Raw genomic sequence first — 64,258 nt, 5'->3', positions numbered from 1 at the left:
AAAAAGTAAATAATTTAATAAACACACCCAAATATTCCAATCGATTATAATTAGGAATCAACATGTTGTATTTGAACTCTACTTTATTTGTAAAGTTGTCCGTTGATACACACCATTTATGTGATGTACAAGGATGTCATGTAGGTGATAAATAGATACAACAAAATCAAATGTTCTTCTTGTTTGCATGGAAACTCTTCCACCTTAATCACTTCTATTGATTTACCATAATAATTGTTAATACCTGGAAAGTATCTGAAATTCAAGCAAGCACAAAATGTGCGGCTATCATAATATTTTCCTATAAAATATAACTAGGATTGGAAGCAGTAGTTGGTAAAGAAGACAAGATATTCACTAAATAATAGCCCGTGAGATGCCCTATATATATATACTGCAGTCTTTACATAATGTTGTAATATCAATAATTGTTTGGGGTAGCCGAAAGCGGTTAAAGCGTTTGCCGAAGACCCGGGTCCCATGTCTCACACAAGGGTACCATCAATGAAGATCATTTCTGGTGTCCGATACCTTTATGTTGCTGGAATATTGCTAAAAGCGGCGTAAATGCACTCTCACTCACTCATTTAAATTATGAATGGAGAGTTTTCAGGCTGTGTGTGTGTGTGTGTGTGTGTGTGTGTGTGTGTGTGTGTGTGCACAATTAAGATCTATTTATTGTCTTTGGTGGTAATATATACAGAAATAAAGATTTCTTTCGATATAAAAAGAAAAAAAAGTGTGTGTGTGTGTGTGTGTGTGTGTGTGTGTGTGTGTGTGTGTGTGTGCGCGACCCTCTGTATCCGCCCATGCATATTCTTACAATGGTATAGGTTCGAATCCCTGTCTGTCAATACCACCTCCTTACAGCATAGTTTGTCAGCACCATACCTATCGTCGTGGGTTTCATGGTCACAAAAGCGGTGAACCTGCATCACTTTCCTCCCAAATGAAGCGCCATGACATGACGCTCTGTGGTACAACCGAGACATTGTTCAAGTGGTGTAAATCTACCTCACACACCCGAGATTGCCCGAACGAAAAGGTGATTATTGTGATGCGACGTTTCAGCAATTTGAGGCTATACTTTGTTTCAACTATAGATCAATAGTCCATTGAAACGAAAGTATGAGTAATTGCGAAAAGATATATGAATCTTTGATAGTTGTATTGTTATTGTAATCTAGGTACATTCAGCGGGACGGCATGAACACACCATGGCGGGAGTAAAGGGAGATTCATGCTCCAACACTTGTCTGTGAAACAAGAGGTGACTGAGAGCGATACAGCGAATCAATACCTTACACAGTGCATGTTTACAACTGAATGCGACCCGTGAAGATCCGGGTAGAATAGGTCTTCAGCAGCTCATGCATGCTTGTCATAAAGGACAATTATATACTCGTCGTAAGAGGCGACTAACGGGATCGGGTGCTCAGGCTCGCTGACTTGGTTGATGCTTGTCATCGTATCCCAAATGTGAGGATCGATACTCATGATGTCAATGACTGGATTGTCTTGTCCAGACTCGATTATTTACAGACCGCCGTCACATATAGATGGAATATTGCTGAGTGCAGCATTAAACAACAAACAAATAAAACAAACAATATGCAACACCGCAGGTATTTGAATCAGCCGGGTGGCTGTATAATAAAGTTCATGTGGGTATGTACCAACGCCCAGTGGGGAAATAACAATATCGACGTCGTTGTTCATATCGAGCCCCTTAAATACCAGTATACGTTTCAGCTCATGATATGCGACTTGTTTCTCTACCATTTAATCATCAAAGCACCAACAGGTTACCAAATAGCGCAAAAAGTGTCTCTTTGCATCATGACTAATCTAAATAAATATATATTTTTCTTTTAATCCTGATGTTTTGTCATTTTTGCACAATACATCCGTAAGACAAGGCGATCTTAGTGCTTCGACTGTCGTAGGTTTATGATAACATATGGGAGTTACGCTTGTCTTAAGCCTATATTGAAACATGACAATAACAAATCCAAACCTTCTGAAAACAAAGAGTATTTTATTTCCTCACAGACTTTTACACATTGCCAAATAATATAAATATAAAAACAAACACATAATGTTTACATACAGAGGTGTCATAGGTTTAAAAGATGTCTGGTTTCATTCATGTTATTTAAATTTATTCACGAATTGTAATTTCCTGATTAACGTAAAAAGAGTATACCAGATGCAGAACTTGAACTCCATTAAAAATATATAGCCTTATGCCTCCATTATGATCCCAAATATGACAAAGCATGACCTTGGCAATTGTATGTCAGCGTACTACGAGAGTGTTGAGTGTTGCTCCTACTGTCCACCACTGGTTTACCCAAACACAGCTCGATTATTCAGACATCAGCGGTTTGTAGAGGATATTGCATGTGTCGAGGGAATTATTATGTTTTTATTACTTACTTCAACTTTCACACTGAAGTATATGATAAAGATGAATATTGCTGATTGCGGAGTAAATCAACATTCAGGTCTCTTACATAGTCTCAGAGTATTTATGGTGAATTTGATCAAAGGACCTACACAGTGCAAACCGAAAGACCGATAGTGTTGTATATAGAACATTTGAGCTAATATATGCTTCAGTGATCACATATTTTCCTCCAGTTGAGGTTGGACAAGTACACACGACCTACAAGTACCAGGGACTATATTACAACGCCCACATTTTAACAAAGACTTAAACCATAGTGCCAACGTAGCTTTGTGGAAAGAAGGTATTGAACCTTACAAGAGCTTCTGTACATTTGAGCGTAGCATGGTGAAACCTAAACAGACGGAGACTAATTTGCTAAGTATCATATGCCAGAGGTTTTAACGGTATTGTTATCTTGTGTTCATTTCTCCTCAAGAAAGTGGCAAACAACATTAAGTACAACTTCCTAGGGCGGTATATTTATTAAGAAATGAGTCTCTTGTTACACATCTGTCCATGGTATTGTCAACGTTTTACACAGAGAGAACCTTGTTCTGTGTGCACCCACGGGATCGATCCCAATTGCATGGATCGATGCCAATGATGCCAATCACTGGATTACTTGGTCCAGACTTGATTATTTATAGACCGCCGTCATACAGCTGGAATATTGCTGAGTGCGGCGTTAAACAACAAACAACCAACAACCAAGCATCATAATCAGGTTATGTAACATTTACGAATTCCCGACATCCAAGCCTACATGCCGCATGGTTATTTATATATCTGCATCGCTGAATGTACAATGGCGCTGTAAGAACATATGACTCTTTAGACCAGCATGAAGGTCGGTGGTGATTATTTTGAGCCTATGACATCTTTCAGTCAACATGGGCGGCACCCCATGTGAACGCCACAGAAGCACATTGTACTCTTGAACCTTATCATTCCCAATCCATTGATCTACAGTTGAACATCAATAACTGTAAATTGTACCGATACTTCCACATGCGCTGCTCAATACCTACCCACTTCGACCGAACATGTCGATAATGTACGTGAAAAGCTATAGTAATTAAACAATACTCAAGTTGGAAGCGATTATTCACTAGTATAGAACGTTTCGCGGATTGTTTTTTTTTGCGTGTGGTTTCTGACGGTACGTCGGTTATGCAGCAGAGGGTATATATAGTTATAGACCCTACTCCATGAGAATAAAGACATCACGTGATCGCAATATATATCTACATGTATATTGTTACCTTTAGAGAGACCGTTCTGTTCTTGCTGCATGTACGACTACTGATGTTTTATTTCGTTTGAAGACGAGATATCTTTTCAGCTACAGCATCCAAACCAGATATTTATAAAATATTAAAACTATGAGGCTAAACATTTCTTTAAAGGAAACATCTTGCAACGATGTATTTATTGTGGCAGACAATTTCTATTTTATTCAACAGTCTGAAGCATAATAATTAGTTTTTCAAGCATTTCAAGATCTCTCCCTACCCGTGTTCTATCATACCCAATATGGCACTGTATCGGAATAAAATAAATTGTCCAGGTAAATGCTTGAAAAAATATAATAATTATGCTTCAGACTGTTGAATAAAATAGGAATTGTCTGCCACTACACTATATCCATTTTCCAAATTTAATTTTGGTCAAGCATTTGCGATTAAGTCTGACCTAAAGTATCAACATATGCAAAGTTGTTATGTTGACTTTATTTGCTCTTAATATTGAAAAGGATTACGAACAAGGTATTCTGGAAACTCTTTCACTGAAATTCACAACAATAACTGACCATAGAACACAGAACACAAAGAAGAAATATGGATTAGAACATATGAGTAAAGTACAATAAGGAATTCTAATATTTTTAATTAAGATATGTAGTTGTGTCATACTCAATGAGGCCACTGTACGTTATAGCCTCTGGTTGCAACACTGAACAACTCTTAATCATCACCACACCACTGACAACAACGTCTGATTCTTTATGGGTAAAAGTTTTAAAATCATTAAACAAAGTATACGAATTCAGTTAAATTGGCTGCAGCGGCAGAGAAGGAGAATAAACAACAAAGCTAATCTAAATCTGACAGAGAGGAAGAAACACACAGTTATATGCAGTAACTGTCATTTTGGAACACGCTGACAACTATACATAATATACCTGGTTGCTCAGAAGTTGTTTGATCACGGTTACAACATTCAAGGCCTCAGTAAAGCTTTCAAAAAGTGTCACAGTAGACACATGGAGGACATATCCTAATTTGACGCATCAGTGACAAAAATGATGCCCGATGCAATTCCCTATTTTGACTTGTACCAGATGTTCCCGTGTTTTTTAAGGTGAACAATTGAAATGCCTTTGCATGTGTTTGTGACGGGTGCCACCGGTGGAGCAGGATAAGCTCACCTTTTCGCGAACAACTGGTATCATTACTATTTGATAGTGATTCATAATCACATGCTTATGATATAGTCGGAATCGTACAATCGACTCTGATTTCTGCAGAGATTTCTATTGGATATGGAAAGGGTTTTGTCGCTTTATATACAATAGTATACACCCACAATGCAGATGCATACTATGAAGATGCATACTATTCTGTGTCTTCATATTCAAAGACGATGACACCATTGTTCTACAGACCGCCGTCGTGGTCTCGCGGCAGAGCGTCCGCCCGGAGAGCGGAAGGTCCGGTGTTCGATCCTCGACCGCGTCATACCAAAATACGTTTAAAGATGGTACTTGTTGTTACCCTGCCTGGCGCTCGGCATTAAAGGGCTAAAACAATGGCTGGTCGGCTCGGAGTCAGTATACTGTGTTTGAGTGGGGTATTTATGTTCAACTGCAGGATGGTATCTCAATGAGCTAGCACTATAAATCGGCATCAGTCCGGACTAGTTCAAGCAGCCACATACACATACACACACACACACACGTGCATGCACATCGCTATATAAGTGCAATAATCTTGGACGCGACGTTAAACCCCATATCACCTCACCTTACCATTTTTCTAAAGACAAACCTGGCTTCTCTTCAGAACAGCGTTTGTATCATCAAGTATCATGTAATAAAATTGGGTAAACAGAATCGTTTTGTTCTGGTTGGGCAGGTTTGCTGCGCCCCTGATTCCCCGGGGGAAGTGTTGGAATTGACCCCCAGAGGGACCAGGAAGGTCAAGGACACTGTCCACAGTCCAAGGCCCATTGGCAGGTGCTTTGACCGTGATGACCTGATTCTCAGTGAATCCGAACAGAGCATATCCGCTAGCGTCGGCCATGACAGCATTAACATCCTGGGTATTGAAGATGTCTTTCAGAGGGACATAGTCACCGATGAAGCAAGGGAGGTGGGTGGCGTTCAGATGCTTGCGTTCACAAAAGAAACGACCCTCTGGAACAAACAGTGAACCAAACTGTGAACATCATTCATTGGAAATATTAGACTGTATGGTCCAATTAGAATTTTTTTATCCATATAATTGCCTGTAATAATATACTGTTATGGTAATTAAACATCGAGTTAATGACGTTTCAACGGAATTTGATATATTTTGAATATTGTGATTATCTTATTGGAAAAATCAGTGATTAAATTATTGAATATCCTTAACCGTATGTTTAGGGCGGAGTTGTTACAGACAGATGCATCATCACACTAACATTTACCTGCGAATAAAGACTGAGTAATATTGTCTGTAAATATTGACGGGATCGGGTGGTCAGGCTCGCTGACTTGGTGGATGCATGTCATCGTATCCCATTTGCGTGGGTTGATGCTCATGATGTCAATTACTGGATTGTCTGGTCCAGACTCGATTATTTACAGACCGTCGTCATATAGATGGATAACTGCTGAGTGCGGTGTTAAACAACATACAACAACTTGAGGAATTATGGAAATGACAATGATGCATATTGACATTCTGATCACGGCTGATTCACGTCGTTGTACTAGTACCACCTATCACTTTATCTGTGCATCAATCAAGTATTTATGTAAGGCCATGTATCAGTTTGAAAAGGGTCAAAAAGATTTTTTCCAACGTCACAGACAGTCAAGAAGAACACAGGACTGGCATTGGACTTGTCACAACACAACAGGAAGACCGTCATATTCCTACTAGCCAGTTAAGGGGGTTAACTGACTAAAGAAGTCCAGTTTCCACCCTTAACGACCCTTACCGATCTTGGCTGGAATTCCGGACTTCGCGAGGTAAGAACTGTTTTATTACAAAAGACTGGGCGCCGACGTTTTGTTTGAAGCAAATGCAAGTGATATGATAGGTGGAATCAGATTGGTCAATGGGAGGGACATAGAAGGGACATAACTCGTAATAGCCACCAGTGGCGCTACGATCGAGCCTCGTTCGGCAAGGGTGGAAACTGGACTGTTATAGACAGTTTAACGCCCTTGCCTCTAGAAGATGACTAGCCACCTCCTCATGTGGCTCCTGACGGCATCATCATCGCTTGGACACAGTATCAGTCGTAGCACCGTCATACGACGTCCTCGTGCTTCAGGTATTACAGCATATCGCACCTTCCGTGGAATGGTAGTGACCCCATCGACGTCTCAGATTGCAGTGGGCAAGAATCGTACGACGTTGCCAGCGACGTAACTGGCAGATAGTACTATTTATGGACAAAAGTTGACCGCAACACCTGGATTCAAGAGGTCACCGATAAAGAGGACGGGGAGGCATTTGCGATTGCCGGAAAACAAACCCGGTGACCACAAATGACAATATCAACATTCAAGAATAAGGGGTTTAATTCTCCAGCCAGTTGCGTTACCATCTGAGCATGGCAAGCCCCAGGAACACTGCCTCAACATGACAACGCAAGGCCTCACAGCGCCAAATGTTCAATTGACCAGCAACAATAATGTTCACATCCTGCCATGGCCAATATGTTCACCGGAAATGGATCCTACTGAACATTAATGAGACCACTTGGACAGAAACATTCGCCCAACAACTGTCCCCAGCCAACATCATTCAACTTGAAAAACAAGGGAAGATCCAGCTTTATTAAAAAGGAGGGGTCCAAAATATCAAAATCCTCTCTCAGTAAGTTTGACTGCCTACGGACCCCCTGGATCAGCCTATGAACAAAGCTCCTCAGGAGGAACGGCGAAGAATATGGCTTTGTTAGGTGACTGTCTTCATCTCATCAGTGAGACGATGTGTAACAGTGCATTAATGCAGGTGGCGGGCATGCATGTTGTTAGTCAGCTGGGACCAACACACACGTGAATACCTTCAGCTGTACTACCAGCGCATATTTCCAGAGGCAAAGTGAAACATCAGGATCCCATGAAGTCAGGAGCCATTTGAACGTGTTCACTGTATTGAACCATGTGCGTGTGTGCATCCAATACCAGTTATGGTGACATACATGATAACTTTAGTTTAGTTTTCGTATTCTTTCAACGGCATTCAAACTTGTGTAAAGTTTATTTTGTCCCTTAGTTTATCATGATATACACCTTGGACCAAAACGTTTAGTGACGTCACAATCTCTTGCGCATGCGCTTCAATTCTAAACCACCAATCGAAATCACCGCGAGAAAGCGAGTACGGCATAGATCTAATTAAAAAGGCGTAATCGAATCAACCATATATTTAATCAAATCAGAAGTCTGTTGTAAAAGACCTTTTGGTATGGAACATGTTTGCCTCTGTATTTTGATGGGGGAGAACCTATGTCACAGGCGTTGCTATTTGTATTTGAGACGATATGCAATAACCGAGTACTGATATTGACGCTTGTTTCAAACAAGAGGGAACAGGTTAATTTGATTGGACGGCTTAAATAGGCCGTTCAAACAAAAAAAACCTGTTATTTCTTTGAGGCCTTTTTTATTCGAAACGGAACCAAAACGTGGTGGTAAATGGTCGCAAGGTGCATGGTATTTATCAAAGAGTGAGTGAGTGAGTTTGGTTTAACGCCGCTTTTAACAGTATTCCAGTTATATCACGGCGTGTCAGCTTGATGTGGGAGGAAAGCCCGAAGTGATGCAGGTCTCAGACGTTTACCACTTCGATGAAACCCACGAGCACGGGTATGGTGCTGACAAACCTAGAAACATAATCGGGGCGAACCGGGATTCGAACCCACAATCATAGGTTTCTGGCGTGCCCAAGGGACGCAACTCTGCACAGCGAATCGCGGCGCCTTAGACGACTGGGCCACCCGTGCCCCTATTTATCAAAGAAGAACCGAGTAGATATAACACACTTGTAAATTGAGGAGGAGTCCTTTGTATCCATCAAGTGCCCCATACCTGACACAACGACCACGGTTTTCTGGTACTCGGGCGAGAACAAATCCTCTACGCCGCTGATGATCTGGTACTGTCCACTAGACAAGGCATCGACTGTGTTAATGAAACTGAAGGATTTCTGATCAAAGTTAGTCTCGAACTGGAGCATGTAACCAGAAGTGCCCATGTCCGCCACCACGTACACAGCTGGCGTCGGCATATTAAAATCCTTCGTGCCCATTACACGAACACCAGGCTGACAGGTCTGAAAATTAAAAAAAAAAAAAGAATGAGAGAGATTTCCCTTTATATTTTGCAAATATGTTACAGCAGGGACTATAGTGGGGTTTTGTATTATCCAAATATTTATAAAAAGTTATTATTGTTTACCATGAATGCTTACACATGTGTGATTTGAGGAACACGTACTATTCATTTATTTATGCAAGAAAGTGTCTGTCTTCTCCTGAGCATCATATATATTCTGTCACATTTCGACTTCGTCATAAAATAGTTTATAACTAAATACTGTAAAAGGTGTATGTTATCATTTTATCAAATGGTTTTAAAAAGAAGCTGTAGATAAAACTAAAATAATTTTATAAATTATTTAGACCGTAAAAAGACCATATTAAGATACAACGGTTAAAATGTGAATGTTAAATGTTAATGTTCATGTGTTTTATATAGGCAATGCTTATTGCGACATTGCTAAACAACTAAAACAGGTTAACATAGCAACGATTTCAGGCGGTGACAAATGGTAGAATACATTTGCATTGGTTTCATCACCATAAACTATAATAGGAAGGAGTCAATGTTGGTATTATAATTGAGACTTAATTATCCCTCTTGTACTTTGACGAAAACTAAAATAACGCTATTTTGTGCGAAATAGTATTTCACATATGTAAAGTCATCCACACATCATTTCGTGTAGGGGAACGGAAGGCGACGTCGATTGCTATGCAATATTACTTCCCTTAGCTGTGCCTGGATCCGGTGATCATGGTTATTTATCTCACATTATGCAGAACGTGATATAACATAAATTGTTCAAGGCCGTGTCAAACGCAATCACTTATATCGTTTATATACACTGTAAACGGGAAACCTTTGGCAATGCAACCATATGCGTCCTATTGCCACCCCAGTCTCAATTTATATTGAAGAATTACTTATACAACGACTAGCACCCTGTAGGTAACAATCCCACTCACTGACCTTCTTTAACATCAGAGTACATTCGTAAAAGTCTTGAAAGACAGAAGAAAGAACCGATTGTTTAAAAGGCATATTATTACTAATATTATTATTGATTTTACGCCAATTACATTTTCTTCTTGTAGGCGACATGAAACAATGAGTTAATGGATGTTATGGTTATGCCCCTAAAGCACGCTCTTATCTCTAATTAAGCAAGAGGTGGTTTCCCAGAAGGCCATGCGCCGGGGGACCCGGATGTTCAAAGGAAGAATGATCATGCATTAGGCTAAGTATGGCGACGACAGATACTATAGCCTCCATTAAGTCCCCTGTGTCAAAAAAAAAGTGTGTTAGCAAAAATACATGTACATTAAGATGTTTGGATAATATCTACTGTCTTCATATCGACAGAGCAATGATCTACTTAAGGAAGGACAATGATTGGTAATAAAGTTTTTTCGCAAATGGTGCGGTGTTTTTAAGTACGATGCGCTCAAAATGTAGGTCAATATATATATTTTTTGATATATGGTAGAATTGAAAGATTTCGTTGCGAAATGTGTTTGAGTGTTTTTGTTGGCGATTATGATCGCCTGAACTGTTAAAACAAATGGTCTATATTTCATGATAATTTTGGTAAAGCCCATTTCCGGTGTCCTCCGCCGTGATATACTCACCCATACATATTGCTAAAAGCGGCGTAAACTCATAACTCACTCACCCACTATTAGATGAACGTAGATCCAAACATTGAAGATCGGTTTGGAATACATATCAGACATGACATGTGTTGATAAAAACGACGAAATCTTTTCCACATTCATAACATATAGAACGTTAACGCCAGAGAAAAACCTGTCGCCGAAACAGATTCGATTGTCGTAAAGGGCAAAATAGAGGTGAAAATCATATGCTTGGATCACTGAAAATCAGTGATGACACAAGTTTCTCCGCGAAAAGGGGACGCATGTCCTGCCCTACCGGTAACACCCACCACCCTTACCTTTTGCATAAAAAAAGGAAGTATTTGCTACCTGGTGCCATATTGTAGTGAGACCGCCTCCGTGGTCTAGTGGTAGAGCGTCCGCCCGGAGAGCGGAAGGTCCGGGGTTCGATCCCCGACCGCGTCATACCAAAAGACGTTAAAAGATGGTACTTGTTGTAACCCTGTAGGCGCTCGGCATTAAGGGGCTAAAACAAGGACTGGTCGGCTCGGAGTCAGTATACTGTGTCTGAGTGGGGTATTCATGTTAAACTGCGGCATGGTATCTCAGTGAGTAATATAAGCAATATAAGTGCAATAATCTTGGACGCGACGTTAAATCCCATTTCACCTCACCTATTGCAGTGAAAAGCAGATTAAAGTGTATGATTCCGACTGTTTCATAAGCATGTGTGAAAATGGGCCTCTGTTTCTGCTGGTTGATTGTCCCCGAGTTTTATCATAAGCTAAGAGCATTTACCAATGGTGCTGAGTCAACTACAAAGCAAACGTTTGGGCAGAGACATTAAAACCGTCCATCTATTCATATAACTTTCACCATTATTTTGCCTTGTACGCCCAGTGGAATCTGCTTCGACAGATACACGGATATTCTCCCGCAGTGACGGTTTCTTTATTGATCACTACCAAATAGTGATTATTCCAGGTGTTCGCGACAGCGGGGACTAAAATATCGGGTCTTTCGTTTACAACACAGACCCGTGCTGCCATGGTAAGGTTAATTATGTACTGTTGGTCAAACATCATACCAACCCACTACATTACACCAGGAACTACTGTAATAGTTATTTCAGTTTCTAATTTTAATGCTAGCCTTTCTCCAGGCCTGAACTGAAAGAATAGTCCATAGATGTGAAGTAATTCTATCATCCTAATAGGCAAATCTAGATATGTGGACATTATGGCTAAGGACTTCAGTCCCTTATAGGGACAACGTGTTCTTATTATTTACATAATCTAGAAATTTTGATTTAAACAAATAATTATTGACTTGAGTGAGTGAGTGAGTGTGGTTTTACGCCGCTTTTAACAATATTCCAGCAATATCACGGCGGGGGACACCAGAAATGGGCTTCACACATTGTACCCATGTCGGGAATCGAACCCAGGTCTTCGGCGTGACGAGCCAACGCTTTAACCACTAGGCTACCCGACCGCCCCTATTGACTTAGAGACTTGTGCAGGTCTATTCCAATGCCTTTGAGACATAATCTGACCTTCTCATAGTAGTCCGTGTGTTTCGCAAGCACCAAGTCCTGATTAGGTGACATGGGAATGGAGTCGAGGAGGACACACACGTAGCTGTTGTCTGGCTCAGTGTTCACGTTGAAGGAGACACATGTGGGAACCCTGTCACATTCAACTCCACATTCTATTGGACTCCCGGCTCCGAAGGTGCGGAGGATGCTGGACTGGTTCTGGTACTCCATATTGTCGTCCATTATACGAACGTACATACCAACGCAGTTAGCGGTTTCCAGCAGCAGCACAAACACCAACACACCAGGTGGTCTCGTTGACAGATGTTTCATCTTCTATTTCGTCTACAAATAAAAAGATCGTACATGGCATCATTTTTCACCTACCAGCCACCTGGTGTTGTGTGCTGATTTTGACTCTACTGAAATAACCCAGTTCAAACTCAAAATTGTAAAACAGTTCATGAAGAAATATAATGTTAAAACGGCACGTTAGGTTATGACACGCTCCGATACGACGTTTAAAGGATGAGGTGAGGTGAAATGGGGTTTAACGTCGCGTCCGAGATGCCGATTTATAGTGCTAGCCCACTGAGATACCATGCCGCAGTTTCACATGAATACCCCACTCAGACACAGTATACGGACTCCGAGCCGACCAGTCCTTGTTTAGCCCCTTAATGCCGAGCGCCAGACAGGGTAACAACAAGTACCATCTATTAACGTCTTTCCGCTCTCCGGGCGGACGCTCTACCACTAGACCACGAAGGCGGTCCGTTTAAAGGGAGTCTGTGCTCCATGTCGTGGCGCCAATGGCCAGTCTAGGTTTAGATATTGTAATAAGTGTCATGTGTGAAACTAAGTCATTGGGATGTTGACGTAGAAACCCTCTAGCTCCCGCAGTCAGCTTGTGTTGTATGCTTCCCATGGAGTGGAGAATGATAACAGGTTTGCAAACGAATCCACTGGTCTGGGAAAAATAATAATGTACATGTCAAAATAAAGTCACGATTGTTGTGTTTCATTACGCCATATTGTCTGACAAATGTCGTTAAAAAATCCAAATCTATTACGGCGCCAGGGCCTGATGGTATTCGAAACCGGATTTGGAAATTGTTCCCTTGTGTCCAAACACCAATTCTTCACTGTTTAAATTCTCTTGTGGATACAGGGGGTTTCCGCCTTGGTTGTGTTGTGTTGGATAGACTACAGAAAAGTTTATGATTCTGTACCTCACGAATGGATTTTGAGGTCACTGGAATGTATTGACCTCCCCGAGCGACAACTTGCTTTACTCAAGTTTTCAATGAATTGCTGGTCAATTCATGTTGAGATGTATTTGCAGGGGCAGTAGGTGACTTCGGAACCCAATTCTATTAGAAGAGAACTATAAGGAACCGGAAATGAAACGTCACCCCAAGTAACATTGCATGAAAATTTGTCATTTTAATATCTGGGGAATTTTTGTCAAAGTTTCTAAAATTGAACATTGCATTGTCCGGAAAAATGAAATTTGATGATAAAAACAAAGCAGATGAAAATAAAACCGATCGTACAAACGCATCACGGCAACGGCCATGGTAAGCCGATGCACGTGAGTTCCGTGCAAATTGAAATGCACATGCGTTCCCCCATTTCTTGCCCTATAAAAATCCACCCAGATCGGATAACATTCATTCGTTATTGAATTGCTACCACGTGTCAAGATTGACAAGAAATCAGCGACACCAAGTCCTTGGACGATTGCAAGCTGGACAAACCGCCCGGCAATTAGCCAATGTATTTCAAGTCCGCGTAAGGACCATGTAGAGGCTCGAGCAACTGTACTAGACCACAAACACTATAGATGACCGACCACGTAGTGGAAGACCAAGGGTCACTACCCGACGTCAGGATCGTCAGATTGTGCGACATCATCTTCAAGATCACGCTGTTACTGCTGCGGAAACTGCTCGACAGACCATGGGGACACACCAGTGACACATAAGTGCGGACACCGTGCGTCGACGATTGACGAGCAGACACCTCCACTGTCACAGGCCACACCGAGGACCCATTCTGACACCATGTCATCGCCGGGACCGTCTTCAGTGGGCAACACAGCACCAGCATTGGCGCCACCAGCACAGGAGACGAGTCCTTTTCTCAGACGAGAGACGTTACTGTATCTCAACAGATGGCGGAGAGTCTGGCGACGCTGTGGGGGATGTGATACGAATGCTTGTGTTGTTGAGAGTTACTCGTGGGGTGGTCCGAGCATCATGGTGTGGGGTGGAATTGGTCTTGCACAGACGGTCGGCCCTGTGGCATTCCAGAACATCGGTCCAGGGTACATTGATCAAGTCTTGAGACCACACGCCATACCTCATTTGGTACTTCGCCGCAACCACGAGTTTCAGTATGATAACGCCCGTGCCCACACTGCGAGAGCAACAAGAGACTTCCTCCAGGACAATGGCATCAGATCCGTGCAGTGGCCTGCCCTCAGTCCCGATTTAAATTCCATTGAGCACCTGTGGGACGAGATTCAAAGACGGCTGAATGAATACCGACCAACCGCAGCTGAACTGCGTCAGGCGTTCCTCAGAGTCCTGGCTCTCTATGGCCTTCATCAACCGCCTCATCCATTCCATGTATCGACGCTACATGTCATCAATGCGCATGGCGGACACACGAGATACTGACTTCTGATGCCATTTTCTCAGAAACTAGTTGTGTTTCACTTTAAGAAAAATTTATACTTTAATTTCAACCTTGATCAGTTTTGCCAAGTTTCATCTTTTTAATATGTCTCAAAGTACGCTTACAAGTGTTTGGACAAATAAGGTTTCTCATATTTCTATCCATGGTGACGTTTCTTTTAGGGTTCAGGATATTTCAGGGCGATTCTTTTAGCCCTTTGCTTTTCCGTTTGTCACTAAATCTTTTAGGCTTTTAGCTCAGCAAAGAGGAAGGTTATCTTCCGGGACCTCCTCAGCACAGATCCCCAACACCCCTTACTCACCTCCTTTACTTGAACTTATTGCCAATGGAGGATCCACACTTAAAAAAACCAGATTCTGCTCGTCGAGTCCTTTTCTAATGATATCGGCATGTACTTTGGACTCGACAAATGCAACATTCTTCATTTGAAACGTGGCAAGGTAGAAGAGAGTGGATCAGTCAGTTTAATTGGGGGAGGAGTTATTGATCATCTTCCGAAAAGGTCAGGCATATACGTACTTTGGGGTGAAGATTAGGGACAAACTCCAGAATGCCCACATCAGGGAAACACTTCGGGCAGAGTACAAATGTAGGCTTAAGAAAATCTGGAGTTCAGAGCTAAACGCTCGCAATAAAGTTAAAGTCACAAAAACTTATACTGTACCCGTCCTTTTATATTCAGGGTGTTGACACCCTCACACGAAGAATCATGTCAGACAGTAGATCAAGCCACAGTCGCCCTTCCCTCAATCGCTTATATTTACCAATCATAATGGCATGACGTGGTTTGATTAACGTTGGGGTTTTTAATGATAGAATTGTTTTGCAAACATTTATTTGTCTGATTATTTATCCCCTTGTAAAGTATGTCAACACACACGATGAAAACAAGGCATTCCACAGTTTTCTTAAACGAGCCAAGGATGTAGGACATAATCTCAATGTCAGTGTTGATTCTGTTCATGGTTCTGTACTGCTGGACGGCACAGAAATGAGTATATAACTAAGCGATGTGCCATATCAAATCGGCCCAGACTCAAGGAGAGGCTATCTGAGCGACCACTGCACCGAGTTAATGTGCAGTGTTTTGAGAAGGTCAGTGGAGAGTCCTTCGTTAAGATGAAGTCGGCTGGCCTGAAAAGTGAAAAAGAAGGCTTTCTGTTTGCTGCTCAGGACCAGTCACTTCCCACTGTGTGATGTGTGATTTTGCACCAAAATGTAAATATGAAATGTAGATTATGTAATGAATTTAATGAGACTGTCCAACACATTGTCAGTGGATGCCCACCTTTGGCACAAACACAAACATAGTATGTTAAGCGACATGATGGAGTGGCTCGATCATTTTATTACCGTCTCCGCAATGGTCGTGGTTTTGACGCAGAGGTCCATCCATGGTACGACCCGGAATTTGTAGATACAGCCTCAGACGTATCCAGGCCATCAAAAACCTGATCTTGTCCTTTTTGATAACTCCAATGAAATCATTTATAGTATTGAAGTTTCTGTCCCTTTTGACACTTATGTGCTTGACAAGATTCAGGAAAAATATGGCAAATATGCACACCTTGCACGCTTGCATCCCAAGTACCAAGTTGTCCGACTCCCCATTGTTCTTGGTGCCTTGGGTTTGGTACCTCCTAATCTGTTGACTGGCATTGGGTGGGTACCCGGGTTTGCTACCAGGAAAAGAGCCCTTCTGACAATCTGGGAAATGCAGAAGTTGGGGAGTCTTCACAAGCTCTGGGATGGTTTGACAAGGCAGCGCTTCCTGGGAGAAGTCCCAATCTCTGTCTGGGCTGCGTGTAGAGGGGGCAAGGGCCCTGAGCTGATGATGAGCCTAACCAGCCTGACTGTGCCAGGATCACCCAAACCCTCTTTGCTGCATTCTTATTTTTATATGTACATGATAATTAAAGGATTGAGAATGAGAAGTTTATGTTAAACTTCTTGGTAAATTTCCTTGTTTTAACTTTGCCAATCCGAGTAGAAATTCCGATTCATATTCGTAAAGAGAGAGATCAGTAAAAAGGGGAGTACACTTGGTGTCCATGGGGATACCTACTCTTGCGTAAATGTCTTACCCCAAATGTTACATAAATTTTATCAATAGGAAAGTCCAGTATTTCACATATTGTTTTCTAAGTAAACTTCAGATGACATTTAATTTCGTTTTCGACAAATTGGCCTGAACCTCTGAAGATAGATATATAACTATATCTATGGTCATCACGTTTTGTAACAAAACCCATGGATCAAGGAATGAGGTTTACCCTTAAGTTTTTTTCTTGGGGGGTAGGTGTGTATAGAGTTGAAAAATAAAATCTTTTGACAAAATTAAACATGGTTCTTTTCTGAGATTGTAAGTATAAAAAAAATTCCTTTTAGAATTTGGCATTAATTCCGCTTGTCTCAAATACGCCCTGTACATATCAAGGAAGTCCTTCCTTGTTTGTTATAAGGATTATGGTTAATCGTTGAGCCAGGGATTTGGTTGAACATTTGCTGGACCCCTCACTATATCTCCCTGTACGGAGTCTTATGGACCTTTGGAATCTAGTACAAAGGGGAATGGACAAGTCTTCAGGTTTAGAGTCAAGCCAAAAGTTGATAGTATTGATGCTTAGTTTTGGGTGGATGTCTTCCTCGGTTATCATACTGGCTCATATGTGGTATTATTTGATATCACTTATACCAAGTTCTTTGGTCAAACAATCAATGTAGTGATGCTTACATATAATGGATATAATAGGTCTTGTAAGTGGGAATAACTACACACGTTTAAAGTATGCCCGTAACAAGTACATCATCAATAACCATGTCTCGTTTGTTTCAATTTTAGCCACCGTCATTTATGTTGGGTGGTCGTTTATATGACGACGGGCGGAAGCAGGGTGCATCTACATCAGAGTACATTTGGAACTGATTGTTTTGAATAATATATTGATAAAGTACTCAAATGTACAGAAATATACCTTACTCTGCGGATCTAAATTTTATTTGTCATACATCATAAACATCTCTGAATAATACAAGTGCTGAGGGGAGGAAATGCATTGATTCCGTTATCATGTGTTTCGATATACGGTATGATGCACCACGTGGATATTGATTCCATTATCATGCGTTTCGATATACGGTATGTGACACCACGTGGATATTGATTCCTGGAGGCAACGAGTTCAGGTACCAGAGTTTACACTCTCTAACACTTTCTAAACACGCATAATAACAAACCGTAAAGTGAATTGTTCAATACATGGGACTAATATATTTTTTCTTAAATTTAACTCACTAATTCATTCAACACATGAGAGCTATAAATGAGTACGAGTTTCGATTAGATTGGCTTTGAAGGTATATGGAACGTACTTATTCCACGGCGATACGCTAATCCGTTGTGCAGTTAGCATGTGAACATTGTGTAGATATATTATCATAATAATCCAGTCGTTATCATAATTTTTATCCAGTCACTTGATTATTTAGCTTTGACGTAGATGGCATTTTTGTTTTCTAATAGGAATATTTACAGATTATGTCTAAAGAGTGAGTATGGTTTTACGCCGCTTTTAGCAATATTCCAGCAATATCACGGCGGGGGACACCAGAAATGGGCTTCACACATTGTACCCATGTCGGGAATCGAACCCGGGTCTTCGGCGTGACATGCGAACGCTTTAACCACTAGGCTACCCGACTGCCACGTCTATAGAGAGGAGAGCATATAAACTAGTGGGGAAAAGAAAGTATACACCCATGTTTGATGGTCAATAAAATGAAAACAAGCAAGATAATGTTATTCAATGATGATACATTCGCTTATAGGGTCACATGCGATAGTCCATGGACAATTTCAGTGCGGAACTCAAAACAGGTGACGTGTACATGACGTGTACATGACGTGTAATGACGTTTACATGAACATGGGCGTAAGCAGATTACAGTTCACAGGAATGATCAGAGTCAACCCGGTACTGTCTTGATAAGTTTGTGGATTTGCAATGGATACCTTGTGCGCCCAGTAACGAGTAATACCACCGTAAGCACCAATGCACGGCCAGACTCGCGGCCTCATTGATGTTGTCAGCCGCCTGATGACGTAATCGGGAATCCGATTCCATTCAATTCCTTAAGCGTCGGCAAGCTGTTGCTGGTTTGCTCGTGGGTGTGGACGTATTCGGATGATCCCACAACTGTTCAATTGGGTTCGAGTCAGGTGAGAATGCTGGCCACGAAAGAACGTTGACGTTGATCGGATTCAAGAGTTCTTGACGAGCCTTGCAGTGTGTGGTCTAGCGTTGTTATACTGCAGGAGTGTTCCCTGTTGCTGTTGGTGAAGGAATGGAAGCACCACGGATATCGCTGGCCCTTGAGGTTGCCACGGATTATGACATGTCTCGTCCGTTGGTTGCCACAATTCCACCCCAAACCATCACCCCACCTCCACCATAGGGATGAACTTCTTGAACGCAGCCTGGCACCAAACGTTCCACCTGCGTCTGAATACTCGAGCTCGACCATCGTTGATCAACAGCTGAAGCCTGCTTTCGTCAGAGAAAAGCACTCTATGCCAATCACGGACATACCAACGTCCCACTGTCCCGACTCATTGAAGTCTTCGACGTCGATGTTCCCGGGTCATGCCATTCCAAGGACGACGAGCTCTAATACCTGCGTCACGTAGACGTCGTAGCGCCGTGCGTCGGCCGATACGGTGTCCTAACGCCGTTACTGCCGTTTCCATCGCCGTAACGAACCTGTTGCGCAGATCGTACATGCGCAAGTGTCGATCTTCTTGTTGCGTTGTCACTCATGGTCTGCCCGACCTTGGCCTGTCTTGTGTCCTGCCAGTCGGATGGTCAGGCCCGCTGTCTTGGTTGATACAAGTCAACGATCCCAATTGCGTGGATCGATGCTCATGATGTTAATCACTGGATGGTCTGATACAGTCTCGAGTATTTACAGACCGCCGTCATATAGCTGGAAAATTGCCGAGTGCGGCGTTAAACAACAAACAAACAAACAATATTTGATGTCTTAGCAACGGTTCATCCCGATTTTATACAAATTCGGCACGTGCAATTTTACGAATACCTGGAAAAGCTTTTGGGTGACTTTTGGCCACTGCACGTGCAACTTTTCGGCCAACGCGTTGCGTTTTGGAGACTGCTTGTGCAGTTCTCGGGCACCTGTTTTAAGCCTTATATCATTTTGCTCACTTTGATAGTTTTTGGAAAAAAATCAATTCAAAAGGGTATACAGTAAACTACGGTTATAACGATCACGCTTATAACGAACTGTCGGATATAAAGAACCCTCCTTTTTGGTCCCGACTTCCTGCTGTAGCCATGCTGTATATGTACTTATAACGAACTACGGTATAACGGACTAAAATTAGTAGTCCCTTTTAGTTCGTTATAACCGTAGTTTTCTGTACTTACGTTTGCCCACGAGTTTAGACAGTGCTAACAAACGAATTGGATTCAAATCCATAATTTTGAGACCTTACGTTTGCAGTGTTTCGGTGTTAAAGAACCGGAAAAAGGAATCTCAAGAACAAAAACATGCATAGACGATGAACAACAGTAAGACAATGAATGTATGAAAAATGGATCAACGGATGAAGGAAAGAACGAACGAACGGAAGAATGAAAGAAAGAATGAATGAAAATGCTTTTTAAAAGAATAACTCAATAAAAAAAATACGAGCCCGTCACGTCAACATATTGTTGTAATGTGTCCCGACCAAATGCCCTTAGCTGAAAGTATTAAATTTATGTAAATATGTGACAGACACAATATCCAACAGAAAATATAGACTAGCAACTAGCAAGACTAGCACCAATCTCCGCTGTGCTTAATGCAATGTTTTGGAAAATTTGAATATAGTTTCATGGTCAATTGTGAATTATTTAACTCAATAAAAAAATAATAGCCCGTCACGTCATCATATTGTTGTAATGTGTCCCGACCACTTGAGGCCTTAGCTGAAAACTGTATCGTTCTAACGCTAAAAACAGTAGAAGTATTAAAATTATGCAAATATGTGACAGCCACAATATCCAACAGAAAGTATAAACTAGAAAAGAATTCACCAATCTCCGTTGCACTTAATGCAATGTTTTGGAAAATTTGAAATGTTGCTGGTTGCTAGACGTTATGCAATCGCTCGGTACACGCGGACGTTATTTAGATGCCATTAATAATGAACACTGGATGTTCACGCAAGGGTTACATGAACATAAGCATGCAAAGAACGAAGCTAGAGCTGTGAAGTGTGAACACCCAGGTGTCGTAACCTAATGGACATACATGTCTTAATCACTGGACAAGTCTCCTTAAGGCTTTACAATCTCTTGAAATGATAAAGACACGCCTACCTGAGTGAATATCCCCCTGTCCAATCTGGCGATGCTGCGGGCGGGTTTAGCCGACTGGAGTATTGGAGAATGTTGGAAGGTAGAACTGGCTCCCAGTTATAGCCGCGCTGATGCCGATAACTGTTCTACTTTCGTGTCACGGGAAAAAAAAATCTCTTTTGTTCCTCAGTAGCAGCAGCTTATCACTTTGGTTGATTGGTATTGACATACTTAACTTTCGATCGAGAGACCGAGAAGTGCGTCTTTTTTTAAGTAGTAATGAGTTATATGCTGCCTTCATCATTCTGGCCAACACGGTCGGCGACAACAAGAAAGGGTTCGAACCTAGTGTGTTGGCGTCAAGTTTGATTCCCTCTATCGGACAATATGTCAAGTCGCTTATAGACGCAAACTTGACAACCCGTAGATTGCCCATGAATATGAAGGCGATGTGAATAAGTAACAACGACAATATCCGCAGGTACAATGGCGCAGGTAACAGGAACTGGTAACCTTGTCAGTGAGGATGATATGTGTAAGTAAGGTATCAATGTTAAACTGCGCATGGCATCTCGGTGGGGGGTGGGGGGGGCACTATACTGGGTGGTGTGTGGGGGTAGTCTAATGGTTAAAGCGTTCGCTCGTCACGCCGAAGAACCGTCTCGATTTACCACATGGGAACAATGTGTGAAGCCCATTTCTGGTGTCCCCTTCGTGATATTGCTTGAATGTTGCTATAAACGTATGAAACTCACTGACTCAAGAGAATATGATATTGGCTCTTCCTCGCGTTACTCACCAACAAGAAGACAAGAAAAGTGATTAAGCCAAAAGACTCGTTTCTATTTACCATCAACCCCTACAAACAGGAAACAACTCTCTCCTGTTACCCTTTTCACGTTTGGCTAATGGGGCTTTCTCATAAGAAAGGAAACATATCAGGTTTAACTAATGCATTAATCAGCTAGTGGTGTCAACTAAACATCGACTTAAATGAATAACGCTGTAGTTAGACATCACTAGCGAGAAGCTTCCAAAGACGATGGTCGGACTCCTGTCCCCTTCTTCAATAGGCTTACTGTGTTTGTATGTACGGGTGTGCAGTGGGGATATAGGGTTCCTCTTTCCACCCGGTTTCGGGACACCGGACTTCACAACTAGAAGTCCCCCCAAAGACATCCCATGTAACAGCTCAGCCTTCTCCTGCAGCGGCCGTTGTGGTGACGACGTCCACATCCCGTGTTCCTGTGATGACGATTGCCAGACGTACGAAGACTGTTGTCATGACTTCAAGGTAAGCTGTTCTTTTAGTGTTTGAAGAACGTGAAAATAAAGATACACACGAACGATTGCAATAAAGAATCCTTGATGTTTCTGTTTGTGTATGTAGGGATCCTTAAAGATCTATTCTCGAGCTAACCACCATCCCCATCTCTCCATCCAAACACCCCACTTATGAAGGTTTTCTATCCTTCCAGGACGTGTGTAACCCGTCGTCAGAACCCCTTCCTCTCTCCATGATCCGCAACAGCGACTGTTTTGAGACAGACACTGGCCTTGAGAGGTTCATCAACAGGTGTCCGCCAGGCTACTCGAATGCAACCATACGAGACAAGTGCCACAACGATGGCTGGGACGCTGCCAGCACTGTTGATCGCATCCCTGTAACGGATAAAGCAACCGGTAAGCCTGGCTTTCAGGTCAAACATTGTCTTGGAACTCTTCTACATATATCAAATTATCAGTGCAAGAAAATAACCAATCTAGATTACCAACCGAAATAGATTCCATTTGATATATAGGGCAAATTAACTCTGAACATTTGACGACTGGATCACTGAAAATCAGTGATGACACCCTGTTTTCGCGAAGAGGGCAATCATAACCTACCGTACCGTTAGTATTCGCCATTCACACAATTTGCATTAAAAGGGTAAGTATTTATTGCCTGACGCCGCACAATATACGTTTGTTTTTTCTTGCTTGTTTTCTTAACGCCGCACTCAGCAATATTCCATCTATATGACGGCGGTTTGTAAATAATCAAGTCTGGACCCTACAATCCAGTGATTGACATCATGAGCATTGATCCACGCAATTGGGATACGATGACAGGCATATTTAACTTAAAGGGCCCTATTACTATGATGAAGTTTGTTTCATATTGATAAGTTGGGATTAAATAAATCCCCTGGTCCTGATGGCCTTGCTGCTGAATTTCTGAAAGCATCATCAGATTATATTCTACCTGTGTTGGTCTTATTGTTTAACAACATATTTGATAATGGTGAATTCCCTAAAGAATGGGGAAAAGTATAATATGTCCTTTATTAAAGTCAGGAGATAAACACTGTATTGATAATTATCGTGGAATCTCCTTGATAGATATTATTTGTTAAGTGTTTTTCTCTACTCTTAACTCCAGACTGCAGCTTTGGTGTGACGAACATAATGTCATTAATGAAGCACAGTTTGGCTTCAGAGCTAATCGCTCCACTATTGATAGTATTTTCTGTTTGCAATCTATTGCCCAAAAATATGCCCATAGGAAAAATGGAAGATTTTATTGTTTATTTATAGACTTTTCAAAGGCTTTTGATTCGATTACACATGACGTTTTGTTAAAAAGCTTAAATGAAGTAGGAGTTAGTGGCAAATTTATAAGATAATAGTTTCAATGTATTCAAATTTAAGTGCTTGTGTAAGACTCTCTGGTGGTTTATCAAACTATTTTAGGTGTAACATTGGTACGAGGCAGGGATGTACCTTAAGCCCGCAGTTTATTATTATTTTTATAAACAAGTTAATGTACTTCATGCAAGAAACTGGTGGCAGGGGTGTCTATGTTTCACCTTCCTTTGAAGAGATGTTTGTTTTGATGTTTGCTGACGATGTGTCATCTATGGCAGATTCGTGTTTACAAATAATATGGTTCTAGGGGAATGTGGAAGAATTCCTCTCCAGTATATTTATATGACAAGAGCAGTTAATTATTGGACTAAACTTATTAATTTAAATGACAATAGATTACCATTTCAATGTGATAGCATGATGTTATCACAGGATGAGAGTGGAAGAGTAAATTGGGTCACACATATAAAACATATTCTGTTTCAATTTGGATTTGGATTTGTTTGGGTTGCACAGGATGTGGGTCATATTGATACATTTATTTCAACATTCAAGCAGAGAATGTTTGATAATCTCCATCAAAAAAAGGGTTGCAAAACTAGGTAGTTCTTCAAAGACATATTATTATAGGCAGTTTAAGTCATTACTCAATGTTGAATTGTATCTATCCTATAATCTACCTTTATCTATCAGGACAGCCATGTCAATATTTAGATGGGGTAATTATGGACTTGCAATAGAAACGGGACGTTATAATAATATTGAATACTTAATGCGATTGTGCCCTTTTTGTCTCAAGGAAGGTATTTCATCTACTGAAGATGAACAGCATGTATTACTTGCGTGTAAACAGTATGATACCTTAAGAAGTATGTACATGCACTTTAGATCAGCCTCATTACAGGCGTTTATAAGTATTATGTCATCAGATAACTATAATGTTATTCATGATAGTGGTCAGTATTTACATAAAGTTTATAAACACAAAATTGCATTCTTAAAGGAAGAGTGATATTTATAATTCATTTAAACATAATGTTCAATGATATTTATAGTTCATTCAAACACACTATTTATAATGTTAAACAACATGTACCACACTTTCTTGCAAAAGTATTAGGTCATCAGATAATTATGTTATTCATGATACTTGTCAGTATTTACAGAAAGTTTATAAACACGGAACTGCACTCTAACATGACGAGTTATATTCATAGTTCAATGAAACATAATGTCTCAATGTTAAACAACTGTTGGTAACATTTGAAACATGTACCACACTTTCTTGCATATGATTGTACATCTGCCTTTATATAAGCGTAAGTGCAGTACATGTTAATAAAATCAAGCATGTATTATGGGCCTTTGGCCTTTATACTGTAATAAAGAATCGAATCTATCAAACAAGTCAGCAAGCCTGACCACCCGATCCCGTTAGTCGCCTCTTACGATAATCATAGTTGCCTTTTACGGCAAGAATGGGTTGCTGAAGTCCTTTTTTACCCCGGATATTCACGGGTCCTAACAGCATACTCCGTCTAGAGTGAGTGAGTGAGTGAGTGAGGGAGGGAGGGATTGAGGGAACCTCTCACACCATCTTTAGTGTTCATGGCAACATGTTTTCGTTATATAAACGGTGAATGGTGATCCCATTGCCTCTTGTACAACATTATGTGGCAACAAGCATGTGAAGTTTCTCAGTCTCCCAACAAGACTCTAAGTCAGGTCTATCAGATCATATCTGTGGTAACCCCAGCCACAGCATGCAGTGGGAGAAAATCAAAGCCCTCACCACCAACCTCAAAAACTTCAAAATGAAAAATAAACTCCATGAAGCCATCAATCAACCGTGACCAAGTCTATTACATACCCCCGGCGTACCATCAACTCAACTCAAAGTCCCTAGTCAGTCATAATCCTTTTGTTTATATGACTGGCTTCACCCTTGTGTTTATATTACTGATGTTATTGACTTCACCGGTCAATATGTTTACCTTTTGTGTACATAACAAGCTTCTCCACTCTAGTGTAACTACATGTACATCTTAAATCTACTCTATCTGTACATGTACTTGTCAGCCATACTCTGTACATCACTTGCTTGATAACGGTGTTAGAACCCAAACGTCGCTCCTAGTTGTAATAAAGAATTTCTTCAACCATATATCTTATACTTAACTTCAGTGAAGTGAATTCTTATAAATATTTAACAATAATAACTTAACAGGCATATTTAATTGTTAATACTAAAATTCAACGATATGATTCGCCTGGTTAGCCAATTAAATTATATGGATTGGTTGTAATTTATTACCGTAAATCATCGATTTCAGGCTTGAATTATCGGAACATCTTCTGTGCAGTATGTAATAGTGCGAAATCCCCGAGAGGATGGGAGGCCCGAGTGTTATGTGTAGTCTTTCCCGCCGTCTTTGATACATTGATTGCCAAGATAAGAGCTGGCCTATGCGAGACCAGAGTCGAGAGACCCACAGATGTTGGAGGACGGCCTTGTGTGATGGGAGCCATACAGTCATGTCCCAACACCAGTTCTACTGAACTCGCACAGGAATGTCTAGCGTACACTTCCTACATCAGACCTGTATCACAGCCGCTGAAGATTTACGCCAACATCCATTGCTACCAGTGCAACAACGACCTGACACCACCAGGGGTTTGCACTGACACGATAGAAGTCGACCATCAGAGAAAGGACTTATTCTTTCATAATCCGTTTGACATGAGTATTTTGATATGGAATCAAGACATGAAGGCATGGGGGTTGGGTTTCACATCACTAAACATGCGTCCACTTACGTCCACTCTGAGTGTCTGTGAATTAGGGGATGTTATTACCAGCACATGTCCTATTAAAATAGAGGGGGAAGGTAAGACAGCTAACATGATACCATTCACAGTAGAGATCCTTTTAGGTTTTGTACCTGGAGAACAAGTTCCTATACTCGACCCTGAGGTATTGAACATTCATGACTTCCGCACTAGTATTCATATCGTAAGTACAATATCTGACTTTGTAATCCGTGGATGGTTTAAGCACTCGCATACAGGCATAACCAATGACGGCAATAGTCTTTTGACACTGACTGTGTTTGTGTACTTCGAACAATGTCCATCAGTGATCGAAATGGGAGGGATTGCAGCCGCAATGACCAACGGTTTGAGCCCATACTTTCTTAACAACTATCCGGACCTCGAGGGGAAGCTCATACTTCGACATGCCAGACAGTTTGCCATACCACGTAAATATACACCTATAATAATATTAATAAATTTTGAAAATTTTATTGACACCGAATCATTGAACAAACCAGTCGATAATTACAGGAGTGGTGGTGCTCCGAGCACAACCCGTCGAACAGATGCAGCAATCTATCTGCTCAGCATGTCTATTGGAATAGCTTTATCACAACTATTCGAAATACGATTCAGCCTAACAGTGCTCAACGTGGGCCCATTCATACTAGAAATGGTGAATCATTAACTGCATATTGCTATAGACATGAATGCTTATATGACCTCATATGTTTACTTACTGATATAAATCAATATATGTATGGCCTTGTTGCCAAACTATGCGGAAAAATATAGGGATTTCCATAATCCTTCAGCCGCAAACATCGGTCTTCCTTTGTTTTTATTCTTTCCTTTCCTTTTATTTTCATGTTAAACCAAAGAAATCAGTCATTACAATGACAAGATATGTATCACTTGTTTGATATGCATTACTTAGAAGTTGGCGGATGACAAGATAGACACAATTTTATGGATAACAACTTCTTTAATACTGTGAAAAGCGACGTTTCGGTATAGATCCTTATACCGTTGTCAAGCAAGACTGAATGAGGGACATAGTGCAGAATATATATAGCAAGTGGAGGATTAACAGTAGAGGATTAACAGTAGAGGATTAACAGTAACAACAAGGGCATACATGAGTGGGATAACATAGGTAGGTGTTGTTACTGTTAATCATTCTCTACTGTTAATCCTCCAAGTGCGAAATAGCCAGAGGCTGAAGCGCTCGTAAAATCTCCAAATATCTATCTCTCTCCTCATTCAGTCTTGCTTGACAACGGTATAAGGATCTATACCGAAACGTCGCTTTTTACAGTATTAAAGAAGTTGTTATCCATAAAATTCTGTCCAAGGTATGTATCCCTTGTATATATATTATTATATAACTCCAATATACAATGTCAATACAATCTGAACTATCCTTGCTATCTGCAAACTGCAGAGGATTAGCTGATAAACTAAAAAGAAAAGAGGTTTTTAATATTTGGTGCAAACGAAGTTTTGATGTCGTCTGCCTTCAAGATATCCATACAGATAAAAATCAAGTACACATTTTTAGGAATGACTGGGGCTATTCTTTTTAATTCCATTGAAATGTCTATTCAAAAGGTTATGAAAGATGATTGTGGAAATTTTATAATTGCTTATATAACCATTAAAGGAATAAGACTGACCTTAGCTACTATATATGGGCCGAATTCTGATCTCCCAAAATTTTATCATGATATCTTTAATGCCATTGATGGACTTGATAATGAATCGATTATAATTTGTGGGGATTGGAATCTCATTCTTGATCAATCTCTAGATCTGGAAAGCTATAAAAATATTAACAACCCAAAAGCTAGAAAAACGGGTTTAGATTATTTATCTCAGTTTAACCTAATTGGCGTGAACAGACTGGAGATGTTAGAACATTTACATGGTGAAAACATAAACCCAGAGAGCAAGCTAGGCTAGACTTCTTTTTGGTTAGTCAAGATATTTTAAACCTATCCTCTGCTGCTGACATTCTCCCAGGTTATATAAATCTGACCATTCGGCTATCTCTTTATGCCTAAAAGTTTTCTCTGATAAATAATAGGGGCCGTGGATATTTTATATTTAATACTTCCCTTTTAAGAAATAAACAATATGTGGATATGGTTACGACAGTTTTGGATGAAACAAAACAAGAATATGTTGATCCATCTTATAGATCAGACCATTCTGCTCCTTTTGATGATTTGGATTTAAAACTGAATCTACCTGATTCCCTATTCTTGGAAACCTTTTTAATGAATTTGCGAGGTAAAACAATCTCTTTTTCCTCATATTTGAAAAAGAAAAGAGGAAAGAAATTGGGCGATTTAGAAAAAGATATAAACCAATATGAAAATAAAATTAGAGAGGATTTTCAAAATATTTCTGAAGAAGCTTTAAGTGAATTATGTGAAAAAATTAAAGAAGAAAGCAAGATAAATGCGTTTAATAAGAGATTACAATGGTATGAGGAGGGAGAGAAACCAACTAAATACTTTTGTCGTCTTGAAAATAGAATTTTTACAAATAATATCATCTCCTCCTTGATCAATAATGATGGTGAGGAACTGAATGATACAACGCTCATCATTAAAGAACAAGAATCATTTTATAGAAACTTGAACCAAAAAAATAGTTCAGTAGATACTGATCCAAGCCTGATGTTAAACAATATTCCAATTCCAAAACTAGAGAATGATATGCAACAGGCTTTTGAACAGCCGTTATCCTTAAATGAAATTGGTAAGGCTACACTTGCAATGAACAATAATAAAAGCCCAGGTCTTGATGGCTTCCCAATTGATTTCTTTAAATTTTTCTGGAAAGATTTAAGAGTTTGGAGATACTTTAATCACGCTTATCATTCTAACTCTTTGACTTTTACTATGAACGGGGGCGTGATTACTTGCATTCCAAAAGCAAATAAAGATAGAAAAAGATTATAAAATTGGCGTCCCATTACTTTATTAAATGCTGTATATAAGAATTTAAGCTCTTGTATTACTAATAGAATCAAGCAATCCTTAAACAAATTAATTCATTGTAATCAATCAGGATTTATCCCTGGTAGATGTTTAAGTGAAAATACTAGATTACTTTACAATATCATTTTTGAAACTAAGAGACTTGACAAAAAGTTGATACTCATTGATTTTGAGAAAGCATTCGACACCGTGAATAAAGATTTTATTTTTCCTCTTTCTGGAGAAATTTGGCTTTGGGCCAAATATGATTAAGTGGATACAGATACTCATATCTAATGTCTCTTCTTGTATTGTCCAAAATGGCCACCTCTCTGAATTTTTTTGGAATGAAAGAGTATGCAGACAGGGTGACCCAATTTCCCCCTATTTGTTTCTTTTCGTGGCTGACATTCTTGGCATCGTGATTCGTATAAATGAAGATATAAAAGGTATACTTATACTCTACACGATATTGAACACACATTGGGCCAATAAGCTGACGACACCCGACACTCTTTTAGATGGCTCGGAAAAATCACTAAAATCAGCCATGGATACACTTGAAACTTTTACAAAATCTCAGGATTAAAAATGAACTTTGAAAAAACCAAACAATATGGATAGGCAGTATGGCTAGTAGTAAAGTCCGATTTTGTCCTAACTTTGAAGTTTTAGGCATATGTTTTAATGTTGACTTAAAAGAGCTTTGGGTAATCAACACTAAAAAACGCCTGGATAATATCTATGGTATTATAAGCAAATGGAAAAAACGGAATTTGACTTTGGTGGGTAAAATAACAGTTGTTAAGACTTTAATTATCTCTACCCTTGTACATATTTTTTCGGCTCTCCCAAATCCATCAAAAAATTTTATTGATCAAATGAATAGAATTATTTTTAACTTTATTTGGAGTGGAAAAAGAGATAAGATTAAGAGGGATTATTTAAAGAGGAATTATAGTCAAGGTGGATTAAAAAAATTATATCATCTCTGAAAATTTGATGTTTTAAAAGATATTGCGAAAAAAACATTAATTATGGTCTTGCTAGTTTTCAGCTAGTTCATATCTACACTTTAGGTGCCAGTTTGCACAAGAATCGGGAAATTGTAAATCCTTTCTGGAAAAATACCCTTATAGCTTGGAGTGACTTTATGCATTCACATCACATTGAAGACTTAAAAAAAGCAGAAATTACTTCCCACCCTTATGGTTAAACCATTATTTTAGAGATCCAGTATTATTTTTTAATGACTGGTTTAAAAAAGGTATAGTTATGATAAAAGACTTGTATCATGAAAACGGATGGATCCCTTTCCCAAGTTTACAACAACTTTATGATCTTAAGGGAACTTTTCTCGACTATAACTGTATGTTTTTTAATATTCCAAGAAGTTGGAGACAAAATATTGATAAAAATCTACATTCCTCCTCTAACCTCACTGTATCTCCTTGGATTTATCATCTTACGCGTTCTATTAAAGGAACAAAAGGTTTTTTTTATAATAAACTGATAGGGAATTCCCTCCCTCTCCCTAAATCTTGTTTGAAATGGGAAAATCAGCTAGGATGTTCTTTTCCATGGAAACAAATATTCAGTGTATATTGCCATGGGTTAAGGGACACAAAACTCCAGTTTAGATTTATTCATAAAGTAATATTTACTAAACGTGAGTTATTAAGAAGGAAACTTATTGATAACGATGAGTGTTCTATGTGTCATACTCACAAAGAAAATGTTTTTCATGTGTATATCGAATGTCATGTTGTTAAGAATTTTTGGTCAGATTTCTGCATTCACTTGACTCATATTTTGCATAGAAAAATTCATATAACTGACATCGAGCTCCTCATTGGTACCTCTGATGTATTAATTAACCATTTGATTGTAGCTGCTAAAACATTTATCTTTGTCCAGTGTATTAAGAATGAAAATGTTGACTTTGTTGCTTTTAAGAACACAATAAGAAGTATTTATGACGTTGAATATCATATTGCACGTAGAAATAATTACTTCTCTGCCTTTAACAGAAAATGGGCTCTGTTTACTCAGACTGTAAAATGACTAATTCACATAATTTGACGTACCACAAATACCGTACCTGCTTAATTGTATACATAATATGACTTCACCTGTACCATGCTGTGGATTATGCCGTATGCCTCCTCTGTACCAAATCCTTTCGAGAATTACCTTTATACTTGAATTTGTATCTGCATCTGTATCCTGTGTTTATGACTGAATAAAAAAAGTTAATAAAAAACAACAACTGCATATTGTCCAAATAATTCACGGGGATGCTCACACTTCATTATGCCAGACAGTTTGGCATACCACGTAAATATACACCTATAATACAATTCACAAATTCTGACAATTCTACTGACACCGACTCATTGAACAAACCAGTCGATAATTACAGGAGTGGTGCTCAATCTATCTGCTCAGCATGTCTATTGGAATAGCTTTATCACAACTAATCGAAATACGATGCAGCCTAACAGTGCTCAACATGTGCCCGTTCATACCAGAAATGGTGAATCATTAACAGCATATTGTCCAAATGATTCAAATCATGGAATAGCCAACATACGAGTATGTTGATAAGGATAAACTCCCGGAAAACACAGATGGTGTCATATTAGGATTTTTCTGTACTTCAATGGGAATAAAACCGATATATTAACGTGTTAACTGTTATTGTTCGTATATTGCAAGTACCATAAGATGCATGGTAAAGCGAGTGGGTGAATATGGTTTTACGCTGCTTTTAGTAATATTCCAGCAATATCACGGCGGGGGACACCAGAAATGGGCTTCACACATTGTACCCATGTCGGGAATCGAACCCGGGTCTTTGGCGTGACGAGCAACCGCTTTAACCACTAGGCTACCCGACCGCCCCCAGTATAGTGCCGCTACATGGTAAAGCCCAGTGACATGTAACGAAGTGTGAGTGATGTTGTACGCAGCAGTAGGCTGGCTATCTGATGGTGAACTGCAAGAAACCGAGTCTTGAGAAAACAAGCCACCAGCACTCGGGTCCACTCGGGTCAAGCATATGTGGTTGGTTGGTTGGCTGGAATGTTGTTTTACACTGCACTCCGCAATATTCCAGCTTTATGACGGCGGTCAGTAAACAATGGAGTCCTGAGATTAATATCATGAGCATCGATCCACGCAATTGGGATCGATGACATGCATCAACCAAGTCATGCTCATGATGTCAATCTCTGGATTGTCTGGTCTATAAATTGTCTACCTAATGTTTATCACTTCTAAATGCCTTTCAAAGACTTAATGATAAACAGGATCAAAAGAGAAGAGATTGATAATAAATCATTTTTTATTTCCACTTCTAAAAAAATTAAACAATGTTGTGGACTTTGGCATTGTGTTCTTGGAACTCTTTGGACTTTTCTTCTTTGATTCTCTAATTCTGCCCATGTGTGAGGTGGTACTTCTCATATTTTTGAATTCCCACTGAAGAGCCAACTCTGCTTGGATCTCAATGGGGAGTGATCGGAACACTTCAGGATCTGTATTGGGTGGTACAGAAGGAGCTGGACCCGTCATCATCTTGAACACAGGCTCGGAGGTACTGGTGTCTCCCCCAGCTTCTGCAACCAATGTTCCTCGACTGTGACAAGGAGATGATGATAAAGGTGTCGTTGATTCTGCTGCTGTTATGCACTTTTGCAGTGCTGTCCTACTGTCCTGGCCCATTGCAGTCCTCGACGTCGACATCTAATACCTGCGTCACTTAGACGTCGTAGCACCATCCGTCGACTGAAACGGTGTCCTAACGCCGTTGCTGCCGTTTCCGAACCTGTTGCGCAGATGGTACATGCGCAAGTGTCGATATTCCTGTTGCGTTGTCACTCGTGGCCTGTCCGATCTTGGCCTGTCTTGTGTCCTACCAGTCTCTATGAAGCGTTAAAACAGCCTGACAACCGTTGCAATCTGGGTGTGGTTAGCTTCCATCTGCACCATACCTATGGCTCTTTCCCTCTCATTGTTCCGCAGTCAACCGTAGCATATCTTTGGTGTTGTTTTTTTTTGTATTACAAGCAACACATACTTGCCGCAAAAGGCGACTATGTTTGTCGGACGAGGCGACTAACGGAATCGGGTGGTTAGGCTCGCTGACTTGGTTGATGCAAGTCATCGATCCCAATTGCGTGGATCGATGCTCATTATGTCAATCACTGGATTGTCTGGTCCAGACTCGTTTATTTACAGACCGCCGTCATATAGCTGGAAAATCGCCGAGTACGGCGTTAAACAACAAACAAACAAACAACATATGATGTCTTTGCAACGGGTCATCGCGATTTGATACAAATTCGGCACCTGCAATTTAACGAATACCTGGAGAAGCTGTTTGGTGACCTTGGCCACTGCAAGTGCATCTTTTCGGCCAACGCGTTGCGTTTTGGAGATTGCTTGTGCAGTTCTTGGGCACCTGTTTTAAGCCTTATATCATTTTGCTCACTTTTGTCAATGAGTTTAGACAGTGCTAACAAACGAATTGGATTCAAATCCATAATTCTAGACCTTAAGTTTGCAGTGTTTCGGTGTTCAAGAACTCGAAAAAAAGAACCTCAAGGACAAAAACATGCATAGACGATGAACAACAGTAGACAATGAATGTATGAAACAATGGATCAGCGGATGAAGGAACGACCGAATGAATGAAAATGCTTTTTAAAAGAATAACTCAATAAAAAAAATACGAGCCCGTCACGTCAACATATTGTTGTAATGTGTCCCGACCAAATGCCCTTAGCTGAAAGTATTAAATTTATGTAAATATGTGACAGACACAATATCCAACAGAAAATATAGACTAGCAAAGATTTCACCAATCTCCGCTGTGCTTAATGCAATGTTTTGGAAAATTTGAATATTTTTTCATGGTCAATTGTGAATTATTTAACTCAATAAAAAAATAATAGCCCGTCACGTCATCGTATTGTTGTAATGTGTCCCGACCACTTGATTTCTAACGCTAAAAACAGTAGAAGTATAACATTTATGCAAATGTGTGACAGCCTCAATATCCAACAGAAAATATAAATTAGAAAGACTTCACCAATCTCCGTTGCACTTAATGCAATGTTTTGATAAAATTTGAATGTTGTTTCATGGTCAATTGTTTAAAGACTTAACTAGAACATGAATATTGTAGAGGCGTGTAACTTCTCATTCAAATTGTACAGGCAAGATAAACATTAAAAATCACCATTACAATATATAAAATATCTTGCCAAAACAATATTCAATAACAAGCAGAGGTTTGGTTAGTTTACAAACACATAAACGTTGTCTGTTAATATACTTAAGGATGAGTTAATGAAACAAATGGGGAGTTTCAAGGCATAATTCATTTGGAGCTTCCGGACGCGTGTCACAAAATCAATAGAGCGATGAGCAATATGGCACGTAGGCTCTGATATTTTTCCGATTACGACACACATGAGTTCATGGTCAGATCTAACTTTTAACGAATCAAATGGAGGTATTGAGACATGTGACAAGGACAGGCCAGGCTCGAACACTATAAAATGATACCCTCAACATTAGGAGAGGAGAGCGTGGTTTGCAATCGATCGAGTCGAATCCCGATCGTTCTAAGTTTCCCCAAGCTAGTGACGAGCCTGGCCAGTCTGATCCTGTCCTGTATTCATAGATGGGCTGAGAGTAAGTAAAACTATGTGAGTATAAACTGGTGTTGCGTTTCTTTATTATGCGTGTGTGAATGCTGGTAGAGACAACTTGGAGTAAGGGTCGGTAGACCAATCACTCCTTGACGGAGCCGAGCCGCGGTGGACAAGGCGAGTCACAATGTCATGGCGTAATTGACCACAAGGACCAGGAACGGCAATATATTTAGTAACTGTAGCAGGGTCGCACTGGACGCCCAAAGGCAGTTACGACATGGTGGAGTATGCGGGTTTTCTCTTGAACAAAGTGTTTAAGACGATCCCATTCTTTGTTTTGCGTATTGTCGTTCCCATCCTTCCCACCCAGACTTACGTTTGAAGGTACGGTTTCATTTTGACGCATGGATAGGGTATTCTGGACTTACATGGTGTAGTTGGGCTGGTAATGTCTCATACACCAAATTCTGATACATCTTCGTCAGGTGACCGTCTTGCCCCAGCTCGCCTCCTTACTGATACGATTTTTTCGAATCCCCCCCCCCCCCCCACCCCACCCGAGTAGTCATAACTCAACCGCCCTCCCAACCACCCCCACCACTGCCCTCATCCGCTCCGCCCTTACAGAGATTACGGAAGTCCATAATCTGAGCGAACAGTTTGCTACCCTTTTGGCGACACTTGTTTTTTCGCCGTCCGAGATCAATACTTTTCACTGGAGTCAGAATCAGTATCCCCAATCGCTCGGACCATATCCTTCCTACATAACTCGGCCGTGTGAACAGACAGGACAAGAGTTTCAGCACCAGCAGGACCAACAGCATCTTTGACGACGGCAACCAACTTCTCAACGGGCTAACCTCACCAGTGGTGGTAAGTATGCTTTTCTTTTACTCTGATAGGTGTCCCGCGTGTAATGCAAAATCTCATTTTTGTCTGCCAATTTGACATGTCACAGGAGTATGTAGAACTAGGTACATGTTTCACTCAGTCCCCCATCCAGCCATGAATAATTATAGTCACAATTCTTCAGGCAACTTCCCCACTGTGCTGAGCAAACCATACTTATTGACTTTTGACCATACTTATTTGACGTCACGTGACCTACCGGTTTCTAATTCTCCATGTTGTAAGCAGCCTTAATCTCCTCACTGGCAAGTCACTTTAAACAAAATGACAACAGGCATAGGATTCATGTTATTTAGGGAGAAAGTTAGTTTCTACAATTATGGATTCAGGAGATGCTAATAGATTTTTAAGTCTTGAAGTTTTTAATGACTCATGTCTGTGGAATGACATCATTTTGCAAAAGTCAGGTATTTTACCTCAAATTATTGGTGATTTTTAAATAGAACGACGCTTTCAAGTTGTAGCCAATTTACCTTCTATGATTTTAGGCTCAGATTTTCTGATACAACAAAACGCTGTCAGGAATTTTCAATATCATACTTTGACCGTTCAAAATGGTTCAACAAATGTTCTGGGTAAATTGTATTTTGTTACCACCTGTTGCTGTTGCTGGTCAACAAACAGTGACCACAGAACAAGAACAAATTACTGTTCTCTAGCTCTCAAATATTATAATCTCCCCCCCCCCCCCCCCCCCCCCCCAATCAAAAAACAATAAGTTACTTCACTTTCGCAGTTCAGTATCGATCGGGGAAAAACATGTTACTGATAAGAACGGTGCAGGCAATGATTTCGCCAAGTCAGCTGACGACGACAAGATATCAATTTTGACTGTACCAGACATAGTATCAGAGTTGTATGATAGACAGTACAGTTCCTTTCCCTCTTAGTGTAATCTCAGACCCCATAGAGATTAGTCGATAGCATAAAGGCAATATGACGGTTCAAGTGAAATGTAATATTTTACTTACAACCTATCTTGGTATAATGATCACAGAGTATTTAAGTTTTGTCCACGCGAACCGGCTTAAACGGTTTGTCAACCCGAAAGATAGACCAACTAACCCAATCCCAGTTGTTGCTACGGACAACCAAACGATTCCGTCTCAATCTGACAACAATCATACCACCCCGACGCCTCAGACATTAACCCCCAAGCAGGCACAGAATCCCGATTTTGATTTACAGGAGGATGACGTTTTCATAGTAAAACGAATCTTAGCGCATAAAATAGTGAATGGGGAAAAGTACTACAAGATTCACTGGGATAATTTCACGTTACAGGAGGTTACATGGGAACCCGAATCTACTATCCCTCAAGGATTGATTCGTGATTACATGATCCAGAAGTCATTAAAAAAGAAGCGAAAACGTTAGAATATATCTGAATTAATTTTCGAATAGTGTTTCAGATTAATTGTTATATTTCGTTTCCTTTTCAGTTATAACACTGCAGATTTCGTGTTGGAGACGGGCCCCTCTAATATTGATTTTAGCATGTGTTTTATTTACAGGTTTAGAATTACATGATGCTATATGCATGGAGCACGGCTCATATCGATACATGCTATAGATCATTTACTACGGTGTTAAGATGATTCATTTGTCACAAGGTTATAGGAAAATACAAACGTGCATATATGTTGAAAATGTGTATTGTAATTGTCAAATATTGTGTTTTGAATACTCCGAATACTCGGATTATTTACAGTTATGTGTTGGTTGACATTGAAAAAAAAACCATCATGTTCATGGGTTATGGCCGCACATGTATTTCGCAGGCCACGAGAATACAAATGAGTTACAATATATGAGAAATGACGACTACAGGTCGCATGGTTATATACTCCTTCTACGAGATGATTCTGGCTGCACATGTATTTCGCAGGCCACTATAAAGCAAGTTCGCTTTGTGTGTATATACGAGAATACAAATGAGTTACAATATACGTGAAATGACGACTACGGGTCGCATGGTTATACAATACGGTTACAAATACAGTGAAGTGATATACGATGATGAGAATTGAGATACAGTCATGTGAACTGAATACAGTCATGTGACGTGGAATACAAAAACGAGACAATAAATAATGTTGTGATGATATATGTTGATACTGTAAACGAAGTTCACTATTGTTGGATGTTGCTTACTCGCACGGTTCCCAGTGTGAGATTATATATTACCTACTTGTGACAATTGTTATCATACTTCTAAGATACAGTCAGCGAGGTGAAGATTCGAGATGAATACAGTCAGACAGTTACTAGGTTTCACAAGACATGGAAACCTTTTTTTACGAAACATGAGTGATATATGATATTTAGTTTGAAGTTAATAATTATGTTGATGCACTTATTTCTTTGAATTTTAGAATCCAGAGGCCTCCTCCGACCAGTATGGGTCTTATTCATTGTCATCGCGTTGGTTAGCATCCAGAATCGGGTTAATTCCGTGCATACGGAACTATGACTTCCATGGGGAGTTGTCTTCGTACATATGTCACGAATCGACATTTCCCAGAATAAATGGATTCATATCTTTCAATATACATTGCCTGATTTAGATGGAATGGGCAATAGATCAAGATATCGAGACTTTTGTGCCACATATACTTTGACTTGTTATACCGTTTCGGCGGTGGATGGATATATAGGACAGGCCGAACGAGAGTTGTTCGCGTATTGGACAAATGTCCATAAAGACATTAACCTGTTAATTCCCCATATTAACATTTTCACAAGGATTCCCGCACTAAACGAGCGATACTTCCTTTTATTGTATCAATAAGTCGTTCGCTGTTTGGTACTGCTACAGTCGAGGATGTTGAACGACTGGCGCAGTATGTTAAACAATTGTCGTTGCATGCTGCTAATACTTCTCGTGCGTTTCAAGTCCAAGTTCGTCAGATGTCGTCATTTATGACTAAAACAAATGAACGCATTTCATCCGCTCTCGCGGGTATTGAAACAAACCATAAAGATATTATACCAGTCACTAAACAAATACAAGATGTGGAGAAATTTATTTTTATTACGATGAAAATCTTGTTAGATCGCCTCACGTTCCTAACTACAATTAGACAAGAAATTGATGAAATGTATTTAGGCATCCAACAGTTAGTTAATCAACGATTGAGTCCATCTTTACTCCCAGTTTCGGAAGTAAAGAAAGCGTTAAAAATGATTCAAAAACGTCTCAATGCAGAATACCCGTTGTTTCACGTCGCACATAAGGATCCAGGTTATTATTATCGGGAACGCACTGTTCACGGTTCTTGGAATTCAATTGAATTTTCGGCTAGGGATTTTCAAACATGTTATGGTGAACACGAAAAACACTGTCCAATTTTTCAAAGTCCGAAACCAAAAACATCTCTCACATGCGCACTTGCTTTGTTTACTAAAGACACACAAGAAATTAAATCCTTGTGTGATACAAAATTCCGATTAAATGGGCTACGTTCAATGGCTCTCGAAATTGAACCAGGCACAATTCTTTTAACTGGCATAAAGACCATAATACTAACGTGCAAGGGTCGCATTGAGAAGCGTCCAGCTTGTCAGATTTGTATATTTAAAATTCCTTGTTACTGTGCATTGAAACTGGATGAATTCGACATAGACATGAGAATTCATAAATGTGAGAAAAAGTCAACTGCTTCAAAATTATACCCACCTAATCTTTTACTTTTATCGGAATTTTTTAATGCATCCATCTTAAAAAACATTGATAGTTTACAGCCGAATCTGAAAGATTCCGCTTTTAAGATCCCACATTTATTAATTGATGATAAAGTTTTCGATGAAATTCGTAGAAAGGACACAGAATTTCAAGTTGATTTACGCCTTATTTCTCAACGTATGAAAAAGGCACAGGTCATTTCGGATAATTTAATTGATGGTAATTAGATGGATTCCCTTCCACCTTACGCTTTAGATGGGGATTTAACCAACCCATATCACTTAACGGCAAGCATAGCCGCGGGTTTATCCCTATTTCTCTTAATAATCGTTCTTTTCTTATGGCTTAAAGTTCGACGCTTATTTTTTGCAGTGACCTTACTTACAGCAGGCTCCCCAACTGACGGTTTGACAATTTGGAAAACACATCAAACCACACCCTATCCAAATTATCCCCCTCCTTCATTTATGTCGTTGATTCTTTTCTGATCATATCGACAGTATTTTTGGAATTCATTTTGCTTTTTCGAAGAATAAAAAAAGTCAATCGATCGGTTTCGTCACTGGTTTTACATTTGACAAATTCCTTTGCTTGTCATGAAATTATGGTCTCACAGTTCCATCTTTGTCCCCGAGACCTCACGTTAACGGCTGGAAATCCCCTAACTAATTTTCGTATTCAGCAGGTATTTCTTACTTATTATTCACTGTTTGATTGTCACAATTTGCAAATTCAAACCCCGACACAATCTATATATATTTCGGGAAACATTTATGTAAGTTGGCTAATGGCGTTTCGTCTAAAACGATTCCTTCCTTCCACGACAGGTATTTTTATGGTACTTCAACATTGTGGAGTCGCCTTTCCGTTACCTCAGACATGATGCATATAATAATTGCCATCTGCCATGAGAAGATAAAAATTGAATTTCCTTTATCTAGACACGTTATTCTTGCCCATCATATTTCATATTGTAATGGCTTTGTTTTAACCATTTTACGGACCAGTTATTTGTGAGTATAATACACGCTTGTCAGGGTACAGCGAGAATGTCAGAATATAAAATGGTTACGAATTTGAAATATTTGATCATATTAGTTATCCCCCTTTACAGATACTGATTTACAAGGAGAAAAGTTTATTTCTACTTATTGCATCTCTTTATTGTGACAATATTGAATGAATTATTTTTCTGTAGAGACAAGACCTGTATTGTGTATCTTCTATATTACTTTCTAGGTACAATTACTATCGGTGTTTCAATGTGTGCTCTCAGCTCATCCCATAATAATTATATATGTTGTTCGTTTTGGTGTTGATAACTACAAAGCATTTGCTGAATGCTGTTGATTAGAATTTTATGATAGTTAGTCCGACTGTACTGTTCAAGCAGTCCATAAGTTTTGCGATTTGTTCGTGCTTATTAATGTCTTTTTATGATTATATTTGGCTACGCAATTGGACCTGTAACAATTAATCCAAAAAAAAATAAAAGTCGATTCCTGCCGTTATCATCCTTATATGCAGATATGCATATGCCAGAAGACTATTATTGTGTATATAGTCTCATTTTTACTGGCAGCAGTCTGAGCTGCAGGTGTCGCATCTTTATATGTATTCATATTTCTATAGTTTATATGGTATTATTCACTTGTTGTTCGGGAATTACCAGTATTTTTAAGTGTTGTAGATGATGGCCGTACCCAATTCTATAGGGCGGAGAGTCAAGCACTTCCCCCGCTGTCGTCTGGTCCAAGCCAAATAATTATTCTGGCTCCTGGCTACACGCTTGCTGTCGAGGATGCACGCTGTCCTATCACCTCTGCCGCTAAACACAGAACGCAAGCAACAGAGGGTTATCCATATCTGTCAGCACCCCCGACGTCTACATCTACAGGTGCTCACGACGACCGCATACACATTGTAACTCTATCGGCATACAACATCTTTAGAGAGCGACCAGTCAACACTCAAGCAGTGTCAAGAAAAGTCGACCTCTCGCTTTGCCACTCCAGCCGAGGACCTGACTGTGTGGGTGTCTAGCCGGGAGAGCCACATTTCAGAAATGGCTATTGCCGGTAGAGCCACATTTTCAGCTGAGTGCATTTCACCTATTCTAGCGGGTAATTACTTAATCCGATTACCGATACCTTTATATGAGTGTCCCACATTTAAGTTACTAAGCGTGGTGTTCTTTAGAGATACCTTTAAATGAGTGTCCCACATTTAAATTACTAAGCGTGGTGTTCTTTAGAGATACTTTTAAATGAGTGTCCCACATTAGTTGGACTTTGAACGTGCAGCTCACAATGCCGTGACTGATGTATTTCCTGGGACATTAGTTAGAGGGTGTTTCTTTCACTTCACCCAATGTATCTGGAGGAGCGTGCAGAAAGAAGGTCTGGTGATGGCATATAAGGAAGATGAGGAGGTGAAGAAGCTGGTGAGAAGAGCTGCTGCCCTCCCTCTACTACCTCGTGACAAAGTGGATGATGTGTGGCTTCATGCCATTGCTGACTCTCCTGCTGGCCCTAAAGTGACTGCCTTCATGGACTACGTGACAACCAGTTGGGTTCAAGGAGGGGCCTTCATGCCAGAGATTTGGAACCATTTCGAAAACCAAGGCCACCGTACCAACAATCACCTGGAAGGGTGGCACAACAAGATAAAGAAACTTGCCAAGAAGTGCCACCCGAACATCTAGGAGGTAGTGAAGCTATTTCAGCGAGAGCAGTCACTCAAAGAGGTTGCAGTCCTGAGACTCTCTCACAGGTGGTCAGAACCTTCACGAAGAAAGAAGTACAAGGCAATCGATGCACGTATTGCGTCCCTCAAGATCCAGCTCCTGAACCAACACCTGAGTGAGTTGGAATATGCTGACCACGTGGGCGACCTCCTTCATCTGCAGTAATGACATTAAATCCATTATGATATTCATATGCTATTCATATTCATCAATGTAAAGTTTTGATGAATATGTTATCCTTGTTGAATAAAAAATGAGAAAACAAGACTTGTTTTATTATATACGGTAACCTGTTAGAATCACAAAGCATCTTTTGACAGCATAGCCGCGAGAGCCACATTATACAATCACGCAACCATAACCATTGCCGCGAGTAGTATAGGTAATGGGGGTTCTGGACCACTTCCACTGGAGCCAGATTTATATACCTATACTGCTATTTTTTATGCCAAAATGATTATGCGATTTAATGATAGTCATGAGATTGGCTCTAGCTCACCAATACCTGGGGCCAATCATTGCTTCTATTAGTATAAAAATGATGATGCGATTCAACGAAAGTCGTTTTAAAAGAAATATCAATATTAATTAATAATGGATAAAATTTACTATAGCCCACGAGGATATTGGAAAGGTGTAGGAGCAATAAAAAAATTAGCCACCGCGGCTAAGGTATCTAAAGATGTGGCCAAGGATTGGTTAAAAAAACAAGCAATGTGGCAGATATATTTACCGGCACCGCGTTATATACCGAGGAAGAAGTTTGATATTTTTACAACGAATGAAGTTCATCAGGCTGACCTCTTGTTTCTTCCCCACGATAAGGTAAAACGCAAAACGTATAAATACGCTTTAACGGTAGTGGATGTTGCTAGTCGATACAAAGAGGCTGAGCCATTAACATCGAAAGAATCAACAGAGGTAGCTAATGCACTGAGTCGCATATATAAACGCGGACCGCTAAAATGGCCTAAGCTATTTCAAGTAGATCCCGGTCGCGAGTTTATGGGATCGGTAACTAAACTGTTAACAAAGCATGATGTCGAAATAGTCCGTGGTGAAAGAGAGGCCCACCGCAGTCAAGCTATCGTCGAAAGATTTAACAGGACATTAGCGGAAGTTTGGTTGGCTATCAGTATGGGATCGAAATGAAATCCAAGCGATTGAGATCAACCGAATGGGTGACACGATTATCAGCCGTTGTATCAGCGCTGAATAATGAAGTAACGAGATTAATAGGGAAGAAACCATCCCATGCTATTAAAATGAAATCAGTGACTTCCGAATCTTCAGCACCGAGGAGAGGCAAAGAACGAAAACTTCCGGATAGAGTAAGCGTAAGATATTTATACCAGGCCGGTGAACTCGAAGGAGGCCTACGTCGCGCAACCGATCCCATATGGTCCCTTAAGACGTATAACATTAGTCGATTGGTTACGAAAGAAGGAGAGCCTATTCTTTATTATCTTCAAGATGGACCGGGTAGGGCATTTGTACGAGAAGAGTTGTTCATAGTTCCCGACGGTACAGTATTACCACCATAACCATAAGCATAGGTATTTACACCATCATTATCAATCCATCTCTTTGTATCTAAGGGGGATAATGATGTCTTGTTCATTCTTAATCCATATATCCTATGATTGTAACTTCTTAAAGAGTTCATCTCGTGTTTGAACGTTCTACCGTTGAATAATGATTCTTTATACTGTTCGTGTTTGATATGCTTTTTTACAACATACTTCTTAACGCCCTTAGCTTTTCTTATCTCCCCATTATCGGACTTCTTTATAGAATACATCTTAGGTCTTAATCCTACATACTCCGCTATAGGGGTCCCAGCACATTCATCCTTCATCTTACCTAATACCTTTTTATTTACTACGCTGTGCAGTGGATTATCTTTAGGATAATCGCTCGTGTCGTACATATCTATTTTTTCTGCCATATCTTTATACACATCCTCGGTTTGTATTTCCATCAACAAAGAATCTGTGTCGGTATATAACACCTCACATCTATCGCCGTATTGCTTCTTAAGTTCGTTGTAATAAAAGTCATACATTAAATGTTTTGACAAGTCGAGAATACTCATACCGACGTACACCGGTCTGTTGAATTTTATATTACTCTTCTGCATATGCAACGCGGCTAAGTCGTTATCGAATATCTTGCTTCTGTTAAAAGCCGGACTGGCTATAAGTTTCCTGAGTCTTTCTTCCTCATTAGATCTGACTAATTTAACATCAACACGCTTCCTTAGATTCTCCATAGTTTTACCAAATACCAAGTTATTCATGAGCTTATATAGATTCTTTTCGAAATCGCTGGTAGCTATCTTTCTTAAATCTGTGTTCAACCTTATATAGGGCTCCATCCAAGGGCTTTGATCAAACTTTAGAACTCTGTGTATTTTCTTAAGTTTCATACCTAACGATAGATACAACTGGAGATTTCTGTAGTGAACTATATATTTTGTCTTAACCATCAAATTTGGTACGAGTTTTTCTACGTTAGCTAACCTACTATTACCCATCAAGGAGCGTTGATATTCCGACATCCAATCTTTATTAACCATTAATCTTTCGGGAGCTAGCGGATAACTGTTATGATCTTTATGTAACGAACTTGGATATTCCAAGTCAACTTCTAGTATGTACCCTTTATTCACTTCGATATCATTATTATAGATATTAATATCATTCACTTCGATATCATCGACCCATTCAAAACCACCCGTGGGTAAAGGTTGACTCATAGCCCATCCGTACAAATTGTTAGCGTCGAGATATAATATATGCGTGTCGGGTTTACTGGGATCGTATCCTTCCACTAATTTATTATTAGCCTTAGAATACCTTTTAGCTGCCATCGATATACCACCTCTTAATCCTTTCTCAATAAACAAGTGCATATCGTAATCTGTGAGTAGTTTTAGTTCTACGCCGGTCTTCTTCAACAATGCATCCCACGATAGTCCGGGACTGGAATAGTACCATGCCGGGTCCAAGCCATATTGTTTGAAACATGTCTTTCTAAATATCTCGAATATATCGGCGAGTAACAGTACATCGGTTTTTAAGTACAGATCGTGTTAATCGCCTAAATTCTTACAACCTAATTTATACCAGACCGTCAGAGCGTGTTCATAATCGGCACCTGTTATTCTAGATTCTGTTAAGTTACTATAGAATGATTCGAGGGGTGGTAATTCAGTTTCTTCGAATCTAGACCAATCATCCATATATTCGTAAGGATATACACCTTTTCTCAGCAACAAATGACGAGTTATCTTATCGGTATATTGATTTGTTATCGCGAAGTCATCGGGATTGTTCGCATTAGCTAAATTGTCCAGGGAAGATAACAGAAACTGTACGGAGTCTATGAATCTAAGCCCATTACTTTGCTTTGTTCTAGATTTCCCATCCTTGTCCCTATAATGTATAGGTTTAGTCAACAAGAACGATATGTATTTTTCCATATTATAAGGAATGCACGTTAAACCGCCGTCGGTCTTCGAGATAGCTTGCATAATGAGATATGAATCGTATCCCCTAAGGTTATGAAACACAACGGGGATGGGTATTGTTTGAGAGTTCATTTTTAGTTTCAAGTTACACTCGTTATGAGCGGCTCCCCGATAATTACCCGTGACGTGACAATGATCCCTTACGGAATCCCCATCCAGGGGTTTATTACAAACGTGACAACTCGTTGACTTCTTATGAGCCCTCCAATCATCCCTCGTCATACGCATGGGTTTCTTACACGATAATTTTTCCCTGATTATTCTCTCTTCATTTTGTAGATATTCTAGGAACTTTCCCGCTGCATCGGGTCCTCTGTAAATCACGGGCGGGTTTGTTTTCCCATCATACCTTACAACTATATATCCAAACCCACAAGGAATATGTTCTTGAGTTTTGTACGTAAAACTACTATGGTTGGTATTTTCTATGGGTTTGATAAGCGCTTCGAAGTCGGCGTAAATTACGTACGGTACTGGCATTTGATTACAATAATGTTCAAATTTTAATATATTTTTTCCCTCTTTAGGCATATCGATCCTGATAGCATTCTGTCCAACACCTCTACAGTCTTCTTTATGCGCTTCCAATAGATCTTGTTTGCTGTACCCATGCAGGCATCTTTCGCAGAAATATTTCTTTTCTTTATGTTTTGTTTGATCGTATAGTAGCCTGTTTAAACTCTTTATCCACGTATAATGATATTTACCATCTTTTTCGATCAGAAATGAATTGATTCTGGGGATATTTTCCGGAGCGGAGCTTATCCTGTGTACAACAATTCCTTTAGAATGTCCGAAAACATTTATAGCTAAATTATTTTGCTTTTCCACCTTATCAATTTGCGATATTGGTGTAGGTTCGTCTATACCATTGAAGTTGAGTCCATCGTTTTGGGGATAGCTAGAAGGTCTATCCGGATGCTTGTCTACGGGGAACAATGCAGATCTTATCATCATTCTTAAACAGTCATCGGATTTATTTTTTACGTTAATTATGGCTTTTTTCTTCTTATAATACGGGGGTAAATCTATATAAGATCCACCTTTGAAAGGCATATAATTCGCTATATCTAAATATAAACTATCGATTTTATCCACACCCCAACCAGAACCTCTATTAGTCCAGCATTCTAAAGTTTCCTGTATCCTCTGAATTGATGTATCTAATGATGAGTTTATAGTATCGGATTCGGTTATAACTTCTTGATTGCTACGGAAATATGGTTCAGTATATTCGGTGCTATCGTCTGTGTTACTTTTACTCAATGTCATTTTAATCGTCAGCTGGTATTTTATGCTATGTAAATCATCTAATTCCTCGTTAATTTTACTCCATATGATGGGCTTAATATCGTTAACATCCATGTTGGAATTAATATCCATCTTCCAACCTCTTAGATATTTACCAACGCCGGCGGATGTGGGTACAAATATTAATTCTTGTTGTTGATTATCATTATCATTATTATGTTGATTATCAACATTATTAGGTTGAATATCATTATCAATAGGTTGATTATTATCTAGTAAAGCGATCAATTCAGCTCTTCTCATTCGAGAATAACCTCTCAGCCCACTGTTTCTCGCTCGAGCTTTGAGTTCTCTAACAGTCTGGGGTCTGTTGTATTCCAAACCGAGTAAATCCATCAATTCAGCTTTTCTCATACGAGAATATCCACGCAGTCCACTTTGCTTTGCCATAGCTTTTAATTCTCTGACAAAAACCATTGTGGTTGAATGGTATATGCAAAATGAGACAAATGTCTAATTGGTTGTTTTCATATATCTAAATACGTATTCTCCCCAACCTATTCCTCTCATTGATGTAATCTCTCTTCCTAGCATAAATAATCTGGTTCCTGACCCTATCAGCACCGTGTTCCTTGCATAAACAATAACGACCTTTGACCCCTATCCCGCATACAAAACACGTATAGTTAATGTTTCCGCGCCTGATGTAATAATTGTGTATGCCTCAGTAAAAAAAATCAACACAGCGTCGGTTACAAAGAGTAGTCTTCCCCATGAGTGTAAACTTGCAGTTATTCATGGTATATACATCTATCATATCATTTGTCTAAATGCAAATCACAGCTACACTGTGAGATATTGATTATGCTATTTATAGATCGCTCCAAAATAGGTCACTCTGACTTATGCATAGCCACAGCTGTCACTCTGACTTATGCATGGTATAGCTGAAAATCAATAGAGAAGTCAATCCCAACATGATAAATGTGACCTCTCGGTTCTTTTGTTCCTCTGACGGTGTATAAAACTGACTCATTGTTGGTCTCGGTATTGGGTCTAGTTTTTTCCCATAAACGAGGAAGTATTTGTGCATGGCAGATTCGACATCCTTAAACGTTTGAATTGAATGTCCTTCCTTAAGCAGTTGTTCATGAATAAAGTCTAATCTCTTCATTCTCTGCTGTGTATATTGTAACTGGGCTGCTTGGTATTGTTCTAAAGCTTCATTATGTCGTTTACGCTCCTCTTCAACTTCTTTAGCGTTTGATTCCCTCATACTGGAAAATAAATAATTACTCCCCGAAAAAGCTAGAGCATTAACAACAGCTCCACCGACCATCATCGCAATTGTTGCCATGTTTATATGAATATAATATATTCAAATCTTTATATGAATATAAATATTCAAATGTTTAATTACTTCATTATGTCTTCCGGGATAAGTCCTTGTTTGATGAGCATATCCTTCGTTGCCATAGCCAATCCAATATCCAGAACCATCATTGGTATGTCATATCCATTAAAATCTAGCTTGGGAGGTGTGGCTTTAGTAATCATTTTAGCCATACGAGCATAGCCAATGGCCAAGACGGTGACCACCGCTGAATGATACGTCGCGTTTACCAACATTTTACCGTCTGTAGCTGGAGTAGTCATGCTTCTTATAGCATTATATGAGGACTAACCTCTAATTGAACTTGTTGTTGCGGCGGGGGTGACGTTTTCTCTTCTCCGGTCTTATAAAAGAACCATACAGCCGCTATACTAGCAACTCCTACTGGTGCCCATGTTTTAATCGGATTAATATTTGAATTATTTATTAATTTTGCTTTGCGCGCCAGCCCTCCCTTTCTACCTGCAGCTATTTTCAAAGGATTCTTTGTCACTCTGGGTTGTTTTTTTGTTTTCTCATTCACATGTGGTGCATCTTCATTCACTGGTGGTTGTTCCTCATTCACTTGTTGTGTGTTCACTTGTTGTTGTGTGTTCACAATCTGTTGTTCCTCGTTCACAATCTGTTGTGGTGTCACCTGTTGTGATTGTGTTTCCGCAATCTGTTGTGTCTCCATTTATATTATTAAGTGGGCACGTATGTTTAAATTGACAATACCTAGCCGTTATTAAAGCTGTGGTGAACGGAGCTAAGAACATTCCGAATCTATGATAAAACTCAAAGCTCACTGCGCTTATAGCGTGTTCGATGAATGGGTCTTTCTCGAGAGATTCGCATAAATACAGGCGATGTTCTGCCGGGATGGGGAGAAACGTACTAGCTACGGCTGTGTATAGTTGTAATATAGAAGACCCTATTGTTTTAGTCATGGTAGCTCCCAGTCTAGACTCGTAACGAGCGTACAGTTTTTTAATCTCTTCGTCGGTCATGTTATCAATTTTTTCGATGGTATAATTTTCTCCCAAATATTGGGAACATTTTCCACCGGCTACCAAAGCGGCGAGTCTTTCTCTATGTTTATCTAAAGATTTATCAGCATGTTGATCTACATCAGATTCTTTGAGCATTTGTTCGATGAGTTCGTCGCATTCCATAATGTAATACCTAAGGAGATATTTAAGTCTAACATAATATAATATGACATATCCAATACATCCCGTAATAATGAACTGTTGCGAAAGAATGAGGATTTCGAACCACATTTTATGTAATATTAACCGCTAATGTTCAATTTGCTACATTTTGCTACATTTTGCTATAATTTTGCTATAATTTTGCTAAGCAGTTGCTACAATTTGCTACATTTTGCTAAGCAATTGCATAAGCAGCTGGTTGATCGGTTTTTAATACGAGTTTACAGTGCTTCGTTGCCGCTAACACTTTTCTGACTTTGTCTCGTTCGCCCTTGGTATAAATGACATCATTTTCGCGTAAACATTCCTCGAATGAATCTCGGTCTTTGCAATGAAACAGTGCTACCCATTTGGTCTGCTCTCTGAGATCTTTCAGGACAGAGTTGTATTTTTGAGTAAGTACCCAAACGCTATGTTGAGTATGCCGACCGGAGAATGCTAAATACGAAAGCATATCTTTCTTTTTTGTGAGTTCTTTACTCGCGCTGCAGTCGTCTATTACGAAAAGGGTCGATTCTCCTTTGTATTTTTCGTGACATACTCGGAGGCAGTCTTGTAAACGATCGCCCGGATCGACTCTGTGTACCCCGTCGTCATTCATTACCCAATCTCTCGATAGGTAGGTTTTATTAACGCTTATAGTCGGGCACAGAATAATGATATGATCGAAAACGTCCCGATAATGACTTTCTAAAATATCTAGAATAAAGGCTGTTTTTCCGCAGCCCGTTTGCCCGCATATGATAGCGCAGTGCGGATCTTTAGGTAAAAGATTATCAATAGATTGCTTGCACAAATCTCCCATTCTGTATATTAAGTTGCGCATCCATAATCACGTACAAATATATGTTTAATTAACCAGCCGCTTCCTGAAGCTTCGTTATCTGTATGGTGGCACCCTCGCTAGCATTTTCTATTCTCCTCCCACTGCCGTGTAATTGGTCATCGTCCGTTGTTCGCATGTCGAGCCATAGCGCGTACTTCGTGGTGAGGTATTCACCCATAGATACACTCCCGAGAGACAGATCTTTCACGACCGCGTTAACTTCCGGAGAACGTTTTATAGAAGGAAGTTTTTTAATCTCATCCCACTGGTGATACGCTAGCATTCCTTGGCTATATAGTTGATTAGGAACGCCTTCGATAGTCAATTCTACTTTTGTAATCTTGGGATTGTAGAACTTCTCGGTATTTCTTTTAAACGCATCAGAGGGGTCCTCGAACAACATTAAAATACCCTTCAGCGACCTCGTGGGCACGTTTAGATTGATATTCCACATCGTATCTTTTTTGTCCCTCGTGATCTTTCGGTGTCGCAGCACGCGATCGTACAAAATGGCTAAACTTCCCGTATACTGGTTACGAATTTGTCTGGCTAATTCGGGATCCGTTATCATATCGTACTCCAGCGATATATTGTCAATGGAATAGCTAGCATCTTCACTAGCAGATCTGATTACTCTACCGTAGTCATTAAAAGTGAGTTCGTATTCTAACCTATCGCCTAGGGATGCTTGATAAAAGGGCATATGGGAATCTAGTAATTCAAAGTCTAGGGGAATATAGAATCTGTTACCTAATGCGTCGGCAACGGCCTTATCTTTTTCGTTGGTATCAACACCATTTTCAGCACCCACGCGCAGTCTCAATGTGTTCTTATTACAAATACCTTGGTACTGTAAGTTTTCCCGCTCTTTATCCGTTCTCCAGAGATCCATGTAACAATAGTATACATCGCTATCATCAATACTCAAAACCTCATTACCGCTAATTTTAATGGCGATTTTCTTAACGATAGCACGACCTATGTTCTGAACGGGCTCCCTGTTAACGTCTGTAGAAGTCAAACTAATTGTAAATGCTAGTCGGACAGTTCCGGGAACTAACACATCGTGTGCGCCGAGATTAGGAAAGCGAACCAGAAGCGTTTGATTCTGATCTATGGTACTAGGGTTATTAGTTATAGTTACAGACTGACGAATTGCTTTGACCCCTAATGGATCTCGAAGTCTACGTTGTGGGTTTAACTTGCGTCCGTATTGCGAAGACATTGTTTATATTGAAATTATGTACCCTATGTTTAATATAAAAATGGCTAATTTTGAACATAATGACTTTGATCTAAGTACCTTTGATGACTTTGATAACCCAAACGAAGAGGGTACTGATGAAACCAACTTTGGTGGCATGAATCTTAACGATGAAATTTTACAATCAACCGTCAATGATTATTACGATGCCTTAACTCTTTCAACACCGTAGGCCGGTTATCCGGCCAAGAAGCATCGAGTCCCCAGACACCGCAGGCTGGTTATCCGGCCAAGCCGTAGTCACGTCAAAATAGTACTATATTTTTATGGACCTACCTGTAATATCCTTCATTTATTAAATCTATCACATTTCACAATGTCTGAAATACATATTCCATTTCAATTTAACATTTTTTATCGTTAAATTAAAAAATTATTCACTATTTCCCGCGATGTTATTGAAAATAAAATTCTCGGACACACATTTCGACAACGGGTCCACATCGAACACGTCAAAGAGGAAAATAAAGACGTTTTAAACAAATCTTTAAATATATTATACAAAGTAATATATAAAATCAACAAAAATATATCTAAAAGTAATCAAACTTACATCTAAGTTATTATTTTCATCTTTTCGTGCGATTGCGTGTAATGTAAGTCAAATGACATCTCGGCTTTCGTCGCCTTGAATTCTCGGCTCGGACACGATGTTTAATGCAAAAATATATGCATGAAAAATCTTTGTCACAGCTCGTAACCTAGCACGATACATTCACGAAGTTCCATATTTTTAATTTATATCGTGATTTCCTCCTCAAAACGTTCAGAATAACACGATTTAACAAAATTCTTTCGCAAACTTCTGTAATTTATCGAACACGAGCTTGGTATAACAGCTGTAATTTGATTGGCTGCCTTAGGTCACGTGCTCAAAATTGACCAATCACGAAACTTGTAGCAGATTTCAGCAAGAAAGCGTCATTAGAAACCAATTTTAATCCAATGAAATCGCTTGTTATAACTACGGGAAAAAAACAGTCGATGTTACGAGCGTGTAGATGAAGGAATAAGCTTTCCAGCGATGTGTCATATGCCATTCTTCGACGAACGTGTTATTCATACGAAACCTCGAAAACGGGGGTATTTCTTCATTTTACTGAGCGGACAGTCGCTGTTATCGGGAAATGGGTGATGACAGAGACTATATTATAATTCTTTTTAAAATGATTTTCCAATAACGTAAACAATGAAAATAAAATAGAAATAGGTACGTGGATATTATGAAATCATATATTTGCCGAAAATCGTCAAGTTTTCGCTTCCTTGGTCCTTAATCTGGACGTTAACAACGTATTAGCTTACATTTTTTATTTACTACGAATTTAATTAAGTTGTAAATGCATTATTTTAAATAATGTGAAAAACATAACTTTCATATTTATAAACCATAGGATCAGACCTTTCAAATGGTGTATAACATGTAGTAGCAAAGATATTTTACAAGCAGGTATTTTCTTTGATAAATGTTGGCTTCATCTATCACACAAGAGCCTCTGGGAACTCGGTGTCCCAGCAGTAAACACTTCTGGTTGACTGGTGTTGAAAGAGTTAAAAGATGATACCCCAATAGGTCGTGACTATTCAAAGTTTACGATAGATAGTAAAGGAATATTGCGACTGCGTGACTCTCCGGATATTGATATTATGCATTCTCGTACTCGTAAGCCCCTAGCCTTGTCTACGATAGCCGCTAAACACGGCATCAGCACTGTTCGTGATAAATTAGGTTTTGTGGACTACCGACGACTTTCCGCGAAGACTACTAAGGTTCTTCGAACCGTGCGTGATGAACTCGTTAATACAGATGATTTAGAAGCAGCCTCGATGGTGGCCTCGGACGGACTCGGAGAAATCTTAGATACCTATTACGATAATTCCACGTTACAGGTATCGGAGTTCAGTATTAGGGAATTACGAGGTCTTGACAAGGCAATGCGAACAATGCGGGGAGAGCTCATCAATAATATAGCCAAGATATCCGAAATCGACAAGCATATAGCTAAAGAGAAAACAAAACTCGAACAGGCGGGCGATGAGTTCAGTAGACGCCGCATAGCGGAAAGATTGCGTAACTTAGAAGACGAAAGATCGGCCCGCCTCGAAGCTGCTTCCAGTAATAGAAAGGCACTTCGTTCACAAATCAGTCGTATTCGAGAAACTATCGATCAAGTCCTCAACGATGATACTACACTGGTCGATAAAATTAAAACATTGTTCAGAGAACAGGGAATAACCATTGCCAGTATTTTAACCGCGTTGGGATTTATTATATCGACTTTGACTCTCTCGTTAACAGGTGGCAGTACAGGTGGTGGTACACCGCCTAACGATAAAAATGGTATAAAAGAGTGGATAAAAAAGCATTTAAAAGCATTAGGTTCAGCACTGGGAAAGCTCGCTGAGAAAGCCGCGGCTGCACTTCCCGGTATAATAGGGAGTGTTGTTTCCTGGCTATTGAATTTATTAGCTAAGACCACCACTTGGCTTAGTCAAAACTTGTGGGGGCTGATCGTAGCAATTGCAGGGCTGTTGTACGTATTCACTAAGAACTATTTATCCACCAAATCAGTTCGCTAAGAACTATATAACCACCAAATCATGAGTAAACCAACCGAGACTCCACCCACTACAAGCGCTGTTTTTTCATCGATATGTTGTTGATTTTTAGCCTCAATATGCGGTGGTACTTGTGCGTCAGTAGATGGTTGTGAAACATGTGGTGTTTGCGGCTTGACTATTCCCTTTTCGCCCGTGATCGTTTGAGTTATTAATTCAACGTTAATATCTGAATTTATACCTGGTTTTTGTTGATCGGTAGCGATAACAATTTTATTATTATAGCCTATCACTTGGCCGATCTTAAGTTCCATATTACTCGGAGACATGTATAGTCCCGGCGCATAAACGAAGTCCACTTTGGATTGAGCGTACTGTAATGCATCTTGAAAATGCTTTATAGACGATGGTATGTCAACTGGTGAATTAATGGCGTCCTCCACGTTTGAGACAAACTGTTTTTGCGCATCGAACGCCGTCCCAGTACCGATAATGGACGTTCGTGTTTGCGATTGCGCTCCGAGAATTGCCCATACATAAGTTCTTATCGATTCATTAACTCTTTCAAATCCTGGGTTAGTAAAATTATTTTCTGTTTTATCATTAAGAAATTCATTCCAAGCATCTGTTGTATCGTTTGGATGCACAAACTTTGTTATAATATAAGGAATTCCACTCTCAAAGTTCATACGATCTGCTCTAAACTGTTTATCCGAGAGAGCAAAGCCTGAAGGGATCACACCCGCTTTAATTAAATAATCGCTTTTATCTTTAATAGTTCTTTGTCCATTGTACGGAATACCTAGACCATGGCTAGGTACACTAATGCGCCAATCTTTACTCGTAGAAACATTAAATTCATTACAAATACGTTCGAAGGCCCTCTTATCATAATTATTATTTGCGTGATTCCATGCTGGATCCATCGGTAATGGAGCACTAATTTCTTTAAGTATACGTCTAATCTGATAGTACACGTGAAATAATATAACAGACTTATATAGTTTAAATCCTGGGGCATTAACAGATACGCCACATCCCGTTGTGGCACACCATACGGCAAAGTTTAACTGATTCTGCCAAAATTGCATCGGACGGTTAAACCAATCGTCAATCATTTTATCGTTAGTTGCCGTGAAACTGTATTTTTCAAATATATCGTGGAATTTAACGGTAAACTCAGCACCAGAGGCATTTACTATAATCGATTGATTAGTAATGTGAGTCGATTTCATATTTAAGTTATGATATAGTATCATTGTATATTTAATATGTATGTTACACTCCCGGGAATAACAAATGGTCAGTCTATTGATCTGCTTCATACTATCCATAACTCGGATGGTCAACTCGAAGTAGCCCTATGCGATGTAACGTATTACCCACTGTGGACCAATATAAGTGCTGCGAAAGAAAATAATGAGATATTTTTACTGATAAACGAATATACAATTGACAGATTAATTACTATACCTGATGGGTATTACAGCGTATGCTCACTCAATGATGAAATTTTTAAGCCTAATGGAATGAGTCTCACACAAAATGAGTCGAATGGGATGCTGAAATTAGCCACTGGAGAAAAAGGTTTAATTATTGGCCTCAACTTAGTACCTAAACTTGGATTTCAGGACGACTCTAAATCTATACCGGTAAACAAGATAAAACCCAACATAACAACACAGGGAGTTAAATTACCCGATTTAGTTCCCTATAAAGAGTTGTTCATCCATCTTGATCAAATAAGCACGACGGATAATATTCAACAAGAAAGTCCTTCAACTCTGCTCAGAAGTGTTCCAGTGAAAAATGAAAAATACAATAGCGGCAGAACGGAATCTTTCTCGTCATTACAATATAAAAAATTAAAGCGGGGTATTATTTCAGACCTCAAAATTTCTGTATGAGATGTAAAACACCAACCTGTACATATAGGATACTTAAGTGTAACACTCCATATTAAAAATAATGGTTGATGCATCAGGCCCTGGAATAGTAAGACAATGTAATACAATTGCGCTTTCAGATCTCGGAGACACAGAAGGATTTGATAAACCCGGTTACAATGGTAAGTTATACGCTTTACACTTACACGATAATGTATACAATCGGAAAGAAGTCACATTCACGGGTAATCTAGAAGATTTAAGCGATGTCGACGTTAGTAGACTCCTTAAAAACACTTCGTACAATATTACTCGCATCGACGATAATAAATGGACTATGATCGAAGCAAACATCGAGTGGCTACTGAATATCGTCATTACCCCACCTTATGTGATGATGGGTAAGGGACATAATTTAACTAAGATAATAAATAGTGGCATCGTACTCGCGGCTTATATCCCGTCAAAACGAAAAAGTGTGTTAGTTACCCCCTGCCAGAAAACCCAGGTCATATGTTATATAGTCGTCCGGCCTTAAAAAATGTTACTTTAAATTTGGTTACTGAATTCGAAGATATTAAAGTTAACTTGAGTGCAATACCTAATCTTTCTACGCTTATTATTGAAGTCTTGTTCGGAGATGCACCGGAAGATGCCTTCGATATATTACCAGGTCTATCGATTAAATGGCTCAAGAAACACGAGCGTCAACGTTGCAGTATTATTCATATTGGAGCATCGCCCGTTGCAACCCTCGAGGGGGTCCAAATTATTAAAAGTGACAGTATTTCTCTTCTAAGATATTCTTGCCGTATAATATACATTTGATAAGATTGATGTATAGTCTCAGAACATTTAAGCAAGACCAATTAAAGACTATTATATGAACGTAATATACACTATGAGTTTATATCCGGCGCTCGGTGAAGCATTTGAAAAGATGGAGACTGTTGATGGATTTCGATTACATCAAAAAAGCGACATAAAACATCGAATAGGGAAGGATAGGGAGTTGAGACTTGGATTGTATAAAAAGTATCGCAGAGCCGTGAATGCTCTGGACGGAGTTGACACCGTGCTTTTAGTATCTGGCATGGGACTCGGTGTAGCGGGTATCGGTTTACTATCAACTATAATCGCCGCACCTATCGTGCTCGGCATGGAAATAACCGCTGGAGTCTCGGGACTGGCAGGAATAGCGATAAAATTCATTTCTCGTAGGTTACAAAAGAAAGCATTAAAACACGATAGTATTCGGATACTGGCCGAAGCAAAGTTGAACAGCATTGAGGATCATATTTCGACAGCAATGGCCGATTGTAAGATATCCGAGGATGAGTTTCGTTTAGTGCTGTCGGAACTCACCAAATACAATGAAATGAAGCAGGAGATTCGATCAAAATCTCATAAGACCAGTAGTATTAGCAAAGACGAGAAAAAAAAGTTCATAGAACAGGGGAGGCAACAAGCGCGTCAATTATTCCGTGCCAAAACCAAAGAACTGGTTGGAGATTAAAAATAGATTGCTTACTATCGTTTGATCACATTTAGACAAATGCTTACATAAATATATAATAATGGAAAAAGCTATTCAATGGAGAGAATTACCACAAGGTTTTTATTATATCAGTGATGTCAAACCAACCAAATACGGTTATCAATTGTTTCTTATCAATTTACAAGAAGAGTGTAGTTATATAGTCTGGTCTCCTAGTAAAATGAACGAAGAACTTAAAAAAAATGGTGAATATCGCTTTATCGATAAAAATAATAAAGAATATTTTTATTACCATTTAGACTCATCTAAAGCAATGATTGGCCCCAGGTATTGGTGAGCTAGAGCCAATTTAACTTAATCTCATGACTATCATTAAATCGCATCATCATTTACGCATAAAAATCCCCCCTGTAGTAGCAGTATAGGTATATAAATCTGGCTCCAGTGGAAGTGGTCCAGAACCCCCATTACCTATACTACTCCGCGAGAGCCACATCAATTTGGGCTATCTATTTTCGAAATGTGGCTTTGCCGGCCTGTAACCACTGTGTGCATAGGCCGTGTGCTTTCAAGGATTCAAGAACGTTGGACAGCGTTCCGCCAGTTGACTTTTCGAAACAAGAAAGGAGCCAGTGAATTCGATTGGGACCAGCGACCAATGAACTTTCGTGAATGGTGGTGCCATATTGTGGCCATGTGCAGTGATATTTGACATTTATGCATCGCTATTAATTAATTCTACATGGTATTTGAATAATATTTCGTGATGTTTATGCTTTGTGGTTATACGAAGTTACATATGATCATTTCTCTTACTCTTTACCAGGTATATACATTTTGACTGTAAGGGTATTCGCTGTTTCCCGGATCTTTACCACAAAAAAATGAAATTGGTTACAATTTAATAAATGGAATTATCGATCCTGTTTTACTTCCATTGTGTTTATTGTGATTGTATTTTACATCTCAGACCGGAACTCATGCTTAGATCTTCCGAGCTGTGTGCAGCTCTTGTCCACAGGCGGAGGATGTTATAAGGTTAAAAATGCATCTCAGAAACTAATGATAACAAATAGAACCATTATAGCTGCAATGAGGAGTTGCATTAGATATAGTTTGAAAGGAATCAATAGAGAAAAGACATTTCACATTTATCACAAGTGTATTCTGGACATTTCACATTTATCATTGGATTGTTTTCTGGCTATCGTCCATGAGTTAATGAAACAAATGGGGAGTTTCAAGGCATAATTCATTTGGAGCTTCCGGACGCGTGTCACAAAATCAATAGAGCGATGAGCAATATGGCACGTAGGCTCTGGTATTTTTCCGATTACGACACACATGAGTTCATGGTCAGATCTAACTTTTAACGAATCAAATGGAGGTATTGAGACATGTGACAAGAACAGGCCAGGCTCGAACACTATAAAATGATACCCTCAACATTAGGAGAGGAGAGCGCGGTTTGCAATCGATCGAGTCGAATCCCGATCGTTCTAAGTTTCCCCCAGCTAGTGACGAGCCTGGCCAGTCTGATCCTGTCCTGTATTGATAGATGGGCTGAGAGTAAAACTATGTGAGTATAAACTGGTGTTGCGTTTCTTTATTATGCGTGTGTGAATGCTGATAGAGACAACTTGGAGTAAGGGTCGGTAGACCAATCACTCCTTGACGGAGCCGAGCCGCGGTGGACAAGGCGAGTCACAATGTCATGGCGTAATTGACCACAAGGACCAGGAACGGCAATACATTTATTAACTGTATTAGGGTCGCACTGGACGCCCAAAGGCAGTTACGACACAATGTTTTGATAAAATTTGAATGTTGTTTCATGGTCAATTGTTTAAAGACTTAACTAGAACATGAATAAAACCAAGAACTTAAAGTAGAGGCGTGTAACTTCTCATTCAAATTGTACAGGCAAGTTATGATAAACATTAAAAATCACCATTACAATATATAAAATATCTTGCCAAAACAATATTCAATAACAAGCAGAGGTTTGGTTAGTTTACAAACACATAAACGTTGTCTGTTAATATACTTAAGGATTGACTGTATATTTTTTTCGGTTCATTGAGGTATATACCTCTCTTTATATTTATGCATGACCCCAAGGTCAAACTCCAAAACGAGGTTTTCCCCGCATGGTGGCAGAGCAAACACCCGGAAGTGATTTATCGCTCGTCTCGTATGTCTCGTTCAGCTTCGTCAAGAATTTTGTTCGAAGTCAATCTAAGAGCGCGAGGAGTTCCCCGTTGAACAAGGGATTCCATTACAACAGGGACGGGTTCATCAACAGTATTAAAAGTACGTATAGTGTGCTTGTACACTAAATAACAATGACCACTTTGACAGGTCACGTTACCTTTCATGGCATATGCTGTTGTTTTGAACTAATATTGATGGGCGTAACATGAATGGGCTAAGACAGCCATAATGACTGATAACCAGCCCTTTAAATGTGTGTAAGCGCTATATTTTATTTATTTTAATTCTTGTTTTGGGGTATTACGGTAGTCTATAGATCCAATTAAATATGATTATTATTAAGGTTATAGTTCATACTGTGTCACGTATATTGCAACCGTCATAAAAGCAAATGTTATAGCTATGTTATATCAATGGCTATAGATCTAAATAGTTTTTTTCGTATAAACCCTAATCATCCACGATCATCCATAAATCTTCCATTAAATTCAGTTCTGTTTCCTAGTTGAATGTGTGTATCTAGTAATCATTATATTTCCAGCGTCGTCCAAAGGATTCCTGTGGCCCGACTCATGTGAAATCCCACATAACTTAGAGGTAAGGACTATGAAATAAATATGTTGTATTCATGTTCAATTAATCAAATTAGTTTGTATCAATGGGTATAGAAGTTACATTAAACTCCAACAATAATTCTGGGTAATAGACCATGCAGTTAATGCAAATTATACAAAAAAATATTTTTTTAAAGTCAAAGTGACTCGGCACAATGTTTGAAGTGTTTAATAGTAGAACACTTATTAAACTGCATTCATACAATTGAAATCTGCATGTTTTTCTTCACAACTTCAATGTATTTTTTCAGATTTATCTGAAGTGAGGGTTTCTACAGCAAACTGTTTCTGTGCCATCAGACAAATCGAGCCAGTGCTATGGACATCAGTTTAAATACAATGTATGTAGATTGTGTAATAAAATATTTGCATCTCAAACGATTTGACACTTTTATCTCTCACAGGCAGTTTTAGCACAATTCTATAAGAGTGTGCAAGGTAAACCATAATCAAGCAACTGTCCACAGCTGATTGATAGTTTTGAAAATTCTGCAACATGGACTCTCAAGGATGTTAAGGTTTGTATTTCTCCTATTTATTCGGCTGACTACAGTTAAATAGGAAAGGGGGAATATTGAGACTATTTCTTGTGTGCAAAGTAGTGGCAATGGTAAAGCCTTGGTCTGCCCCCACACTATCACCAGGCTGTACAAGATCAAGAAAAATACCAAACACTTCACAGCTTTGTCATCTCAGCATCAGATATACCAGCTGTAGACAAACATGATACAAAGTTCACAGCATCGTGAGGGGCTATACCAGTCAGGCTTTAGAGTGGGCAGCTAGTTTTGTAAAGTGTATAAAACCTTCGGGATTTGAATTTTATTTCAGTGCAGTCAACAGCATAGTCCCGGGTCTTCCAGCCAAGGAAACATAATACATGCTACACATTTTGGTGGCACGGGGTTGATCAAAATATAAACATCACTTAAAAGTATCACAGTCAGTAATGAAATATAATATTGCATGAAACGGGTCAGTTCTAGTTCTTGATACTCCAAAATTCTCCAGAGCCAGATGGTTATTGAGTAGATGGTTCTCCCACTGTTCAACATGGACCTGCATCTCCTTTATTTCAAATTGTGCCTCACACCCCACATTCTGTGTGGAATGATCATTCCCTTCAACCTCATGTCCATCACACCTCCTCCTGGAACCAGGTTCTCCTCACACTACAAACAAAATAATACTGATTTAATATAAATGTTTCATAAATAAAGTAAAAAGAATTAATTATAATGCAATCTTGATTTATCACATTTATTAATACACATATTATTATTGTGGATAGTTGTAAATTCGTACACTATGACGTTCTGGCCTATTGGATCAAGGGGGGCTTCCTTGGTGTTGTGGCCACAGTCCATGCAAATATGGATGGGATTGTCTCTGATTTCAATATTCTTTGCACAGGGGAATACTTGTTTACAACACACTTATCAAGGACTGAAATTTAAAACATTCAATTCATTCAAGTCCCCAAATTGATTTTTAATTTGTGTGTGAATATAAATGGTAAAAAGAATCCAATCAAGCATAAATTAAAACAACTATAACTGTTTTATACATTATTTATTTATGTCTGTATATGCATTCATATTAGCTTTGACCGCCTCCGTGGTCTTGTGGTAGAGCGTCCGCCCGGAGAGCGGAAGGTCCAGGGTTCGATCCCGGGCCGCGTCATACAAAAAGACGTTAAAAGATTGTACTTGTTGTTACCCTGTCTGGCGCTCGGCATTAAGGGGCTAAAACAAGGACTGGTCGGCTCGGAGTCAGTATACTGTGTCTGAGTGGGGTATTCATGTTAAACTGCGGCATGGTATCTCAGTGAGCTAGCACTATAAATCGGCATCAGTCCGGACTAGTACAAGCAGCCACACACACACATACACGTGCATGCACGTCGCTATATAAGTGCAATAATCTTGGACGCGACGTTAAACTCAATTTCACCTCACCTCATATTAGCTTTATATGTGTAGTCCATTTCCAATCTAGTAATACGTATATTCTGACCAGAATAAATGTAATTGTTTGAAAGTCGATATGTTATCATCATGTGACTTACATTAGTATAAATATTAGTTCCCGGGTGCCGTTGTACAAAACAACCTTAGACCTAATTTTCAGACTGTCCATATGTTAAGGTATGGAAGTTACGATCACCGACACGCTAATATCGCTTTGTACACGACACCCAGGATATATATATATAGATCTATTTATATGAATTATGTATGATAGTATGTAGTATTAATGTGACGAGAAAAGAAATCAATATTGTATTCAAAATAAGCACGAGTACTTCGTACTGAAACGTCATGGTAGCTGCGATAAAATCAATAGTTGATAAGCGACATTCGCTCATCAGTTTTGCAAAAACATGAATGAAAATTATTACTTACGGTGAACAACTTCCCTATAACTTGTCGGATGTCTGCCAGTCATCGTTTCCGCAAAGATAAATCGACCGGAACAACGATGAAAACTCATAGATTTATCTCACCTCGCATTGGAAACGCATTCGAGGACACGGCGATGCTCCGATGCCATTTTGAAAGCTTGCGGGGATAGCCTCGTTTTGGAGTTTGACCCCAGGGTCACGCATAAATATTAAGAGACGGCTATGACATGAGTGGCGTGACATGAATCAGGTGATCGTTTAATTTATGCACATAACTTGACACGCCTACACAGTCAGTAGCCAATCAACGGAGAGTGGGATTAAAACAATGTTCATTGGACCTGTCAATTAAGGCAAGAGGCGAAAATAACTACAACAGTCAGACTGTAACGAACCGGAAGAAATATGTCCGAGAGAAGGCGGCTGTTTCAAATTACATGGTCATTTACTGCGTGATTCAAACATTACTTCCCTGATTACGGTAAAACGGTTATTTGTCCCCTACACAAATCAGGCAGCTTCACAGACCCAAATAATTACAGAGGCATTTCCTTGATAAATTCACTGTGTAAAGTGCTTACAACAGTAGTTAACAACAGACTCCAACATTGGTGTGATACAAACAATATTATTTCTGAATTTCAAGCTGGCTTCAGAAAAAAATATTCCACTATTGACCACATATTTACCCTACATGCTATGGTCAAGAAATATTTTTCAAAGAGAAATGGAAGGTTTTATTGGAAGGTGATATTTATAGTTCACTCAAACATACTATTTATAATGTTAAACAACTGTTGGTAATATTTGAAACATGTACCACACGTTCTTGCAAAAGTATTAGGTCATCAGGTAACTATAATGTTATTCATGATATTTGTCAGTATTTACATAAAGTTAATAAAAACAGAACTGCACTCTTAAAGGATGAGTGATATTTATAGTTCATTCAAACATACTATTCATAATGTTAAA

The 64,258-nt window shown here is 39.5% G+C and overlaps 2 protein-coding genes across 2 annotated transcripts; one reads left to right on the top strand and one right to left on the bottom strand.

Annotated features, from left to right (window-relative positions):
- Positions 1-5,407: 5,407 nt before the first annotated feature.
- On the bottom strand, positions 5,408-21,321 carry LOC124150076. Its single transcript, XM_046521978.2, has 4 exons — positions 21,236-21,321; positions 12,168-12,494; positions 8,763-9,006; positions 5,408-5,867 (listed from the first exon to the last, which is right to left on the bottom strand). The coding sequence occupies exons 2-4, from the start codon at positions 12,480-12,482 to the stop codon at positions 5,488-5,490; spliced, it is 939 nt and encodes a 312-aa protein (XP_046377934.2). The 5' UTR covers positions 12,483-12,494; positions 21,236-21,321; the 3' UTR covers positions 5,408-5,487.
- A 927-nt stretch (positions 21,322-22,248) lies between these two features.
- On the top strand, positions 22,249-42,814 carry LOC124150077. The gene is made up of 5 exons (XM_048383042.1): positions 22,249-22,508; positions 22,693-22,897; positions 26,179-26,519; positions 42,188-42,555; positions 42,676-42,814. The coding sequence occupies exons 1-5, from the start codon at positions 22,257-22,259 to the stop codon at positions 42,812-42,814; spliced, it is 1,305 nt and encodes a 434-aa protein (XP_048238999.1). The 5' UTR covers positions 22,249-22,256.
- Positions 42,815-64,258: the final 21,444 nt, after the last annotated feature.

The sequence above is a fragment of the Haliotis rufescens genome, unplaced genomic scaffold (assembly GCF_023055435.1).
Source record: "Haliotis rufescens isolate VD_foot unplaced genomic scaffold, xgHalRufe1.0.p SCAF_1, whole genome shotgun sequence".
NCBI classification, from domain to species: Eukaryota; Metazoa; Mollusca; class Gastropoda; order Lepetellida; family Haliotidae; genus Haliotis; species Haliotis rufescens.
The sequence above is the reverse complement of the archived record's forward strand: the minus strand, read 5'-3'. Positions and strand labels throughout refer to the sequence as shown.

What these genes read in the sequence shown, in the direction of transcription:
- LOC124150076 (XM_046521978.2), bottom strand. Translation starts at nt 12,482, where the DNA reads ATGAAACATCTGTCAACGAGACCACCTGGTGTGTTGGTGTTTGTGCTG. An exon ending in ACACGGACTACTATGAGAAG is followed by an intron (nt 9,007 to 12,167) that starts GTCAGATTATGT and finishes TTTAATTTTCAG; the next exon opens with ACCTGTCAGCCTGGTGTTCG. An exon ending in AACCGTGGTCGTTGTGTCAG is followed by an intron (nt 5,868 to 8,762) that starts GTATGGGGCACT and finishes TGTTTGTTCCAG; the next exon opens with AGGGTCGTTTCTTTTGTGAA.
- LOC124150077 (XM_048383042.1), top strand. Translation starts at nt 22,257, where the DNA reads ATGGTCGGACTCCTGTCCCCTTCTTCAATAGGCTTACTGTGTTTGTAT. An exon ending in ACTGTTGTCATGACTTCAAG is followed by an intron (nt 22,509 to 22,692) that starts GTAAGCTGTTCT and finishes CTATCCTTCCAG; the next exon opens with GACGTGTGTAACCCGTCGTC. An exon ending in TGTAACGGATAAAGCAACCG is followed by an intron (nt 22,898 to 26,178) that starts GTAAGCCTGGCT and finishes CATCGATTTCAG; the next exon opens with GCTTGAATTATCGGAACATC.